The following is a 72,089-nucleotide window of genomic DNA, read 5'->3' on the forward strand; positions in this document are numbered from 1 at the left end:
GATGGTGAAGTGTAATATTAAAAGATTATAATGAATATAAAGTAAAGATTTTTTTTCACGCAGCATCACATGAGTGAATAAAAAAGGAAACCATTGAAAAGCATTGGTTTCACAACACAAGTTCTCACTTATTTTACCGCCAGTCTGAAGAAGCTCTAATACAGCAAGAAGGATAAATGAAGCTCATCACATTAAAACAGCGCACATTTAGTTTAATAAGTGCACATTAGCTGCATCACTGCTAGATGGCGCTGCTGTATAGGCACTGGCTCCACGCTAACCCCTGATGAGGTGAGCAGACCATTTCTCCTGAACATAGTACTGGAGAATCATGCTTAATCTTTTATGCAGTTCTTAGAAATGCAATAAATTTATTTTCAAGGTCAACCTTTTTATAAATAGACTGTATAAGAAATGTGATTTTTTTAAAATCACCCCGAACAGCACTTGTGATAAATGATGCAACAAAAGAAAAGCTTGTTTAGAGGAAAGAGAAGGCATTATGTGCGAATTCAGTTTGTACTGTTGATTTAGGAACCTTCTGTAGCCATTAGTAGGGCTAGGGCTGATAAAGTACTGATAACCTACAGTTGTAATGTCATGTGTAACACATTCATATTACAGATCCGTATTACAGATGTGTTCCACTCGTCTAAAACTGCAATTGTTACAATTAAGTTCACTTGAACTGGTCATGCAGCTATACTATGCTACGTTATTCGCGGTTTGCCATTGTGTTTTATAGCATCTTTACACTGCAGGTGTTGTGCCCCTTTGGGCCTAAAGTCCACGGGGAAATTATATTTAGCAAATCCGTGCGTGAAAAAAATCACAAATCCGCATCACATAGGAAAGCATTGACCATCGACGGTTAATTAAATAGCAGCGGATGGTATTTTAAGTGATTTGCGGATTTCACGCGCGTGAAAAAAACACGAAATGCTCCATTTTAGTGCGGATCACGCGTGCGGGAGCTTATATCTCAATTGATCTCCTGGATGAAAAAAAAGACAATTGTAGTGCATCCGCAGCAGAAATCCGTGCGGGCCTAATTTTCCCCGGGACATGAGGCCTTAGGCCTCATGTCCACGGGGAAAATCAGATCCGCTGCAGATTCTCCATGTAGAATCTGCAGCGGGTCCCTCCTGCCCCGCGGACATGAGGGCTGAAAATAAGAATTTAAAAGTATTTACCATCCGGCGCGGGCGGAGAAGATCAGCTGTTCCTCACGGCCGGATCTTCATTTTCGGCCGGCGGATGAATACCTGACGCCGGCGGCACGTCGCCGAAGTGCCGCGCGCATGCGCCGGGCACATCCGCCGAGCCGAAGCAAGGAAGATGCGGCCGTGAGGAACAGCTGACCTTCCCCGCCCGCGCCGGATGGTAAATACTTTAAATTCCTATTTTAGGTCTCCCGCGGATCCGGACGGCTTCCATAGGCTTCAATAGAAGCCCGCGGGAGCCGTCCCCGCGGGAGACCCGCACGAAAATGGAGCATGGTCCGGATTTTTCCATGCTCCATTTTTTTTAAAATGCCTTTTATTGACGATCCGCGGGTATTTATCTACCCGCGGGTGGTCAATGCATCCCTATGGGATGCGGATCCGCATGCGGGAGATCCGCTGCGGATCTTAAATCATAATTTGCCCGTGGACATGAGCCCTTAACCTCTTAATCTATAAACACACCTCTCTGAGACGTGTGCGTTTCAAGACCCTCTGCACTTGGGTCGCACTAGGGGGATCCACCACATGCACAGTGACTCAGTAGCTGCCATCCATGTCATAGATGACATCATGCGCATGACGTCATTTATGATGTGGACGGCCAACAGATTCGCTGCATGTGTGCCAGATCCCCTTGTGTAGCACAGGTGGTCTTCAAATACATGGTGTCTCGAAGGGACATGTTTATAGACTAAAGAAAAGGGAGAAAGCCTGGACCACTGCAGGAAATGATCCATCCATCGGATTGTTTCAGCATTGGAGCAGTTAATAAAAAATGAAAGGTACAGTTGTCACTATCCATCTGTGACACATCTTATAAATCAATTAGCTTGCACTGGTAATATCAAGTCATGGACTTCCCTTAGGGACCAGGATGTTTTGGTCTCAAAGGACACTCTGTGGTGTTTTTACTGCCCTATTTTGTTTCCCTCAGCTACCCAAATTATTTTTGTTGCCTTTTTTTCCATGACATATAGGGCTATTTTTTAAATATATTTTTTCAATGTCTTTTTTTTCCCGTTTTTTTTTTGGTTTAATTAGGGGTAAAAAGCTAAAAAAGTTTTTACATTTCTAGTTTGTCTTTTTTTTAGTTAGTATGGTTACGCTAAAATAAAGTAAAAGAATAGGTACCTTATTTTGTTTTGGACGTTTTGATATATAGTATGTATAGTTTTGGATTACAGGGCGCATACAGTGATGGTTTTGGTTGGCGTCAGGAATGGATCATTTTATTTTTTATGTATATATTTTTATTTTATTCGGTAATTTTTCTTTAGTTATTTTTGTAACATTTTTTTTGCCATCTACGTCCCCCATGACGTCATGTAAGACCTCTGGGGGTCATTCACATTGTATAATTCTTTTTGTATTTTCATAGTGTTCCATCCATAGGAGCCACAGTTACATTGAAAAATATCCCCCTGCAACGATTCAACAGATGACCCTCCACTTTATCTGGAATAACTCTATCCCTAAGGTATCACGTTGCACTTTGTATAGACATAGACAACAAGCAGGCTTGGGTACTCCACATATAACAAAATATTACCAGGTAGACCAGCTAGCCTCCCTACATTCCACTACTAATGCCCCTCTTTGGCTTGCTATAGAGGCCATGGAAATACATCCCCTCACAGTACATTCACTTCTGCGGATCTCCCCAACACATAGACTTGCCATATCTAACCCAATTATAAAACATTCTCTCAGAGTTTGGGACTCAATAAAATATTTGGGGGACCTGATCACCCCCCCTACCACTATTATGTAACTCATTATTTCCGCCAGGCTACGACTCCCCTCTGGTGTTCCAAAGATGGACAAATGGAGGCATTACCAAGGTACAACACTTACTCTCACGGGAAGGTGTGATTATGCTTCCCACCCTACAGAAAAATAAGGACATATCACCCTCAGAAATATTTTGCTACTTAGAATGAAAGAATTGGTTGTCCTCCCAATTAAGGAATACAAAACCTCAAGGGGCGGAGCCTGGCCGGAGATGTAGATAGTCGCATCTCAGAGTAGCTCCTGCAAGATCCGACATTCCCATCCTGTTAACGGGACCCAGAGACGCCGAAAGGCAATCAAAAAGCAGCGGAGGCACAGTAGCAAGCTCCGGAGACAGAACAGACAGCAGCAGAGTTAATGATGCGAGGCAAGGAGCGGGGGAAGGCAGATGAAGCCGGCGGCAGGCAGAAACAACATGGTGCCGGAGGGAGGGAGCCGAGAACGCTCATACCGCGGCCCAGCACAAACAGTGCAGACACAGCACGTAAACTGGCAAGGTATGCCAGGGAGGAGGGGGGCAGAAAACAGGACTCCATAAGCCCTAAACAACAGAGGGGAGAGCGGGAGAGCCCACAGAGAAGCACACAAACGGAGGGAGCAGGAGGGGAGGAAGAAACTGCAGACACAGTACATGCAGAAAGTGAAAGTCAAAAGGAAAGAGCAGACAAAGCAAACACAACAACGGACCCTGCTAAACACAGCAAGGACAAGGAAAAACAAAATAGTCTACATGCTGTACAAGATCATGCTGGAAATAAGCAGGAAGTCACAAGTCAGGCAGACAACCCCAACTACAAAAATAAAGGTGCAAACAGTGTCAATCCAGACGAACACTACACAGAAGACAGCATGAATAATGCAAGCAGCCCAGGCATATGCACGCACAGCGCAAATCACGCAGACACCTCAGAAAGCACTATACGAGACACCTCCCAAAGTGCAGAAGATGCCGCCAAAAAAGATCAAAGGCAGGAGGACGAAAGGTGCGCCAGGGAGCCTACGTTGAAAGAAATATTCAGCGAAATCACTAAAGGCAACGCATCACTGAACAACCTTAATATTCAGATGGGGGCGATGCAAAGTAATGTAAACCTGCTACGGCAAGATATGAGGAAAATATCAGAGCGGCTGACAGAAACTGAACAACGTATAAGCGACGTAGAAGACGCAATACAGCCGATGCAGCGAGACGTGGAAAAAAATCTGCATGACATACAATATCTACAGAACAAGGTAGACGACCTAGAAAATAGGTCAAGAAGGAACAACGTGCGGATTGTGGGCCTCCCAGAAAAGACGGAAGGAAGAAACCCTGCAGAATTTTTTGAAACATGGCTGCCCGAACTGTTCGGAAGAAACACTCTAACTGCAATGTTTGCAGTCGAAAGAGCCCACCGTGTACCGACACGACCCCTCCCCCCGGGGGCTCCAGCCAGACCGATACTCATCAAAGTACTGCATTACAGAGACCGTGATACCATACTCCAAAAGGCCCGCGAAAAGGGTGAAATCCAATATAATGGCGTGAAAGTCTCCTTCTATCCAGATTTCTCCACGGAAATACAAAAGAAGCGAGCAACATTTGTAGAAATAAAAAGACGACTGCGAAACCTACAAGTGCCCTACGGGATGCTGTACCCGGCTAAACTGAGAGTGGCGGCGCTGGGCACGACACAATTCTTTGAAAACCCAAAAGATGCAGGTGCCTGGATAGATCAAAATGAAGAACAGATTCGGAGGGGAAGATCGCCGCGCAAGACACCATGAAGAGGCTGCACCTAAAGAAACGTTCATGCAAAGGGAACCGAAAATTTCTGAAAGGAGCTCCTGGGACGACAGGATGCATCGCGTAGGAGAATGGAGGACTGGTACCCCGATCCGATGAGACAACGGATCAGTGAGTTACATGTTGGGGGTGTCTGTTGTTTGGTCTCTCTCTCGCATATTAGGGGAATATTAGATAAGATACAGTTAAAAGGGATAAGGTTAAACGATAGAAAAATGATTCAGGGTGGGATAAGGGGAAGAAATGTCAACGTAAATGTACAAATGATAAATGTGTTGCAAATAACGAAAATATGTATAGTAAATGTGGATAAATGTCTGTACTGGGGGATGTGGGGGACCAAACCAAAATGTTACTGGAGAAGCCCTATGCGGAGAACAAACAGTAATACACATACACATATACGGGGCGACGCGGGCGAGACACAAATACAGAGATGGGGACCCTCCCAGTGCGACTCACTCATAAAAACAAAAAGGGGTGGAGGCGCCCAGAAAATAATAACCCTGCGGAAAACAAAAAACAAGGAAAATGGGTAGTAGGATAAGGGTCGTATCGTGGAACGTGAGAGGTATGAGTGACCAGACAAAACGATCAGCAGTACTGCAAGTCATCAAGGAACAAGGCCCGGCTATTATATGCTTGCAGGAAACACATTTATCAAAAGAAAATACGGACACGTTCAAAATAGGGGGGATGGGTCAGAGCTTCCACTCCACACACACGAGGTACTCCAGGGGGGTCAGCATAGTGGTACACAGAAATATACCGTTTAAATGTCTCTCACGAAAAATTGACCCAGAAGGCCGCTTTATATGCCTACACTGCAGAATCTACAACTACACATGCATTATAGCTTCAGTATATATCCCGCCACCATATAATAACATGATAATGAGGCAAGTTATAGGTTTCATAACAGATAAACCGGACATTCCAGTCCTTATCATAGGCGACTTTAATTCGGTCATTAACCCTGCACAGGACAGACTAAGGGCAAGAAACGCAAACGAAGAAAGGAACCTGACACCACTAGGTAAACTAATAAACGAGATATCATTGATAGACATATGGAGAACACGGCACCCCACAAACAAACAATACTCCTGCTACTCATCCACATACCAATGCTTATCTAGAATAGACCTAGCGGTAGGGAATATTCAGATATATAGAGATATAACCTCGATAGAATATCTACCAAGAGTTGTTTCTGACCACTCCATCCTACGTCTGGACATACAGCACAGTAACACTGTGAGTCATTCCCAAAAAAGATGGAATCTGAACTCGCACTGGCTAAACATATTAAACAAGGAAATAGTGAAAAAAACACTAGAGGAATACTTCATATTAAATAAGGATACCACAAGTATGACGATTTGCTGGGAGGCCATGAAGGCATATATGAGGGGGGTATACATACAGCAAATCACACAGGCAAAAAAAGGACATAGAGAAAGAGGGCAAAAAATACGAGACAAGCTAAAAGAATCAGAAGAAAATTACATAAAAGAGAAAACTATAACAACACTCAACCTATGGAAACAGGCCCAAGAGGCCCTTAATAAATACGTCCTAGAAACGGCAGCCACTAAAAATGGGTTCAGGAAACAGACATATTATGAGGAGGGAGAAAAAACGGGACATATGCTGGCAGTTATAGCCCGAGCACAAACCAGCCCCACATACATCATTGAACTAAAAGACGCACAAGGCGAGATAGTCAGGGACGCAACATCCATAAGAGAGATTGCACGGGAATTTTACTCCTCTCTGTATTCCTCGAAACTGGAAAAAACGGTAGAACAAATCGAGGAATACTTGGCGGATATAAGAACACATAAATTGACGGAGGAACAGAGAGAGTTTCTAGATGCACCAATAGACTTGGAGGAGATGCAAGAGGCAGTAAAAGATATGCAAAATAACAAGGCCCCAGGGGAGGATGGTTTCCCAATAGAATTTTACAAACAACATGCAGACACTTTATTACCACAACTCCTGGAGACATGGGCGGGGGCGGAAAAGGAAGGGGAACTACCACAAACAATGCGAAAAGCAAAAATAATAATTCTGTTAAAACCAGAAAAGGACCCCCTGTTGATGGACTCGTATAGGCCGATATCGCTGTTAAACGCGGATGTCAAAATTATAGCAAAAGTTTTAGCCAAGCGGCTATCACAAGTGGCATCCACCTTGGTGCACTCAGACCAGAGTGGGTTTATACCAGCAAGATCAACGGCTACGAACATCCGTAGAGTATTTCTAAACCTACAAATACCCGTAGATAATACCGGAGACAGAATCATATGCTCACTGGACGCGGCCAAGGCGTTTGATAGCGTTGAGTGGCAATACCTGTGGAAGGTACTAGAAAAAATGGGCTGTGGCCCAATATTTGTGAGACGAGTAAAACTCCTATATGCTAGAGCGGAGGCGGATGTGTCCATCAACGGGGGGTCATCAGAAACATTCCCACTACATAGAGGGACAAGGCAGGGATGCCCACTATCGCCACTCCTGTTTGCACTTGCAATAGAGCCCCTAGCATGCAAAATTCGGTCACACCAGGAAATAGTGGGATTCATAAGAGGAAACATGGAGGAGAAAATCGCTTTGTATGCAGACGACATGTTATTATTTTTAGGGGACAGGGAAAAATCTTTAGAAACCACGATGCAAACAATAAAAGAATTTGGAGCCTTCTCAGGACTCGCTATCAATTGGACCAAATCCGAAATACTATCAATAGACACCCCAGACATGCAAGTTGCCAACAGAGAATTAACCCTGAAATGCACCCCAACAATTAAATATCTGGGAGTTAAAATTACGAAAGAGGTCAGTGAGTACGGGAAAATAAACCTGGAACCACTTATGGAAAAATGGAAACAAAAACTTCACATATGGAAAAAACTACCCATGACAATCATAGGAAGAGTGAATCTTATAAAAATGATATGGATGCCCCAATTACTGTATCTAATACACAACTCCCCACACTGGATAACACAAAAATTTTTCCACAAGGCCAAGGGACTGTTTAGAGAACTCATATGGGGAGGGAAGACACCTAGGATAAAATTAGAACTGCTATACAATTCAAAAGAAAAGGGAGGATTAGCCTTGCCCAATCCGTTCTCGTACTTCATGGCCTCCCAGCTGCAGCATCTCAGGGGATGGGAGACAGAAGAAACACACGACGCTAGTTTCAGAATCCTTAAAAATCTCTTTAACGGATCACATTTGTTTGAAACCCTGGAACGTGGAGCGTTTAAAAAAAACGGTCAAAGTGCCCCCACGCTATTATTGATACATAAAATATGGTGGAAGACCAGAAACATGCTTGATATAAAAAACTGCACACAACATACCCCCATATGGAATAACCCGCACCTGCCAGAAATCAACAAGCTAAAAGGATTCCAAGGGTGGAAAGACAGGGGAGTTAGGAGAATGGATCAGATACTGGAGGGGGGGGGGAACTAAAAACCTTCGAGCAGTTAAGGCAAAACCACGACATCCCCAATAGTGACTTTTACAAATATCTGCAACTTAGACACGCTATACAAGCGGAAAAAAACACGGCGGAAATAACAATGGCAATAAATATAGTAGCGGACATAATAGGAAAAGCCACCACCACAGCGGGGAAAATATCTGTACTATATTCCCATATACAGGACACGGTCAATGCACACAACCCGTTATCAACAAGAGCAAAATGGGAGGCAGACATAGGGCCCATTGAGGAGTCGCACTGGGAGGAAATCCTACAAATGACACCCAAGCTATCTCTGAGCGAATCACACAGAGTCTCACAAATATTTCTAATACACAGAGTGTACCGCACCCCGGCCTTCTTACACAATATAGGAATGAGAACCTCCCCGATATGTGTAAGGTGCAAAACCCACACGGCGGACCTAATCCACATGCTATGGCGATGTCCGAAATTGCACAGATATTGGATGGGAATAAGAAATGCAATTAACGCGGCATTTGGCATACGTATGGACTTTACACCATACGTGTGCATTCTGGGATACATACAGGATCTAACATTAGATGATCATGAAAAACTAGCGGTAGCCAGACTATTGTATATAGCCAGAAAAACAATAGCCCAGCGCTGGTTGGACGAAGAACCACCCACGCTGGGAGAATTCAAAAATAAGGTCAACCAAATTTTACCGTGGGAAAGGAGTATTTACACTAAGCGTAAGACCAGTCAAAAATATCAGGACATATGGCTGAGATGGATACACGCCCAGAGCAGTAATGTTGGACCAAATACATAGGGAGTGGTGAGCCGTGTGGGGAGGCACCAGTAAACCGGGGATTTACTAAGACATAACAACGTATGTAATGGATATATATAAAGTTTATTGGGAAATGTAGAACAAATTACAGACTCGATATACAATAAAATAAAGTGGTAAGGAGTAATAGGGAAAAGTTAAGAAAGGAGGGATTGGAGAGAGAGAGACCGGGCAACGGGCAAAAGAAATATGACCCCCCCTCGAATGCAACAAAAAATCTAACCCTGAATCAATAAAAGAAAACAGCAAGAAGATAAGCAACACGAAGACCAAAGAAGAAAACAAATATACGTTACAAGAACTGTTATTATTGTTTACGACACAACACTGTGTTCATTCAGAGACAGTTTACCCAAAGAACAGAACGTTGAGAGAGAGATCTTAGGGGGGATGGGGGAGGGAGGGGGGTGAGGGGAAGGGGGTGGGTGAGAGGGGGAGGGGGAGGGAGGGAAGGGAAACCAAAGATTTGTTAAAAAAAATGTTTTAAAATATGCAAAAGGTGAAAAAGTTTAATAAAAAATACTTTAATTAAAAAAAAAGGAATACAAAACCTCCATACACCCTTATCCCCTTTGAATCTTTCTGTCTTAAAAATCCGCAGGCGAATGGTCTAATTTCACAAATATACTCAAACCTTGTTCATACCATGTACCGCATACAATTGTTGTATGTAGCGAGGTGGGAGCGAGACTTGGGGGGGGGGTGCTGGAAGAGGAGGAGTGGTCTCAGATTTGCAGATCAACCAGTTGCGGTGCCTGTAATATAGTTATGTTGGAAACATCATATTAAATTCTACTACGTCGGCACTTGGTCCCCACTCGCATTGCACATCCGGTCCTGGGCTATTCTAAAGATTGTTTCCGAGGTTTTTCTTCCCCTGGAGACATGCTCCATATATGGTGGTCCTGCCCTAGAGTCAAAAGACTTTGGATTAGGACATACTCTTTAATATGTACAGTAACATATCACAATCTGCGCAAAAACCCATGGGAGGCTTAGTTGAACAAAAAGATTGAAAATATATCCCCAAATTCCAGAAAATTGATTGATTTCTTCTTCTTAGCGGCAAAGCAAGCTATTGCTCATTCCTGGCATAAAGCTTCTCTGGACTTTTCTGAAGTTAAACGCCGATTGAACTGGTATATGATAAATGAAAAACTAACTTCAATAACTGAAGATAAAAGTGAAAGATTTGCTAGTATATGGACACCATGGATAAATTGTGTCTTCCCTACAGCGGGGGTGAGCCTACTACCCTAAATTTATTTTAATATATGCTTTTTGTGGTAAGTTTGCCCTTCGGGGTGGCAGCCCCAGGAGAGTGGGATTTTCCCCCTCCACCTTTATATCCTACCCTGTTCCCACTCTTTCCTTTTTGAAATATGATGTGGTCCTGGCCGGGCCATTGTTACAATTCGTGAAATGTTGTTTTCTTTTATTCTTTCAAAAATGCCAGTGAAAGCTGAGAAACACGATAGTATTTGATTGCTAATATTTTGTTACATGTTTCTTATCCAGAAGATACATGGTCTACAACTACCTTATGGTGCTATGTCTGGAAAATTTTTCATACCACTATGCCTTTGTATGCATATTTAAAATATCAATAAAAATTATTGTTAAAAAAAATCCCCCTACAGTGACAATAGTCACTAACAGAGCTGATCAGGGTTTGCTAGAAACCTGCAGCTCTGCTGTGACTGGAGGGCACCAGATGGTTAGGTGATTGCTGGGTCACATAGTGGAAATAATATTTCCACTTTCACTTCTTAGTACATAGCGCTTGTTGAGCGCTGTGTATTCGAGAAAGGTGAAAAAACACTTTTCCCTTCTCCTCTGGGTCCTCTGCTGTGTCTCACAGCTGAGGACCCAACTTGCTACAACTTGATTGCAGAAGCAGAAGTTTTAATCCCGGGTCGTACATCTGCTATCAACGGGGATTAAAGACCAGGACCAAGTGTTGTATATTTACTGCACTTGGTCCTAAAGGGGTTAAGAGACTCTGTAACCACCAAGCTTTGTATATAATTGTGCAGGTAACCACCAAGCCTATGACTCCTGTTAGAGTGAATTTAAAGGGGTATTCTGGGTACTTAGCCACTTGCGGAATTGATGTCCTATCCTAAGTATAGGTCATCAGCAGTTAATTGGTAGGGGTTTACCACTCAGGACCCCCGGTGCTCAGATGATCTCAGCTCTTACACTCACTGCCTCGGGCCTTATGTTTACAGCGCCGTCCACAATGGAGTTGTATAGCTTTTTGTTGCTTTGGGTGGCTTGCTGGCGTTTCAATGTCACCAGTGAGTGTAGTGGGCAGAGCCAAAATATCCGGCTTCCCATGCAAATAACAGCTAATGGTCCAATGGACAGATCTGCGGAGAACAGTGCAACAAAGGCAAGTAAGCTATTCTTTATCACTGTGGACACTGAAAAATCTAATTTTTCAAAAATGATTTTTATGCCCAAAATATCCCTTTAATGCAGCATATACACATACATACACACACATGTTCTTTTGCAAGACTCGCAACCAGGAAGTACTATCAAGGATGATTGTTAGACTGCTAGAGAGCACCTGATCGTACCACCAAAGATGAACTAGTAGAATAAAAAAATAATTATGACTGCAAGGTCCATCCTTATTTGGGATCTGAATTAATTTTGAGGTCTAAGGCTAGGATCTAAATTCACCTTGAAGTCTCAGAGTATGAGATCTGAATGGTAGGGCAAGGGAATTGCTCTAAGGACTATAGGACTCTAGTTCTGCCCCTCTGATCATAAGTGCATATGTTTCCTTTAAAGGAGATGTCCCGCGCTGAAACGGGTTTTTTTTTTTTTAAACCCCCCCCCCCCCCGTTCGGCGCGAGACAACCCCGATGCAGGGGTTAAAAAAACCACCCGCACAGCGCTTACCTGAATCCCGGCGGTCCGGCGTCTTCATACTCACCTGCTGAAGATGGCCGCCGGGATCCTCTGTCTTCATGGACCGCAGGGCTTCTGTGCGGTCCATTGCCGATTCCAGCCTCCTGATTGGCTGGAATCGGCACGTGACGGGGCGGAGCTACACGGAGCTACACGGAGCCCCATAGAGAAGAGGAGAAGACCCGGACTGCGCAAGCGCGGCTAATTTGGCCATCGGAGGGCGAAAATTAGTCGGCACCATGGAGACGAGGACGCCAGCAACGGAGCAGGTAAGTATAAAACTTTTTATAACTTCTGTATGGCTCATAATTAATGCACAATGTACATTACAAAGTGCATTATTATGGCCATGCAGAAGTGTATAGACCCACTTGCTGCCTCGGGACAACCCCTTTAACTGGTGAATTTATTAGCAACACAACATCATCCCCGGGAGATGGTATTAAAACAGGATAAATTGTGAAGTAATTAATATTAGACATTGAATAAATAATAAACATCAATTAACAACATGAAAGCAACTAGAAGGTGATGTCCACCAAGTAGTCTTTATATCACATATAGAATCATAGAATGGTAGAGTTAGAAGGGATCTCTAGTGTCTTTGGTCCAAGCCCCTGCTCAGTGCAGGATTCACAAAATAATTACAGACATTCAGTTTCATCCCATTGCTAGTCTTTCCTTATGCAAATGAGAATAGGGCTGATCCCTCTGCACTGTGACAGTCCTTCAGATATTTGTAGACAGCTATTAAGTCTCCTCTCTGCCTTCTTTTTTGCAAGCTAAACATTCCCAGATCCTTTAACCGTTCCTCAAAGGACATTATTTGCAGACCGCTCACCATCCTGGTAATGTTTCTCTTAACTTGCTCGAGTTTGTCTATGTCTTTTTTAAAGTGGGGTGCCCAGAACTGGACATAGTATTCCAGATGAGGTCTGACTATAGTAGAGTAGAGGGGGATAATTACCTCACAGGATCTAGAGTCTATGCTTCTCTTAATACATCTCAGAATTGTGTTTGCCTTTTTGGCTGCTGCATCACATTGTTGACTCATGTTCAGTCTATAATCTATTAGTATACCCAAGTCTTTTTCATGTGCTGCGGCTTAGCCCAATTCCTCCCATTCTGTATGTGCTTTTTTCATTTTTCTTGCCCAGATGTAGGACTTTGCATTTCTCCTTGTTAAATGCCATTCTGTTAGTTGCCGCCCACTGTGCAAGCTTTTCTAGATCTTTTTGAATATTCTCTCTGTCTTCCCTAGCGTTGGCTATCCCTTCTAGCTTTGCGTCATCTGCAAATTTGATCAGTTTCCCATCAATTCCCTCCTGCAGATCATTTATAAAAATTTTGAATAACACTAGGCCCAGGACAGAGCCTTGTGGTACCCCACTTGATACATTCTTCCACTTGGATGTGTAGCCATTTATGACCCCTCTTTGAGTTCGATCACTCAGTCAGTTGTGAATCCATCTAACAGTTGCCTTGTCAATCCCATATTTGGTCATTTTTTCAGTAAGTATGGTATGGGATATTTTGTCAAATGCTTTACTAAACTCAAGATATACTATATCTGCTGCACTCCAGAGGGATACCCCAGACACTTGACTAACCTAAGAGCTGGGTGGGTAAAGTGTTGGTTTGTCACGGCGGCACTTACCAGGCTCTCGTCCGAGAGGGATGATACGTAGCCAAGGCCAGAGCAGGATTGCAGAACACCTTTGACACCATTAGGATAGGGAATGCCAATAAACGGGATGATGGGGGTAGTTGTTATCACTTGTGACTCCACCGTTCCCACACATTGGTATGCTAAGTGGCAGAGAATAAACAAGGAGACTTGTGTATCGTACCTCAGGCCCCCAGGAATGGTTACGGTCAGGTATAACTTTACTCGAAGTAATTTAGGCAAACAGTTATACAAAAACAATGCAGGTACAATTCTTCAAAGTGTAGCAGAAAAGAGCTCAGAGATCAGGGAGGATACACAGGATGAAACTGGTCCTACAGTCCACGTTATCTGTACGGTACGGCTCCTAGACTAGAAGCACTCCAGAGGAGGAAGAGGGGTAGAGATCACTCTGCGGACACTCTGGCGACAATTATTTACTTAAGGGTTAGTTATAACACCCCGCATGGCAGACGTGTGGGTGTAACGCAGCAGCGTACCTCTATACTATGATCTATATAGGAAAACTTGTGGTAGTAATTGGTACCTGCACGATGAGTTTCTATATGCAGAATTACTTGGGGATGCTCTCTCTTACTGTCTTAGGACTTACTCCACTCATTTTTCCTTCTCCTCCATCTTTACCTACATGGAAGCTGAAGGTGCTTCCATGTTGCTCTGTGGCACTCAGGTAGCAGACAAGATGGAACTTCTTTTCCGCTCTCAATCACTCGTATGTATACCTTCACTTATACTACATGACATGACAGACTGATACATTTGCATGCAGGCAATGATTTTATTGAAGTTAACCTCTCAAGCGCCGCAACTGTGCAACACACACACTGGATATGACAAGACAAGCTTTGCACAGTGCATCTACATAGGACAAACATGTATGACATTTATGGAGGAGACCAGGATGGTGTTCTGGGCCACTACAATTAGAAGGGAATTAGATATGTCTGGCATGACTTGTTTGTTACTGTTACAGATAAACTGCAGATGTAACCTCTACCTTCTTTACTACATCTTATTGTAATAGAGAGAACAGGACAAAGAAGTCCTAGACGCAAGGACAGTTCCTCCTCAATGAGGTTCCTCTATGCTGGTATTGTAAATCATGAAGAAAATACTTATCTGTTTAAATATATTTATTGAAAAGGACTCACCTTTCATAGGCTAAATACATTGTAAAGAGTCCGCCAGTGCACTGTATGGTACTGCCAGTCCTCAGCACTCGGGCTGCAGTAATATGCGCTACATTCTTAGCCATATAGATGACTTGGCTCCATAGTGACATATTATGTAAGGCTGAAAAATACATACATCCACCTAGTGCAGGATGCAGTATTGATCTAGACAAAGGCAAAAAAAACATTGGATATCAATGTTGGTCCTAATAACATTTATTAAGAAGTGGATGTTACTTGAGGTGGATCTGCAGGGCAACTCTGGTACCTTGAGTAGTGTTCTACAACTGATGTCTCTGGAGGGAATGGTGTCTTTGTTTCATTTCGGCAATGCTGATGGCAAGTCTGATTACACTAGATAATCACAGTGATCTATAAGTGTGTAAATAGCTGGTTTAGGTGGAATCACCTGCTCTTTGTACTTGGTCTTTTTGTACCTGCTGTTTTTCACGGTCTGGGTTCTTTTCCCTTGGGCTGATAGAATGGGATAATTGTATTCTAATTGTATTCTATGAACAAACCCTCAATTGTAAAATTTCTGGAGCACAAGATAACCTTCACTCAGCATCTACTCACCCAGAAATCTGTAAAGTTAGTCACCATGCCTGTTATGATGAAGCTCTGCAGAAGATAAAGGTAGAGAGTAGAAGACATTAGTCCCCGGCTGTGTTCACCAGTGGCTCTGGTATGGTATGAGATGGTAGGATGATGTGTCCACCAACGTTTTCTATTCGACTTTTATACGGGGCACTTGTGGATTATACAAGGTGGTGAAAAGTGAAATGAACTCCCCTCCAAAAGATCAACCAATACATAGGTGGAAAAAGAAGCCGCCCATACCTATAGCAACTGTAAGGAGGTCAAGGAGAAGTAATATAATATTACTACAGTTTTTCCTATACTGTTACCGTAGGTCTGATCTATGCTAAATAAAGCAGATAATCTCCAACACACACGTCAATTTACAAAAAAAGCTACCTCAAATTACATGCGAGTGTATACCATCACACACACAACTTACAAAAAGAACATATATACACTTACCGTATATACCGGCGTATAAGACGACTTTTGAACCCCGAAAAATCTGCTCTGCAGTCGGGGGTCGTCTTATGCGCCGGTAATACAAAAAAAAAAAAAGTGTAAAAAAAAAAATTTTATTACTCACCTCCCACGGCGTTCTGTCGCGCTCCGGCAGGATGTCGCTCGCTCCGGCAGGCTGTCGCTCGCTCCTCGTCCCCGCCGCAGCATAGCTTTCTGAATGCGGGGCTTGAAATCCCCGCTTCCAGAAAGCTAATACACACGCCGGCAGCCATGACAGCATTGAATGGCTGTGATTGGCTAAAGCACACGTGGCTTCAGCCAATCACACTATTCAATGACATCATTGAATGGCTGTGATTGGCTGAAGGCGCACGTGTTAGCAATCACACCCATTCAATGATGTCATTGAATAGTGTGATTGGCTGAAGCCACGTGTGCTTTAGCCAATCACAGCCATTCAATGATGTCATGGCTGCCGGCGTGTGTATTAGCTTTCTGGAAGCGGGGATTTCAAGCCCCACATTCAGAAAGCTATGCTGCGCCGGGGACGAGGAGCGAGCGACAGCCTGCTGGAGCGCGACAGAACGCCGTGGGAGGTGAGTAATAAATTTTTTTTTTTTCCTCCACTGAATACCGGCGTATAAGGTGACAGTTGGGGGGTCGTCTTATACGCCCCGTCGCCTTATACGCCGGTATATACGGTATCTATTTGAACCTGGTATAATTTTTGATTATTAAGAAAGACTTTACCAGTTTCACATTTTTGGTGTGGGTTATTTTTGCAGTTTTTGTGCATGTTACTTTACTGGTCTGTTATAAAGGATACAGATCAGCAGTACCACAATAGTCATTAAGGATGTTGCCAGTCTAATTTGGCACATTCACCGACTGCTGTAGGACCTCTAGTACAGGCATGTAGATTGACATTAGATGTATATAGTACTGTAAATAAAATCCATCCCTGTGGGCTGTCAGATAGATCTTCACTTAGAACAAAAACAATTAAATAAATGTCATCAATGGAGATCGGAGAATACATAAGATCAAGAGCCGCAGGTCGTGGTTAATTATACCAGGACAGTAATCGAGGACAGACAAATTGACCACAGCATAGCAGATGCTTATAAATAATATTAAGACTTCACCAGGATCGCAGCAATGACCACTTTATATTTTACTGGATCCAAGGTCTTGAGTCCTCTACATACTGCTGGCTTCTTTATATAAAACCTGAGAACTAACCAAAAATACAGCATTCAATTCTCTGCTCATGATATGCGGCTTCTCCGATGGTTTAGACTGAAAAATCATGAACTTGTTTTGGAGGAATACGATGCCACTTCCTGGAATAGACAGCATGCTATTAGTCAGAGATTTCCATGTGTCATTTCTGTAGACACTTATATTAAGCTCCAGGTCCCAGTGAGAAAGATCATCTCCAATGATGGCCGCCAGCCAAAGTTAACTATAAGGGAACAGGGATCACTCAGCACTGGAGCTGATGAGCTCATCATGCTATCTCCCTATATTGCTGCATCCATATACCTAGAATGGAAGACACCGTGAAGATGATCATGTAGACCACTGATTCTGGGAAATTTACTCACAGAAGTCACTGCTAGACATTCTCAGAGTAAAACATAACTTTTATTAGATAATTTCAAAAGATATCCAAGAGGAATGACCGGATATGACATAGAAAAAAAGTATATCTAGAAAGGAGGAAGGCCCTAAAAAAAATCATATAATGCTCTATGGTGTTCACTGACAATACGAAGCACCTGACCCAAAAAGGGGCGACCCTGGGCTGGAACCTCACCCTATATATTCCTAATAAACCCTAAATTAAGGGACAAAAAAGGACAAAAACAAAAAAGAAAAAAAAAACCAAGCAAAGGAGGATGTAGTGGCCCAGCACATTATCGTCGTCCCCTCCATAAATGTCATATATGTTTGTCCTATGTTGATGCACTGTGTAAAATCTGTCTTGTCATTTTCAGTATGTGTGTTGCACAGCTGCGGCGCTTGAGAGGTTAACTTTAATAAAATTATAGACTGCATGTAAATGTATCCAGTCTGTCATGTCATGTGGTATGAGAGAGGGTATAAATAGGAGTGACTGAGAACAGGAAATGAGTTCCATCTTCTGGAGTAGCAAGAGTTCCACCTTGTCTGACACCTAACACAGAGCCAAATGGAAGCACCTTCAGCTTCCTTGTGGTCAAGATGGAAGCAGAGGAGAGATTTCCTGTGATGTCTGGATTCTGGATGTGAGTGGAGTAAGTCGCCAATTTGTGAGAGAGCATTTGTAAGTAATTCTTCAGAAGAGGCCAGTGCAGAGGTACTAATCAAGTCTTTGATTGTCCAATTTTCCTATGCGGCCGTCCAGAGCCAGGATCACCAAGTAGAGGTACACCCTTTAATTGTCACACCCACACATCTCTGAGTCAGGGTGGAGGTACTGCAAGAAAATAGTCTTTATTATGTTTGAAAGTCATTTGCCTGCACTGTAAAGTCTCTGATTGAACTGCCTTAATCTGTTCAAGTTTGCAAATAAAAGTTTATACCGGGCCCTAACCATTCCTAGGGACCCGTGGTAGTCAAAGTCTGTCTCCACTTGCATTATTTCTCTGCCGAAGGTCATTCCAGTTTGTAGGAATGGTGGCATCACCCGTGACAACTACAATCCTCATCTTTTCTGTGTTATTGGCATTCCCTATCCTAGGGGTGTCTTTGGTGGCCTGCAGTGATACTTTGGCCTTTACTCCGTATATCCCTCCGGGAAAGGAGTTTGGTAAGTGCCACCGTGACAAGCCATCACTTTACCCTCCCAGCTCCCCACGTATGTCAGGTGTCCGGGGTTTTCCATATTGGACACTGAAGGACATGAAATAAAGAATTAATATTGATGGTCTTTTTAGATATGCCATAAGAGGATATTAGACACAGCTGAGGACCTGTAGGAGAAGAGAGAGGCGGTTTTTAACTGCTTCTGCCTACTTCTTTTGAGGCTACATAGCACTCAATGAGCACTATTTATTAAAAAGTAAAAGCCAAAGTGTTAGTTCTGCAATGCGACCTGGCGATCACTGACTGCCAGGTGACCTCTGTCACAGCAGAGCTACAGAGTCCTAGCAGACACAGATCAACTCTGTTAGTGACTACTGTCACTACAAGGGGATGTTTTCCCCTGTAACTGGGGCTCCTATGGATGCCCCAGCTACACTGGGAAATCATGTAATTAAAAAAAAGACAATATGAATTACCCCCAGAGGCCTATTATGACATCATGGGGGACATGGTTGGTAAAAAAAACTGTTACAAAAATAAGTTTAAAAAATTACATACACAGTAAACCTTTTGAGTAGCATTGCTCTTAAGTAACACTGTTTTCAACTAAAGTCGATGTGTCAGGGCAACGGCGGTCCCTCAAAAAAAGTTACATTCCTCAGATAAGGGTGCCCACTGCTCCATGACTCCAGGCGCCGCTCAGTGAGCCGGCGCACAGCTGATGCCGGTCACTTCCTGCTTCTCCTGCATCAGCGTGTGCCTACTCCTTCCCCTCCTCTCTCCACAGTGCACAGTGCCGGCTGAACGTTGCTGCGTCTGCCTCCCGAATCCCCACTGTACTACAAAATGTAAGTACTGTACAGATGGGTACAGTAAAGAAATATTTGCAAATAAATACTGCAGTCCTATGTCAAACCACAGATAACAGTGATACGTACTGCTATAATCGTGTCCCTGCAGTCCTATGTCAAAGCACTGTATGCTAAATGTTCAAAAACCTGTTAAATTTTATTTATTCTTTACAGCTGTGTTTTATATTCATTCAGTATTGTTATTGTTGTTGGTATTAAAGACCAGAGTTATTCTCTATTAAATGTTGTTTTGGTGTGTTTTTTGAAAGGTCTAGAACCAATTAATTGGATTTACATTAATTCCTAAGGAAATAATGTCCTAAACTAACATTGATTTCTACTAAAGTCCATCGCTTACGGACTGATTAATGACGTTAGTTGAGGTTCTACTGTATATATTTTGAAAAATGACCCCCCGCTGCCGCCAACCAAAACCATCGCAGTATTCGCCCTGTAATCCAAAACTATACAAACTTTCTAGATCAAAACATCTGAAACAAAATAAGGTACCCATTCCTATACTTTATTTCAGCGTAAATATACTAATTTTAAAAATAAATTTAATTTTGAAAAAATCTTAACCCCTAAGAAAACAAAAAAATGGAAATAAGTGAAAAAAAGATTTTAAAATAGTCCTATATGTCATGGAAAAAAAACACAGCAAAAATAATTTTGGTAGTTGAAGAAAAAAAAATGGGTGCACGCTCTTTCATAATTCGGCGCATACCCAATTAAATGAATCATGGACTTAGTCTTCAATTGAATCAAGTCTCTAACACACACCACTTCAATGCAAAGAAAGAAGATGGTGTCCGTCCAATGCATTCATTTGAATAAGTTTTCAATGTCCCCCACATGTTCAAGAATGTGATATCTAAATTATCGCCTTTCTTTTCCTACATACGACCATGGACATCTACAGAGATATACAAGCCCCCTTGTTAGATAGTTTGCGAAATCTCTGATGTCAAATGTCATCCCTGTGCTCGCACTACTATAATTGGTAGATTTAAGAATACATTTGCAGGCTTTGCAGCCTCCACAATGAGAGGTAGCACAGATTTTACAACCCAGCCATGTACCCAGAGTGGGCACTGATTTATAATGACGGTGGACTAGGAAGTCACCCAGGTTTCTACCCCCTCTGTAGGTGATTTCAGGTGATTTACCTACCAAACTCCTTATGGTGGGGTCAATCCCTAAAGGGGTTCTGACACGAATAAGGTTTTTATGCTTTAACAGCCATTGTTCCCTGGTCTGCCTAATGGACACAGGGAACCCACGATTTTTGTCGTGCTAAAGCATAAAAACCTAATACTTATCTTTTTGTTCTGTTGTTGTTGTGCAGCAAGGGTCATCTCCCAGTAGGCTTTCTGCTTCCTCCAACGAGCCAAGAGGGGTCGCCCCCCTCCGGGATTGCGTGCAGGCGCAGAAGACAGGTGCCCTCTGACAGGAGTCAGGACGGGCTGCCTCTCCACTGCGCACGTGCAGAACTTGAAGATTAGCCAGGACGGACAGCCGCCCACAGCAAGCACTGCTTGTGACGTGGCGCCCATCTGTTCACCTCGGAAGTGGCTCACGGATGGAGCAGAGCAGGAAGCGGTTATTTTGACTGCTCCAGCTCTGCTTCAAGAAGCTGCAGAAAAAGATGCCCGATGGAGGGTACATGCCTGGCGATCGGTCCTGGCCAGGAAAGGTAAGTAAAATTTTTTTTTTCATGTCAGAACCCCTTTAAAATAGGCCAGAAATTCTGCTGCAGTATCGCATGTCCCAATGATGCAAAATCTTTTCAACTTGTCTCATCCGTGTTGCAAAATGATGGACCTGAGACAATACCTTTCAGGCAGCCCTTTTCCTAAAAAAAACTCTCTTAAATCACCTGAGTCAAGTGTAAAGTAATTTAGTGACAAACAATTCCTCCTCATCCTTAGGCCACTCTCACACATGCATTTTTTTCTGCATTTAACACTGCGTTTTCAGTGCAGCGCTAAACACTGTCAATCCCTACCATTGATTTCAATGGGGCTTCTCAGACATGCTCTAAAACGCAGTGTTTTTAACGCTGTTTTTCAAGCGCTATCTCTTCTATTTTGATGCGTTTCTGAGTCTTAAAACGCAATGCTCTGCCCATTGAAATCAATGAGTTGCGTTTTCAGTGCCGCTGAAAATATGATACAATGTGATTGCGGTATTTTTGACGCCGTTTTTTCAGTTCTGGCATTATTATCTTGCTTGGCTGTGTTTATAACTATGCTAAAAACACAGTCAAACGCTGTCAAAAATGCGTGTCAACGCAGCTGAAAACGCAGTAAACACTGCATTAAAAAAACAGCGTTTTTACAAGCGCATGTGTGAAAGTGGCCTTAGGAATTGACCCTTAGGAATGTCTTGTTTCAAATCCCGGGCGAGCAAGCTGTTGCCAGCTGTTGGCTTCCGATATGTGTTAGTAAATTAATGGTCTGTCTCATCACGCATGATTCTAATATCCAAACAGAATAGCTGCTCAAACTAATCCTCATAAGTAAAATGAAGATTGATGTTATTATTATCATTTAGTTTAGCAACAGACATATAGAAAAAGTTTTCACACCCAGATCAAATCACCAATATAACATCCCTGGTTAATAATACCGGAGTGAAAATGCAAGATGGCATCCCCAAAAATGCAGGTCTCCTCCCAGCAGCCCAAGAGCAATTTGGAATACGTAGACACCACTGGACCACCTATGGCAGTGCCCCATAGCTGGTGGAAGACCAACTAATCAAACAAAAATAGTTACGAGTCAAAATGAATTGTAAAAAATTGTTGGCAAGCGTGTTATGTCGTTTATGATGGCTACTATGACTTTTTAGGAAAAAATCAGCTGCCTCTATGCCAAATTCATGTGGAATAGAGCTGTACAACGCCTCTAAAACGATCCTTCAAAGAAGCATCTTCGCTTACAGTACCAGATGCTCCAATTTTAGCAAATGTTGAGTGATGTCTTTAATATATGATTGTAATTTTAGAACAAATGGACGCCCAATATCATCAAATGTAAATGCCAAACTTCTGCGTGAGATTGTCAGTACCTGACACCATAGGCCACATGTTAGAGGGTTTAAGTCCTTGTGGATTTTTGGAATGCTGTAGAAAGTGGCTACTTTGGGATGTTGAGGAAAAAGAAATGTAAACTTCTTATTTTCTATTAATTGTTCTTCAAGGGCTTCAACCAAAATCTCCCTTAATTCTTCCCGGCATTGTGAGGTAGGATCTTTGGCAAGTCTTTCATAATTTTCAGCGTTATCCAATGTCCTTTTACACATCATTTGATATTGGTGAGTGTCCACGATAACGAGACTTCCACCCTTGTTGGTCAGTTTTATGATAATATGCTTATCTTTTTCCAAATCCGCAAGTGTTCTACGTTTCTAAATATTAGATTCATAGCAAGGCTCTGTTGAAGATGACCTTTCAATATTTATCAATTTTACAAACGGATCAATAATATTACCATCATTTACTAGGGGCATCTTAAGATGCTTTTATACGGAACGATTATCAGTAAAAAAATAATTCAATTGAATGAAAGCGAATGATAATTATTCAGTCTAAACATGAGCCAATGAGTAAACAAAGAACAAATTGTTCACTTTTCGTTCGTTGTTCATTTTCTGCAAGCATAAAAATCATTGTTGGCGTGTTAACTTATCGTCCAGTTTAAACAGCAATCGTTCAGTCCTTCTTATTAATTCGTGCAGTGAATGTGAAAGACTGAACGATTCTGAACGATTTCTTGTTTGAACAAGCCAACTATGTATCTGCCTGTCCAAACAGGCTACACAAAACTGAACGAACTAACAATGATCTTACTCGCTCATTCGTAATCGGCTCATCGAAAAGGATCATCATTATTACTTTTTGGACGACACGTACTATAAGGGTCTTTGGAGGGATTTTTTTCACTTTCACTTAATAGAGAGGTGAGGACTTCTATGTTTTTATAATCATCCCTGGTGACTCCTAACTCCATACATTGTCTCTTATCATTAAATGTTCTTTTCTACTTAAGCTGTTGGGCAAAATGTTCAATATCTCTGATCCAACCAAAAATCTTATAATGATTACTGGGAATAAAAGAAAGACCTTTATTTCGAAGTGATCTCTCAAGCTCAGACAGTTGATCTTTTGAAATGGTATTAATAGTGGTTGGTTTGAAGCTGTCTCTGAATCTTTCGAAAGTTCCCCTCTACAAAAGATGCTTAGTGCCTCCCCTTTCTACATATACTTTTTTCTATGTCTTCTCTGGTCTTCCCTTCTTCGATATCTTTTAATATAATTTAATAAAAGTTATGTTTTACCCTGAGAATGTATAGCAGTGACTTCTGTGATTCACGATAAAGTTTTGCTGTACAACAAATTATCTTCCTTCCAAGAGGTTGTAATTTCTTGGATTCTGTGATCTATGATCCCAGTCACTGTGACAGAGGGTAAATCATTTAGGTGTTAGTAGGACCGATGCGGTGGAATTGTCTCACCTCATCTAAGAGCAGAGGTGACTCTATTTTCATCATAATCATCCTGTGAGCTGACCTGTGGTTTAGTTTCTATGCAGTACTCCTGGTTTTGGCTTCCAGATACTGATGCAAAATACTGGCTTAATACTGCTGTCTAAATGGGGACTGAATTTGGTCCGCAGAGAACTCGCTCACTTCATTTTATGGGTGTTACATGTGCTGCTGAGACATGTTGTACTATTGTGATTCCAGCAGCACAGCACTCTCAGGGTTAATGATTGAGCTGGCTGGGTGTGGTCCTTTCTGCTAGCCAATCCCCTGGATCTGTGCTCCCATATAAACCCAGCCCCTGGTCAGTCACTCCATGGTCCCTCAGGTGAGTAGTCATGAATGCTTGTCTGGTGAGGTTTGCAGTGTGACTTGGTTCATGTCCATTTGTACGTTTAAATTCTGTCAGTTTTGTGTTAGTTTGCTGTGTGTCCTGCAATCTGTGTCATGTCCTGTTGCAGTGTGCTGTGTGAACTCTGTCCAGTTCTGCTGGACTCCTGGTTAGTGTAGGGACTAGCAGTATAACCAGGAGCCATGAAGTGGCCTGCTAGCTTTCAACATCTTGTACAAAAATGTCAACCAATACCTGGTATTTATATTCAGCTTCCAATCTGTTACTAGTGGTTGCATGTTGTATGCGGTGTATTCTGGGTCTGTCATGTGGCATGTGAATGCATCCTGTCCTGGTGAGTGGTTCCTAGGATCAGCTAGAGCCCAGATCTGAGGACCGCTGGGTTGCCCTTATTGGGGCAATGTCCCTGCTCAGGTAGAGCCACTCTCATTCCTCCTTTGTAGCACAGGGTCAGCTGCCTGAAACCGGTGTGAGTCCCGTGTGACCCTGGTGAAACCCGTGTGTGTCCCCTTTGGTCACGATCGTGTGGGTCCCGTGCTTTGCCTGCCCACATGATCGTAACAATGGGGTCACATGTCTTAATTTCCTTACAGAGCAGCTTCAATCATGGAATGGCCAATGTCTCTAATTAAGTAGCCATTCAGTGTATATATAATTGTATATAAACTTTATATGGATTTGTACTATAGACCGGCAACATATAAGGAATATTCTATAGCCCTGAATATATGTGAAATCGAGAGACCAGTCTCTATATTACCATATTGAAGGATGTGATTGATGCACTGTATTGTGTAATGCAGACATCCAGGAGGGGTAAGGGATGGTGAAATATTCTGTTTAGTGATGTTCAAGTAGCAAGACAGACAGTGTAAAGTACACTTGCTACCCAGGTGGTAAATGACTGACCTGACTGGTAATTATGTCCTGAGGCCAGTGCTGGTATTTGTTTTTTGCTAACAATATTAATTGGAAGCAAAAATAATTAAGCTGTGGTGAGACGGGCTAAATGGCCTCGCCCCACTGTCACCTTGCTACCAGCTCATCCGGGCGGGCACCAAAGAATGCGGCCAGACCTTGTGGTTGTGTGAAAATTCTGCTGGGATTAAATATAAATATTTTTGCTTTATTGTGTATGTTGCACTGCCAAAACTACTGCTGCGTAATATATAATAAAGAAACAGTTGATTACAACATCTGCCTCTGTGATTTTGTCATTTGTCCTCCTGTGTACATTACAGTTCTACTGTCTCAATGTACATTGGCCTAACAAAGTGAAGCAACTGTATTAAAGGGAACCTGTTACTTCAAGCATGCTGTCCAAACTGCAGGAGCAATTATACCTCTACATATTCTGAGATGAACAGTCCAATGGGCGGTGCTATTAGTGATCGACAGCTACCCCTGTATGTACAGCCATTATACTGTTGTGGACTAACTCTAAGTTCTCCGATTTTACCAAAGTCCTGCTATAAAAAAACATAAATTTAAAGTTACCGTATATACTCGAATATTAGCTGACCCGAGTATAAGCCGAGTCATTAGGTTTTACCACAAAAAACTGGTAAAATGTATTGACTCGAGTATAAGCCTAGCTATACTCGAGAATATACTAGGTAAAGAAAAAATGCAATACTCTCCCCCCCCCCCCCCCCTCCAGCCGGCGTCTTTGTCCCCAATGCAATGGTCTTCCTGGCGGTGCGGCAAGCTGCTTGAGAATTCTTCCCGCTGTCATCTTCCTGCTCGGCTTTGAATTCTCCCGCCATCAGCACTGTGTAAGTAAGCACTGAATGGTTGTGAATAATCGAGTGATGGCTGTCATTGGCTGGCGCTCAATCCAATCACAGCGCTTACCTACACAGCGCTGACGGTGGGGGAATTCAAAGCTGAGCAGGGAGAGGACAGCGGGGAGAATTCTCAAGCAGCTTGCACCACGGACACAGACGCCGACTGGGAGGTGAGTATTGCAGGTTTTTTGTTGTTGTTTTTTTTACCTCACTCGAGTATAAGCTGAGGGCGGCTTTTTCAGCATTAAAAAATGTGCTAAAAAACTAGGCTTATACCCGAGTATATTTGGTACTTAAATACATATAAATGCCATTACACCCAAATTTTTTGTAGTGCCCATTCCAGGTCACTACAGTAGGACCGCCCATTGGACTGTTCAGAATGAGCAGAAATATAAATGAATAGAATACACGTTATACTGAATCTTTCCCCATAAAACTATATATCAATCTGCTCAGCTCCTGCTATATAACATGATGCCAGCAGTTTGGACAGCATGTTTGAGCCGACAGCTTCCCTTTAATAACTTATCAAAGTACAGATCAACCCCAGCCCAGTGGTTCGTAGTGGCAATATATGTACTGCACTTTTTAGCTATATACTTTACTCCATCTATTTTTGCCTGTTTACATGAGGCATTAAATGTGCTGAGGATGGGTCATCAATAGTATTTCCCTGGACAACCCCTTTAACTTGATCTGAATTATTTCCTGCATACAATATGATTTGCATACAAAGCCAACAGGAGTTAAATGCAATTGAGGCAGGTAGCTTATAATGCTGTATGGATGCAGATACACAAGAGAGAACCAGTATAAATCAGTCATCTCTGCCTATTTTACTGCAAATATCACGATTATTTTAAATAAGTCCCTTAGAAGTAAGGAAAACAAGGAACATGAATATCATTTTCATGAGGTGGGTAATTTTCTCCTCTATCTACATCACTTATGTGCCCGGGTCTGATCTGCTGCCAACCTTTCCAGCTTTGGAACTATGCACTTGACATTTTACCTTCCTTGCTTTTTTCTCTTTTGCAGTGCTACAAAATTGAGATGCCAGATATGAATTAACTCTGCAATTAACGACATTAACCATTTTCGGCAACCCTTTCCCTGCCCCTGTGGACTGAGAGAGGTCAACACAATTAAAATGTTTGTTTGTACCACCACTCCCTGGCACCGAATGGGTTACTATGGCTTAATTATTTGGTTTCACTTAACGGTAAATGGACATTAATTGTTAAGTTGCAATGTAGCTTGCTGGAAATGATATATTTCCTCTATATCAACAGCTAATCAGTTCATCATGATAAAGGTCATTATATTAAGTGCTTCAGGCTTGAACAGCGATTTGACTGGTTCTTACCCCCCTGATGCACTTTTTTTCTGCTTAACAACTTGGTCTTCAGCCAGCCATGGCATCAGTGGAGTAGTAACTCAAAGCACCATGTATGCTGCTAACGTGGCAGTTTAAATTGTCACTTTCTATTAAAAGGTCTAAATCAGAAGGATTTTGAGGAGCAGCGTGCTGCACTGACAGTATAATTAAAAAGGGGAGAAAAAAAAACCTGTTTTTTTGGGGATGTCAGTGCAAACACTGATTTAAATAGCAGTTCAGCAGCTGCTTGCTAATTTAAACTACAGTATTGCTTTCTATTAAAGAATAGGCCCTGATTCTGATTTTTTTTCCCTGCCGTGTGACAGCCTGAATTGCGCTGTAGTGCCTGAAAAGGTACTTTCATCGTGCAGTGTACATGCTGGGGACGAGGAGTTCCCAGAGGAGATTCTGAAAGCCCCCTGCCCACATATTAAATAGGTATAATTACATAACCTTTAAGCCTGACTCTTTAAAACAGCATTTCATGTTTGAATGGAAAAATCTTTCCCCCTCTAAAAAGGAACATGCTGCACTGTATAATAATAATCAATGTCTCTGTGTAATTCCATTTCTTTCTTCTCACACAAAATATATAATTTCAAGGGGTCCATATGATGACTCCTGTAAGGTCTGCACGGCTGGTTTTCTATGATTCTCCTTTTAACCTACAACCGTAACTATCTGAAAGTCTATGAGCAGAATACATTTTAATCTATTTGCATCTGGATGATTTATTTTTGGGAGCTTTTATCCTGGTTATATTTATTATTATATAGCTTCGCTAACACTGGCTGCGCTGATTCGTTGGTCACAGCTATGACCAATACTATAGCCAATACTTATATATTTGCGCTTTAGGGTACTGTTCTAATGGACACTGAAGACTATTTTATGAGCACTTGCTGTGCTATTTATTCCTTGTAACAAACCGTTTTATAGAAGGGTGTTCTTTACAGGAGTTACTACAGAAAGTTGACAAAAATTACTGTCCTCCTTTCATGATCACTACTAAGTACTTACAATACGTATATGTGTAGGGGGCCCTGGGTCGATGGAGTGGATATAGAAGGGCCCTCAGAGATGTTCCTTGGAACAGGATAGGTAGGTAATAGAGATGAGCGAGTATACTCGCTAAGGCACATTACTCGATCGAGTAGTGCCTTAGCAGAGTATCTCCCCGCTCGTCTCTAAAGATTTGGGGGGCGGGGAGCGGCGGGGGAGAGCGGGGAGGAAGGGAGGGGAGATCTCCCTCTCCCGCCCGCTCCCCCCACTCCCCGCCGCAACTCACCTGTCACCCGCGCCGGCCCCGAATCTTTTGAGACGAGCGGGGAGATACTCGGCTATGGCACTACTCGCTCGAGTAATGTATCTTAGCGAGTATACTCGCTCATCTCTAGTAGGTAATAAGGGGCCTGTCAAGGGGTACCACCTATTAGGAAACCTCTCCTCTTCCAGTGTTCTCTGGAAGAGGGCTACCGGGAGCCTCATCACAAAGTACAGTCTTTCACATGGGTGTGTACTCTGCGGATTTCAGTGGGTTGGTGGACAAGAAGTCCTTATTTTAACTTTTGTAGAAAAACTTTAGTTTGAAGTGAACATATGTATAATGCTTTATTCATAGTAATGGGTTCCATATATGGAGAAAAAAGGCCTTATGGGTCCTGGGCTCTGATGCAACTGTATCCCTTGCATCTCCTATAGTTACGCCAGTGGTCGCACGGTAAAAAATAAATCAGTGCCTGCTATTATACGCTGGCTAGAGATGAGCGAGCATACTCGCTAAGGGCAATTACTCGAGTGAGTATTGTCCTTAGCGAGTACCTGCCCACTCGGAAGAAAAGATTCGGGTGTCGGCGCGGGTGAGCGGTGAGTTGCGGGAGTGAGTAGGGGGGACTGGGGGAGAGAGGGAAAGAGAGATCTCCCCTCCTTTCCCCCCCCCCGCTCTTCCCCGCCCCCCGCCGGCACCCGAATCTTTTCTTCCGAGCGGGCAGGTACTCGCTAAGGACAATGCTCGCTCATCTCTAACGCTGGGTAAAAAGATAGTTCACCGTCTATCTTTGACTGATATACGCTGGCGGCTTCCATAGACTCCTATGGGAGCTGGAAAAACGGGAGGGGAGGCAGTTTAGCAGCGTCCAATGCCGCGAAAAGCTTACAGGTGCCTCTATTTATGCATCGGAAGTAATTCCAAGGATTTATGCCAAGTGAGGGATTTCTGGACTGTAATGTATTTTTTCGCTAAAACATAGCACCCAACCTTGTGCATGGTCGAGAAAATGCTAGTTAAGCTCGGGACTTGATCACAGAAAATCGTCCATTGATGTGAATTTACAGCGCGTCCAAGTGAACGTAAAAACGCATGCGCTCGTGTGAAGGAGCCCTCATAGTGGTTTACGATCTTGTTTTGTAATCAATCACTGCTTGTCGACAGCGGCTTTATTGTTAGCACTGTGGCTTTAAAATGTTGGGGTCTTGTGTACAACTTTGACTAAGGGTCCTTTTAGATAAGCCAATTCTCGTTTGGATGAGTGAATGATGTCACCGCTAGCCCATTCGCTCTCATGCAACCTGTTTAGACAGGCAGATACATCGCTGCCTCTTTCAAATGACCATCGTTTAGAATCGTTCAGTCTTTCACATTTGCTTTATAAGTGAATGAAAATGACTGAACTATTGTTATTTAAACCGAACGAGCCAATAAAATGAACGACAAACGAAAAGTGAACGATTCTCGTTCGTCATTCAGACGTTGACTCTCGTTAAGACTGAACGATTATAGTTTTTGCTCGTTTGACCGATGTTTTTTATAATCGTTCCGTCAAAAAGCACCTTAAGGGCTTATTCACACAGGCGATGTTCCAGCACAAGTTCTGTCTGATTGCGATATGAACGGAACTCGCACAGGAAAAGAACCCATTCATTTGAATAGCTCCATGCACACCAGCGATCTATCAATTAAAAAAAAAATCACTGCATGTCCTATTCCTCGTGTAAGTCTTGCATGTAATGTGTGGTGTCCCCTATGTCAGACAGTACACGGATGGAATGTGCTGTGCAATGCGAATTGCGTTCGAGAATCTCAGGTGCGCCTCTAATTGCCCATGTAAATATGCCCTATATGCAACATCTGCATGGAGTTTATAGGTTCTCACTACACTCTAAAAACATACTAATAGGTAAATGTAGATCGTTGGGCCTTATGTAAGAAATAGCAATCTCTGTACAGTGATATGAAATAGTGTTACGCTATATAAATAAAGTAAATATGTTTTCTTCTTTACTATAGTACAGAAAAACATTAATTGCTGATAAATAATTTCCAAAGTAAGAGACTTTGATCTTAAAGATATAGCAGTACGCATATGAATAACATCAAATGAGTTACAAGAAGACAAACATCAATATTTTATGACCGTACTCCATTTGTCTTGTAGTTAAAGGAGCAATAAGATTCATTGCCAGCATCAGAGAACATGCAGCGTGTAAACAGGAAGCCATAGTCTAATTAGGAAATGCAGAGTGGTGCCAGCCATGGATCCAGAGAGTTTACTTGACTATTTCATTTGTTTGATGACTTCACATTTATTCATAGAAATTTAATATGGAGTAAAGAAAAATGTTCCTGTCATTCAGCAGCTGCATTTCTATTTCTCTTTTGCAATTAACCCAGCCATCTCCTTCCTCTCCTGAGATAACATGAATAGAATTTAGATTGGCAAAATATGGTGATAGGGCATCGCTTATTAAAAGGTGGCATTCCTGCAGGTCAATGCCTAGTCTATTAACAGGTCTTGTAACCTGACTGGGTATATAAACCAATGCCAGAGATCCCTCTAGAAAGAAAAGGTAACTATTAGAGATGAGCGAGCATACTTGCTAAGGCAAACCACTCGTGCGAGTAGTGCCTTATGTAAGTACCTGCCCACTCGTCTCTAAAGATTCGGGTGCCGGCGGGGAAGAGCGGGGAGTTGCGGGAGTGAGGAGGGGGGAGCGGGGGGAAGAGAGTGAGAGTGATCCCCTATGCTGTGGATAGTGGATAATTTTATCTTACTGGAATATCCCATTAAGTCTACGTGCTCTATAATATACTCCACACTACCTGGCACCTGAAGGTGCCTCAGGTCCCCTAAAGGGGCTGTCTCCAAATGGCAGGTCAAGCCAGAGGTAGGCACATACGGAACTGCCGCGGATTGGTCTATTGCCTGCGCAATTTGCATTCACAAGTCAGAAAGGCAAGCAGGGAGCCCAAAACATTGCTGATGGTCTAATCTGGGGCACATGCCTCCTGCAACCCAGCCAATCCCTAGAACGGATCAGAAATTTAGACCCTTGAAAAATTTGATGTTCAATGTCAAGTGTTTTCAGAAAAAATGTACTATTGGTCAGAGCTCTTCTTGGCTCAAAAAAGTTGGGTCATATAGATGTAATGCAGTTCGTTGCAGTACATGTAGGTATATGTGCAATACTATGGTAATAGTATCGGCTTATAATAACTAACAATTTTCTATCTGCTCTTTTACCAACTGCGCCACCAGACATGGTGCCAACTCTAATATTTTGGCTGTACTGAGAAATCACTCTGTAGGAAGCAATATGAACACATTTATGGGGCTATTAACCCTGGTACACCCAACATGTCCGTGATATCCTAACACTTTATCTCTGTCCATCAAGGCAATCTGGAATAGTTTAAAAGTCTCCAAAACCATTATGGGTGGGAGAGTGGGGCAATAAAGTGCATAATGGGGAAGCATTTTGGATATTGACATTGAATATTAGGTTTCCCAGGGTCTAAACTTTAGATAATATCTATCATATATTTATTAAATGGCAATTATTATTATAGTCTAAGGCCACTCTCACACATGCTGTTGCCAAAACGCCGCCGTTTTCGGACACAGGTTCCTGTCTCCAACAGCGGGATTTAACGCGCCCCATAATTGTGATGGGTGATGAGGTGCGCTAAACTCGGCAAAATTGAGCAGACAGCGCTTGAAAATCGCGGCGCATTCTAGCATATGTCTATGAGGTCCCATTGAAATCAATGGGAGCATTATACTGCGATTTCTGTAGCATTCAAAACGCTGCGGTAATTGCAGTAAAAACGGATGAGTGAGTGGCCTTAGACTAAGGATTATGTTAATCAATATATAATAGCAACCTCTTTGACAGTTGCATGTGGTTTTCAATAGTCATTGCAGGATTAAATCACTTTACTCAGGTTGGCAATACACCTGCTTAGCAGGTAATGGAAAGTTGGAGTGGTGTTAACCTTTATTTAGACTGAGACATGCCATGAACAAGGGCTTGGGTTCATTTGTTTGAAATGTGTAAGCATCTTGTGCAGTTTTGCCTTGTTTTATGTACTTTTTAGATGCATATCATACAGTTTTGATTGTATCCAAGAAGATATTGGTGCTGGATTCTTTCCTATCTTATTCTTCAATTACTGACGCCTGGAGCTGAGGCGAAACAATTCCCTTCATCCTATGTGAAGATAGCTCATCACCCCTATTGCTAAGGAAATGTCCCTGTATCCCTGTTACTACAGAAGCAATGTACCTAACAACAGAGAGCGGATTGCAGAGAAGCTGGAAGGGAGACCTCTAGTGGCAGTCGCTTCAAACATGATTTATGGTGGGCAAAGGAACAAAATTTTGAATGGAAGTGTATCACAGAAATGATGAGACTATCACAAGCTAGTAGATGAGCAGAAGTTGTCTAAAAAGTTAGTGCCCCTTTTAAAGAGGGCAGACGTTTCTATAATTTAAGTCAAAGAATTGTACATTCAGACAAGAATTCTATTACTTCTCTGATGAGATGATCATTTAATTCTTTTGAAAGCTTGGCTACATTTATGACTTAGATGCTTTCTGAAGCAAGCAGCTGTAATAGGTGACATTTTATGCTAATAGCTCGTCATTTGCAGCCTGCCTGAGAGACTCTTGTGTTATTCAATATATTTTTTCTTAAGAGAGTTTTTGAGTTGGTAGACACAAATGAGTCATAACATTTAAGCTCTCTATCACATTCACAGCTGTTACAGTTATTACCTTGAAGGGCATCGAGATAGTCATCTTGAGATAAGTATCTATATGATGGTTAAATGTACAATTCTTATGTGGTCCCAATTGCATTTGTAACTTGAAAGCACGCTACATTTTATCACTTTTTCCTGTGGCAAAATTGAAACTGTGAAAGATCGATTTGCTTCTGACTCTTGAAAAAAGAATATTATTCCAATGATTGAGATCAAAGATCATTTTCTTTACAGAATAATGGAAGTTTAGCTTGTATTTACTTTGCGAGAATCATGGGGATGTGGTTACACGGCTAGAGTGTTCATACTTCAATCAAAAAGAAAAATGAGTATTGTACAAGCAGTTGTTGCATCTAATTGCCCATATTATGGAGAATCCACTTGAATATGTATCATATAGGAGCAGCTAGTTTGTTAATGTAGAAAACATTTATTGAAGATAATAGTATCCAGGTACTCAGAGTGAGTTTTACTTTTTCGTAGGGGAACTGATCTGCTACCTTTTCAAGGAGCATGAAGCTTGATGACAGGTTTGGTTAAACAAGCAAAATTAAATATACAAATCTATACATTTCAGGGACAAATTCCAGGAACCTGTGTTCTTAATAAATGCTAGAAACATTAGTGCCACCTGCAATGTGCTAACTTTCAGTGTATTCCAGAAGGTGGCACTCTGCAGCTGAAAAATAAACTGTGCTTGCGAAATTCAAACACAGAGATTACTTTCAGGCAGAACATTACTAATTCCAATTACATAGTAGTGATATATTTCCTTCTTTATTCATCACATTTCATGACAATTATCTCATGACTACCAAGAACACAACTATTTGACAGTTGACATTGCAGTGGTGACATGGCACCACTGGTGGGGCAGGTGCCGACAAGGATTGGGCGTACACACGGGTCCAGTGTGATATCACAGCATTAGTGTTGGACCACGTGATGTGATTGGTAGTGCCAGCGTAGCGGCATTCAGTGCCGGACGCCGAGGGAGAAACATTTTCCTTCTGTTTTAGAACTGATCCTGTTTCGCCCTCTCCTAGTGTGTTGTCTCTTCTCATATTCCACCTAGGGATGTATAGGAAATCCATCTAGGTCCCTGATGCGGCATTGCCCTTTTAAGGGCAGGCACTCTGCTTAATAGTGTGGTGCGGTGGTGGCGATGGTGGTGGTTCTGCTATTTTTCAAAACGGCAGCGGAAGACAGAATATTTGGTGTATGACTTTAAATGACCACTACTCATGATCGAGTAGGGAATGATGGTAACTGTTGTCGTGACGCCAGTTCATAGCCAGGCCTGAGCTCGCTAGGAACAAAGTTTTTGTGAGGGGATTTGGTGATATTGGTTGTATTCCCTTTCACTGGAGGGAGGTGTAGTATTCAATGCTATGCAGATGGTGTTGCGTGAGAAGGAAACTCCAGGAATCAGGTTAATGGGTTTATTCTTAATTTTCATTGACTTTAGGCAGTTGACAGGTAACAGATGACCTTTCTGGAGTTTGAGGATTGGAGAAATATTTGCTTTCCTCAAATAAATAAATCTTCTCTATTCACTATATTCTCTCTCTCTATATATAATTAGTTTCTTATATCTTTTTTTATTACAATTCTTCTTCTTTCTACATCCTTCTTCTTTATACGGCCTTTCTATATCTTTCTATTATAATCTTCTCTTGTATTAAACTACACCTTTCCTTCTCACAGCACTATTTACTCCCCTATCTCCCTTTACTCCTCTATCTCCCTCCTTCTCTTACTTGATGTTCGCTCTTTCCTCTCTCACTCTTCACTAACTCATTTTTTACTGATGAACTTTCAACTGTCACCCATGTGGGGCTTTTCTTGCTTTCTACCAATCAAAGGGGAAGCTTTTCTTGCTTCCCCTTACAATCACCCCGCTGTCTGCCAGGCAATCCCTAAGCTGTGCCATACAGCAGAATGGCCAATAGGGAGCTGGGTGACAGACAACCAATGGGGGAACGGAGTGGTTGTAATGCAAATTGTGATTAACGCTTTCTTCTTCAACCAACAAAATCCTATATCATAAATGCATAAAAACAGACTTATATGAAATATTATGTAGCACCTACTTTCGGACACTACGGTGCTATTGTACCTTGTCACCATGGGAAGCTAGGGGTTTGACAGGGCTTGAATGGAGGAATGCCCCTGTCATGCCCATAGCTCCCGATTGGGTGAATTCCTGAAGGTCCTACCTGCGTCTGTACAGATTTTTGCCTGCAGTTAGGCTTTAATTATTAGCTGAAAATCCTTCTACATTACAGCTGTAACATGGAAGCATTTAGAAGTAATAATCTAAGCCTAACAGGAAAAGTAACCCTAACCCTCCAGCCCAGGCAAAAATCAATACAGACTTTGGCCGGGGAACATACAGCCTGCCGCTGCCAAGACTGTCCTCCCCCATGCTGCGCTGTCAGCCGTGCGCACAACCCACCAAACCGGCGGGTCTCTCTGCTGGCTTCTCCCCCCACTGCACGAGGAGCCGGACGGCCGATAGCAGAGCTGACATGTGGTGACCGGTGGGTCTGTCTGCTGGCTTCTCCCCCACTGCATCAGGAGCCAGACAGCCCATAGTAGCGCTGACATGTGGCAACTAGCGGGTCTCTCTGATGGCTTCTCCCCCACTGCATCAGGAGCCAGCCAATCACCTTCCTCCACACCTGGGAGATCGACAGCGGCCCAGCAAATGGGAACGAAGGAGAATACAGCTGCCGGGGAGAGTGACAGATGAGCCGGTAAAGGAGAGCAGAGCGGATCAGCTTCCTCCACGCCGGGGAGAGTGACAGTGAGGCAGGTAAGAGGAGCAGAGGTGGAAGACTACAGCCGCCGGGGACAGTCACAGCAGGGCTGGTAAAGAGGACCGCAGGTGGGAGACTACAGACACCAGGGAGAGTGACTGCGGGCGCGCTAAGGGGACATGATAAGGGGAGATGGGAGGCCACAGTGACAGCAGTACTGCTGGGAGGGCGCTGGCAGGAACAGTTAGAGCGGGAGGTGAGATGGCAGCGGGACACTCACATCAGGAGACCGCAGTGCTCAGTGCGAGGACCTGTGAGGCCGAGGAAGGGGAGACAGCTGTGCAGCCAATCACAAACGGGGCGTCACCAGCCTGTCAAGCACCATCAATCTTGTCTCCACCCGTAGTTCCGGTGGTGACAAGATACAATAATACCAGACACTACAATAGGCAGATCCAATCAGGGCAAGATCAGGTAAACATTCTAGGCTCCTCCTGCAACTGTTGCTTTGTCTCTGACCTCTAGCTTCTTCGTTCTTTCTTGTGTACTACACCTCATCCAGTCTATCTCTGTGCTCTGTCTCTGTTGGTTAGTTACCTTGACTGGACTAGACGGACATGACAAGGGATTAGGAGCAGGGCCTTGAGCCCAGGCAAAAATCAGACTATGTTTGAATTACAAGTTGACTTTAGATACACAATGCAAGGTTAGTTTTGAACTTGCATGGAACTTATATCCATAGGAATGTGCAACAGAGAAAAAAGGAAAATATCTCACTATCAAGATGGTGTCTGTTAAGGATCAGACAGGAGACTGCACTGCAGGGAAGTGACTGGAATACGCAGAGGAAACCTCCAAAGTTTGACATTACAATCAGATGAGCTGGGCAGACATGGAAAATGTGTAGCTCTTTACTCCTCTTTATTATCAATACACAGCATTTAACGCATTTTGAGTATAGTTGCTCATTGTGATTGGCCAGGCGATGTTTGTGTATATTTGTGCCTCTATTAATGTGGCTCAGTCATTAACACTGTTGCCTTGCAGTGGTGGGTTCAAATCTGTCCAAGGTCAACATCTGCATGGATTTTGAATGTTCTCTTTGTGTTTCTCTGTCTCTTGCAGCAAGCATGGTGGCTCAGTTGTTAGCACTGTTGCTTTGTGGTGCTGGGAAAATAAATGTGCCCAGCCACAGTCCTATTATTAACTAGCGTGTCCCCAGCAATAGTCCTCCTGCACACGGGCGGAAATTCCGCGGCCGGATTTTCCACCCAATTTCTGCCCGTGCCCGCTGCCATAGGATTGCTTTAGATTAAAAAAAAGGTATTATACAAGTATATAAACCAAAAACATAATATCTTTTATGCCCAGTTTTTAACTTTGGATATTTTATGCAGTGTTCACCTCCAGCTTTCTGTGAAGAAGAGGCAACAGGCTTCGAAATGTGTTAACTGCTGGATATTAATAATGAAGAGGATTAAACTTTTCAATCTGTGAAGTTTTGATTTCGACAGTAAAGTTACGCTAGATCTCATGCTCTTGTTCTTCACTACTTCACATGATTGGTGTGCTGACAGGACAATGGTAAGGATGAATTAACTTGTAACATTACATTCTAGTGTAGAATAGTTGTTTGTTGTTGCAACACCCCATAGGGATACCCCAGACACTTGACTAACGTGCAGAGCTGGGAGGGATAAGTGTTGGCTTGTCACAGCAGCACTTACCAGACTCTGGTCCCAGAGGGATGACACGTAGCCAAGGCCAGAGCAGGATTGCAGGCTACCTTCGATACCCCTAGGATAGGGAATGCCAATAAATGGGATTAGGGGAGTTGAAGTAGATATCACTCGTGACGCCACCATTCCCACACACCGGTATGCTACGTGGCGGAGAAATAACACAGAGACTTGTGTATAGTACCTTGGGTCCCCAGGAACTGTTAGGGCCCGGTATAACTTTACTTGAAGAAATAACTTTGTCAAACAAACATTCACAGTAAGGCAAGTACAATTCTCTTAAGTGCAAGTAGAATAAAGCTCAGAGGTCAGGGAGGATACATAGGATGAAACCAGTCCTACAGTCCACGTTATCTGTACGGTACCACTCCTGGACTGGGAGCACTCCAGAGCAGGAAGGGGGGTTGGGGTCACTCCACAGACACTCCGGCAGACAATGATTTACTTGAAAGCCTTAGCAATAACACCCTGCATGGCAGACACGTGGGTATGTCTCAGTAGCATACCTCTGTGCAGTGATCCTGACTCTGGACGGCCACACAGGAAAAACTTTGAGTGTGAATTGGTACCTGTACGGTGGGTTCCTCTATACAAAATTATTGGGAATTGCTCTCTCTCTCTCTAGGATCTTGGGACTCACTCCGCTCACATCCAGACTCCAATCACTACTGGATATCTCTCCTCTTCCTCCATCTTTACCTACATGGAAGCTGAAGGTGCTTCCATGTGGCTCTGTGTTAGCACTCTCTCAGCAGGCAAGATGGAAGACAAAGACCTCTTCCTGCTCTCAAGTACTCACATTTATACCTTCTGACACACCACATGACATGACAAACAGATACATGTACATGCAGGCAATGATTTTATTACTGTTAACCTCTCAAACACCGCAGCTGTGCAACACACACAGTGGATATGACAGGACAAGTTTTGCACAGTGCATCTACATAGGACAAATATGTATGACATTTTTGGAGGGTACCAGGATGGGGTTCTGGACCACTACGTTGTAGTAAAGCTTCTGGAAGCAGCAATCCTCATGGCTCTCGGTTATTACATGTAAGCTATGCTGTTAAGAACAATAAGGAGGGGAAGTTAGATAAAAAATGATGAAGAAGTACTGTGTATTTATTGTCCATTTATACACTGGCAGTCTTTTTCATAAGAAGTACTGAGAAGTTGAATCATTTTGTAAATACATTATATCTTGTCATTACCCAAAGTAACAACCTGTATAAGGGCTAATGTCCACGGGTGTTTTTTCACCCCGTATTATGCGTGTGTTGCACGCACGCATGATACGCGGTGAATGGAGGCAATGAAAGTCAATGCACACCAGCATGTGGACACAACATTTACATACACAAGTGAAATATATTGCAGCATGCACTATTTTTCTGCATATGATACAGAGCCCTTCTATAGACTCTATTGAAACGCTGTCCCTACACAGGCATTGCAAGAGGGCAGCATTTTGATACGCATTAAGAGCGGGGAATTTGAAAACAAATATCACACTGTGCATGTCCGTGATGCTCAACAAAACAGACCTCTGCAGTGACATGGAGGAAATATTTCAGGAGACTAAGACTGAAAGAGTTATTCCATGACAAAAAGGACTTTTAAGCACTCAAACACAGGAGAAACTACGGGCCAAGAAGTCTGATTGGACACCCTCTCCTGGCCGCAACCCCAGTTTGGACAAATATATAGATTCCTTTAGACATGAGGTGCAATCTACTATACTGGACAAGCAGAAAAATGAAGCATTAATTATCAATATGCAGGAAGGAAGGTTCATCTATGTACTCAAAAACAACAAGGAGATCACCATTAAGCCTGCGGATAAAGGTAGTGCTATAGTCCTCATGAATACATCACACTACATGAAAAAAGTAGACAGACAGCTGATGGACACCAGATACTACACCAGACTGGATCAAGACCTGACTCAAAAAAATGTGAGGGAGTTAAGAAGGGTCATCAGAAACCTGTCTGGGGGCTCCACAAAACCTTTGGACTTGATACAGGAGAACCCCAGGGTTGGTGTATTTTACATGCTTCTCAAACTACACAAAGCTGGCAACCCAAGGAAGGCCAATTATCTCAGGTGTGGGAACCCTCACTGAAAAAAATCTCAGGATGGGTAGAAGGTGTCCTTAAACCACCAGTGAGAAACACAACCAGCTACTTGCAGGTCACAACGGACGTACTGAACAAGCTGTCAATCGTTGGTCCCCTCTCCGATGGTGCCATCCTGGCTACCATGGATGTGGAATCCTTATACTCCAACATCCCACGTAAAGATGGATTGACCGCCTGCCAGGCACTCCTTGAGGCCAATGGGGTTGCCTCTGAATCGGTGTTACATCCTCACACACAATTATTTCTCCTTTGGCAAAGAGATATGCCTGCAACTCACTGGAACCACCATGGGTAGTAAAATGGCACTGCAATATGCCAACCTTTTCATGGCAAAACTGGAGAGTGACTTTCTGGCCTCCTGCTCCAGCAAACCATTGGCCTACTTCCGCTACATTGATGACATCATAATCATCTAGACCAACACCGAACAAGAAGTAGTAAAATTCTATGAGAGATTCAATGCATTTTGCCCCACTATAAACCTCACATTAAGCTACTCATACACAAAAATCAACTTTTTGGACACCACCTTAAAAATTTCAAACAACTCAATACAGACATCCCTATACCAAAAACCAATTGATTGGTCTACATACCTCAGATGGGACAGTTCTCATCCTAAACACATTAAATAGTCCATCATTTATAGCCAGGCCATTAGATACAGGCCATTGTCTGCTCCAACTTAACAGACAGAGAGGAACATTTATACCACCTTAAAAGAACACTTTTAAACCAGGGCTATCATCCCACCTCAATTGATGACCAAATAACCAGAGCCACCAGGATACCCAGAAGTCAACTTCTCCAATACATAGAGAAGAGATAAAACGGTCACGTACCTCTAGTAGTGACCTAGAACTCACAGCAAGCAGTACTAAGGAAAACTGCAAGAAACTCCATCATACCTTAAATAAGGATGACCATCTGAAAACCATATTCCCAGACCCTCTCCTTCTGTGATACAGGCAACCTCGAAATTTGAGGAACCTAATAATCAGGAGTGCATTGCCCTCTGATACACAAAAAGGAACTTATCCCTGCAATGTAAGGAGCTGTAAGACCTGCTCACATGTACGTACCGCGGACAGGATCCAAATTCCCAACACACAACGGGACTATAAGATCCCTGAGACATTCACATGTTCCACGTCCAATGTTGTATACCTGATCAGGTGAGGTAAATGTCCAGTTGGGAGCCTTTACATTGGAGAAACAGGACAAAAACTGAAAGCCAGGATGAGATTGCATCGCCACACGATGAGAGAGAAAAAGACAGAATTACCTGTGGCAAAGCATTTTTCTGATTACAGACAGAACATACAACATATGAAAGGTATTATAAATAAAGGCAATTTTAAGTCCTAACATCATAGAAGAATTTTGGAATATAAATTTATAACCACTTTTTATACTATCAGAAATGGTATGAATCTTGGAGGTTTTTTTTTTACATCAGTGGAGAATAAGATATGAGACACCCAGAGTAGAGGTTACACGCTGGCCTGTTGACCCCCTAACATCAATTTCGAGACTATAAACTTTCACATTCCTCGTCACTCGACTAATTATTTACTGTTATGCTCATCCCTCCTTGGTATTTATCTAAGTGCTATTAATCAAAACATGTCTTTGCCCTCTTATCCAGTCTCTGGTATTTATCTAAGTGCAAATTAAGTTCACCATGTGGTTGTCCTCCCATGGGATCATGTGTATAGGTTTTTATATAAATATGTCTTTATATTTTTTCCATAAGCCTGAGGAACAACCCTATGTAGGTTCGAAAGTTTGCTATAACATCATGCATTTTTGTTAGCCATTAAAAGGTATCATATCTACAAGATTTCTTGGTTTCTCTTGCTGAGAACAATCACATGTCACATTCCTAAACATGCGCAGTGCATACTCAGCCCATACACATGGTTTCTGCTGGCTCTCTGCTGGCAGAGCAAAAGGGCTGTGTGTGTGTAAAACACCGCAGGAGACCTGCACTGTTTTACACATACGCCCATGTAAATAAGCCCTAATAGTCAAGAGCTATATTCACAATTAGGAAGACTTTAGAGCTTGTCTGTTAAATAACTGCAAAGAGGATTATTTAAAACTACTTCCCTGCAGTATATAAAATCAGATAATCTATTACCATCAACGATGCAAGCCACCTAGTTAGATTACAGTTTCTAATGTTGACAATCAGAATTATGAATGTAGTTCTGGACTTTAATACTGACTACTATATCTCTAGATCAGTGCCAAATACTGCATTTTTTTGTACTATAAGACTCAGTTTTTAGCAAGGAAAAATCTTGCTAAAAAGTGCCTGCCTCTTATACTGAAGTTCCCCGTTCTGCAAGTCCCGAGTTCAGCAGAACACAGTAATACCAGAAGTGGTGGGAAGGATCTTTTTGGTGTCATGATCCTGTGACCAATCACATGCGTGGGAAGACACATACCCAGCTAGGGTACTGGTGTATCATGGCGCCACCAGGAAGCTAGGGGTTTGACAGGCCTTGGATGTAGGAGCGTTCCTTTCACACCCTTAGCTCCTGATTGGCTGTATTGCAGAAGGTCCTAGTATCAGCGTCTGTATAGATTTTTGCCTGCCCTCCACATTTAGGGTTCGGATGATTTTGTCCAGTTAGCCTTAAATTATTAGCTGTACAGGCTTCCATGGAAATCTGTACAGGTAATAATGTAAGCCTAACTGGAAAAGTAACCCTAACCCTAACCATGGAGGGCAGGCAAAAATCACTACAGACGCTGCTGTGAAAGGGGACCGCTGATGCCGCAGAGCTCAGCTACTCCCCATCACAGAAGCCTCCCTGCGGTGCGCTCCCTGCTCAGCCCCCACCTGTGTATGCCAGCGGCAGCACCCGGGGAAACTGATAGCAGGGCTGCTAAGGGCATCAGTGATGCAAGAGGAGAGCCGGCGTCAGCGGGCCACTACAGGGGAGACGGGGTGAGTGACAACAGGGACTGGAGGTGGGAGAGGACAGACGCCGGGAGCAGCCCCACTACAGGGGAGAGGGCCAGTGGGGACCGGACCTGGGACAGGACAGCCGCCGGGAGCGGGGCCACTACAGGGGAGACGACAACAGTGACAGAGGCGAGCGCAGGTGGGAGAGGACAGCCACCGGGAGCCAGCCCATTAAGGGGAAGACTGACAGTGGGGAGCGGAAGTGGCAGAGGACAGCCGCCAGGAGCAAGACTGCTGTCTGCTACTGCTCCCCTGCCTCCTCTACCTGCTGCAGCACTAACTGCCAGGACCTGCAAAAGGAGGCTGCCGCTGGTCAATTAGGAACAGGGGGCGTCAACCCCCTGTCAATCTTTCTGGTGGCATCAAGATACACCAGTATCCTCAGCTAGCAAGGGAGCACAGCTATTAGACCCTTCATTGAAATCTAAAAGATGCATGAAGCAGGACTGTGTGTGTGTAGCATAGCAGAGAGGTGTGTAACATTGCAGAGCTGTGTGTAGCACAGGGAGTGTGTGTAACATAGCAGAGCTGTGCACGTGTATTAAAGGTGAGGACGTACCAAGTATAAGGGTGAGTTCCCAGACAGCAGAATTATTGCAGAATTTCACCTGCAGAATGGGTACCAAAATTCTGCGAGAAAATAAAATGCAATGTAAGTGAATTGGGCTTTAACAGACACCATTCACTCAGAACAGAAAAAGCAGAAAATAGATTTTCAAATCCTCAGCATGCTTTGTTGCAGAAAAGTGATGCATCTTCACACAGATCTCATTCACTGCAATACTGCAAGTCAAAATCCACACTAAATGAAGCACTAAGCGGATTTTCGTATGGATTCACAGGTAGAAAAATTCCGCTTTGACTGCATATACCCTTACAGGAGTGAACTGTTGCCTGGAACCCCTCCCGCACCAACCTTAGAATATAAAGAAAGGAGGCGCTACATTGGACCCCTCCTCTTCCTCAGAGCATCAGGAAAGTTTTAATTAGTATAAAATATTCATTTCCTGTTTTCTGTTGATTAAACCCGTGTTGCATCCTATAGTCAGTAATACGGTAAAGAAAAATACAGTAAGTAATGTCATGAAACATAGAAGACTAATGGCAGAAGAAGACCACATGACTCCTCTAGTCTGTTCTTATATTATTCTTTCTTTATTGTTATCTTAGTGTAGATATATATTTATCTCAAGTGTTTAACCCCTTAAGGACCAGCCACTTTTTAGGGATTTTACCCATGCGGAAGTTTTACTACTGTATTTTTTTTCTTCAGCTACCAAAATTATTTTTGTTAAGTTTTTTTTCTGTGACATATAGGGCTATTTTTTATACCTTTTTTCAATGACTTTTTTTTTAACCGTTTTTTGTTTTATTAGGGGTAAAAAAAAAGCTATAAAAACAATTTTTTAAAATGATGGTTATTTTTAAAATTAATTGTTGTAACGCCCCAAATGAACCTACTGTAGGTACGGCCGGAGGCCTAAACTTTGTCACAGTGACGCCACACTCTAGTTGGGCACTCCGGATGATGATGATGCAGAAATAATGGAGACCAGTCCAGTTTAGTTTAGCAATCTGAGAGTGATCAGATTTACTAACTTTGGAATTTTGCAACAATGGGTTACATTCCTTAGAAAACATATTTATAACAGATATTCAAGAATGCAGTAATATTGATTTGATGATACTCTAACTTCAACTCTCTCTTATATTCCTGAAGATTGGATTTATCAGACAATTTCCCTCACTATTGAATTCAGATGAACAATTTGGTTAGATTTAACTGTAGGATTTGATGAAGCAGAGGGACAAGTGGCTGTAAGGCTAATACTGGTTTTGACTTCATCTAACATGGAGTTATAGCTACCTGGTGAAGATGGACCTCTGAAAGGACCTTCTGTGTTCTCTGCTGTAAGATGCCAATGGAGCGAGTTTGATCACCACACTGTATCTTGGGAAACGATAACTGCTAGAATACTCCGGCTCTCCGACTACAGAACTGCAACCCCTTCCTCACTCGCTCCTGGCTGAGTCTGCCTAATTGCTCTGCGTCATGTCCTTTTATAATCTCTCTCCTCCCACACTCTTGCATATGGACTTATATCTTGCTTCCCACCCCATGGCTCTGCATCAGTAAGATTAAACCTGTCAGCCAATGGGAGACCAGCTGACATCAGGATTGAGCTCTACTACTCAGAGCAGAAGGGGAGACACAGGGTCTCTTCCACAGACGGCACCTTTTGGATCTAGGAACGGCATCCAGACAGGAGAGACAGGACAAGTGTACCATGAGTGTTCTGTAGGACCCACTGGGCCACCACATTGTTTTAAGCTGTTTAGCATCCACAGCCTCTTCCCCCTGAGTGTGGCAGGAACTGATGGTTTTATTTTTCTTCCTGCCACACCCACAGGTATTCTCTCTCAATAGTTAGCACCTGAATGCCTACCTACAGCCACCTGTAGGCCATTCTGTGCACTGCACTTCTACAACATCTATATGTATATTATATGTATACGCTATGGAGATAATGTGGATGATGCCATTTTCTACTTTATCATAAGTGTGCTCGAAACAATATTTTCTTAAAAACTTACTGAACTTTGACTTTATGTATTATAAGAGAAAGTAAATTATATATAGCCATAAACACAGATGGTAATATTACATTACAGAAGGATTGGGACCAAAAGACAAAGTTAGCCAGCACCTCCTGATAAAAGTAAAATAAATGCAGGTACAATTTTACTGTTACTACAATGCAAAAACAAATACAAAGATGTAGCACCCCACAAGATATGTGTAAAGGTGCAGTATTTTTATTTTAAATTGCGTCACTTCTATACAGTATGTACTATTCTTATAAATTTCAGTTTTTTAGTGCACATTTTGATCAAATTGTGTTGGCCCACCTGCCACACCAAAATGTGCTCAATACCTAACAAGAGATTAATTTATGTTTTAGCTGCATTAGATCAAGCTGAATAGGACCTATAGTGATCACATCATTGAGAAAGCATTGTGATATGTAAGGCACGAGAAGTGTTTATGGTTTTTGGACATTTGGAATGTGATGTTTAAAGGGAAACTTTCAACTCGGAACAGCACCATAAACTAAGTTATCAGACTATTCCGGGAGGTGACAGGGAACTGCTGTCTGAAGGTTAAAATCGTGCGCAGTCTGAAAATCTGAATCTATGTATGCGCTCTCTCATAGATTTCTAAAGAAGTGCGTGCAGACAGCCTAGATCTATGGAAGTCTGCATACACGGTAGTCTTAAAAGAGTCAGATTTTCACCCATAGACAGGGCAGGAACTGGGGAGGAGGTAAATATATAAAAAAAACATCCCCTGCCCTCTGCATCACCTCCCAGAACAGCACCATGACGTACTTTATAATGCTATTCTGAGATGACATGTCCCCTTTAACACTATATTGTTTACTTGATGTTATTAGTATGTGCAGAGAAGACAAGCTCAGCAGCAGGAAGTAGATAAAAGGTATGGTGCAAATATGCACGCCATCTTGAAAAGAGTCGTGATCCCTGTGGTGAGGGCGTGTGAGGTAAGACTCAAATCTATCGCCCATTGTGAATTGAGCGAGGTGTGAAAAGACCCACTGTAACGTAGCAAGAGAATATGTTATGCCGAAAAAAGGCATATGTCCATCCAATTCAGCCTATTACCCTCCCAGTGTCGATCTAAAGAAAGGCAAAAAACCTTTTATCTGCGTTTTATTTAATTGATTTTTTTCCTTATAGGTTATATTAGTGTTTCTTTGCTATCTTCTTGCTTAAGTAGTTTAAAAACTTTTTTTTTTGCTGTTTATTGCCCCCTTTATTTCTTTATTGAGCCACATTGGTTTACTCCTATCCCTAATTCCTTTATTCCTGTAAGGCATGAGGCACTCACACTGAGTATTTAAGATGTTTTTAAATATTTCCTATTTATTCTTTCTGAGGACATTGTCCCAGTCAATACGATTAAGGGCATCTCTGAGCTGGTCAAACTTTGCATTTCTGAAGTCAAGTATTTTCGTAACTTTCCTTCTCAAAGACAAGTGGAAATTTATTATATTATGGTCACTATTTCCCATGAGCCCCCAACCTGCACCCCTATTATTCTGTCAGTTCTGTTGGTTAATATTAAGTTCAAAATGGCTGTCCCTCTAGTTGGGTCCTGTACAAGATAAGTAGGGTAATTATCCGCAGGTTTCATCTTCCCAGTTTATATCTGGCTAGTTAAAGTCTAAGTTGAATAGAAGAACAAGATAGGAGTACCGCTTGTAGATAAAATTGTCAGTGAAGCTGAGATTGTCCTGCTTCCTTTCCCCTCCATCACGCTGTCAACCCCCAGAGAGAAAAGATACTGCTGATCAGTGATATACTGGTGTTTGAATTTACTTCCGTTCCATTATTAAAGCATCCAAAAAGGGGATTCACAATTCTTCTGTGCCTCTTTCTTGATTCATCTCATGGCGCCTTTGTGACCAATGAGCATTCTACACTTACGAAGCGCTGCCAAAAACTGTCAGGTATGTTGATGAGCTTTGATTGCATAGAAAAAATGGTGACTGGCCCATTCAAAGAACCAAACCGGTCCGCTACATCCCAGTAGTGTTTAACAGATATGTAGCCACGTTATCAGCATACATCACTGCCCACCTTTTATATAGGAGGGGCTGTGACTGCACCCATTGCTTTATCCATGTCACTGCTTGAAGTTCTTAGAAAGTCTTCAATTAAAAGAAATGAGAGATGAGCGACTTCTCCATTGATTCACCAAAGTTGCTGCAAATTAAACCTGGCAAATTGATTCTATCATCTCCAATAGAAATATGACTAGACAAATAAACAATGGGAAAAAATATGTCATATGTCAGCCTTTAGAAGATTTCCAGTTAGACGGGTTTGTGATAATGTCTCTCTTAATTTAAGTGATTTAATTTTTACAATTCTAGCCAATTTTTTTTCTTGCCAGATTTCAGTTAAAATTACAATTTACAGGACTCGGCAATCATAGCACAATTTACAACACATAGAAGCGGACAGGACTACACTTACATTTTAAGAATCAATAGTTTACAAAATGACTGCCATTTTCCCTTTAAATTGCTTGCTTATGATACACTAGAACACTTCAATCACCATTCAAGAAGCTATTCCAGAACTGCTTACATGGGATCATTAATCTTTCCGAGCGTAAGCTGTGTAATTATATCACTAGTGCTGTTTAATAACAGAGATCACTCTTTTGAAGCCAGAAAATGCACTAAATAGACCTATTAAGGTATTATTACACTAGTGGCAGCAGCTATGTGTCTGGTTAAAGGAGATATTTACTGAACGTGTTTTTTTAATTCATATGGATCAATTGATAGAAAAGATGGTCTACACACAATTGCCATCATTGTTTCTGATGTTTTATAGTTGAAGACCAGCTGTGTGATCTTCCGCATCAAGTTCACTGCAGTGTTAAATGTTAACTGTTCTTATTTAACAGTATATTCAATTGGTTTCTACTGCACATCTATTGGAACTTATTGGGGTGAAGAAATTGGAGCTAGAGTAGAATAGAGATTTACATAATCTTCATTGGCCGTCAAAATATTACATTAAATGTGTGTGTTTAGAAAGGAAGCAACCAGTGTGGGCCTTAAAGAAAACTTCAACTCTTAAAGTCTTCTGACATATAAGTGAGACATGTCGAAAATGGTTTCAGTGGGGGATCTATGTCTTGTGAACCCCTCTGATCGATGAAACTAAGTAGTTCTGAAGCCCTTGTGTCACCTCACATTTATAGTGTCTGTTAGTGAGCTCTCACGGTAATAGTGCCCCTCACTGATGCGCTTAGAGTAATATTGCCTCTTATTGACCCACTCATATGGTAGCATACATCTAAATTATAGTTATATGCCAGTTCTATACAATGATAGGGATTACAATGCAGTTACTCCAGTGGTCACAGGTGACATCCTTTCTGATTGGTGTCATCTATTTTTCTTCTCAGCCCAGATCGCTATGAAGACTTCTTCCAGCCATGACATATCTCTGTACACTCTTCACTGCCACTACCCCAGTGAACCCCTAATGTCCCCTTGTGGTTCCACGAAGTAATAATATCTCCTTTGTGGCCAACTTATAAGGAGTACATTCTCTGTTGCCTGACTTAGTTTTAGTTTCCCCTGTGTGTTCCCACTTAATAGTGGTCTGCCTCTCCCTTCCAACCAGATTCACTTCAGAAACTCTGTTCAGGATTGGCCCCAGTAACCTCTAGTTTCAATACTCACTGGCTCTGGTGCTGGCCACTGACATTCTACCACTCTATACACAAACTGATATTCTTTCTAGCTCTGGACACACTGAACCCAGAGCAGGAGCTGAGGAGAGGAGTCAGTCTGTATATAGAGTGGGACGATGGCAGTGGCAGGCACTGGAGCCTGCAAGTATTGAAGATAGAGGTTACTGAGGCCATCATCAATAGAATTTCTGGTGTGGGCTCTGTGATAATGATGGGGGGTGATGGGGTGCAGGATATTTAGTAAGCTCCCTAGGCAGACAGCTACTGGGATTGGCCTGCCGAATACAGAACAATTTGGAGGCCTGACTAAACTGATGTTTTTGTGCTGAAAAATTACTCTAAAATGTTGGCCACTTGTGCTTTCCTTTCCTTCTAATTTGCTGTTCACTGACTGTTGTCATGTGAAGTTCTTCTCCAGTTAACATACATAACAAGATGGATTACAGGTAGTGGATGAAGATGATTACTCATGCTGCGCAAAGATGTCTATGGGGAGGAAAGCAGACGGGAGAGGAGAAGGAGAGAGAGATTCACACAGATGCTCCAGCAGCTGAGAATTAGAGATGGAGTATGCAGAGGGTAAAATGGGGAAAATACAAGTCATATAATGGCCAGAATTAGTATTATTCCTCATGTTCACACATGGCAGCTTATTCTGAAAACTCATCTGAAAGTTTGGGTATGCTCTAGGCAACTTTTATTGTAGTATAATCTGCATCAAGAAGGGTTCTGTATATGAATACTAATATTGCAGTGTCTCAGTGACATATGGACCATTTGAGCAAGGCCTCATCTAAAGCCTTTATATCCTAAGAAGAATTATGTTGATGCGTAAATTGTTGTGCGTGGATTTTGGCACCTTTTTAAAGGATGGCAATAGGCATTTTATTACATGATATTATAAAATACTGTCAATTATATTACATTGAGAGAGTGATAAATAGGGTTAAAGAGATTCCGTTGCCGGGTTCATGAAGTTTGATTTGGATCTGAGCCGTGTGTATAGGGAGAGCGCTGTCACTCTACATGCTGCAAGTGGAAAGAGATCGATGCAGCCCACCTCTGTGACTTGAAACTCATCTCCAAGTCAAACTTCATGAACCCGATTACAGGATCACTTTAATTGTAGAGATATTCTCCAAGCCAATCCCATTGGCGCCAGGTTCTTGATTCCATATAACATCTTCTGAACATTTCAGATGTCACATGTAGGACTATGTGCAGTCCTGCTTTTGAAATACTTCAGTATTTACAACTGTAATACTGTGTGGTATTTTAGGAATTAAGAGGTGCGGGGAGCTCGTAGGCTCTAACATTCACTTGTTTTACAAAGAATTACAAAATTGATCCGACTGATCAGATAAGATTATTTCTTCATTTTATGAGGTGCTCTACGGAATATGTCCAATTACAATGTAGTTGTTTTACAACTTAATTATGATTGCTCTACTGATGAAGATTTTGTAGCAAGATGTCATATCTTAAATGGGATCTTTCCTTAGATAAGCATCATCGAAGGCCAATAACCTGCAGTTCAAGAATAACATTTTTGTGCATAGACTTATGCATCCATAATAATTTGACCCGGCGTAATCAGGACATAAGAACAGTACATTGAAAACCACGATGGAATATGATAGTAACCATAAGCAATGCACGGTTATCTCTAAGACATACATTTAGGGGATCACCACTTCTTAAATAAGTTAAACCCACAATTACATGCAGCACATATGGTTCAAACGTACATCACTCATACTGCACAAATTATCACCACATTAATCCATGCCCTCCAGCATCGCACCCACCACAGCTTATCTAAGCAAAATCTAATACACCCCTTCCTATACTAGTAAGGGGGTTAGTTTTATATGTGGTCCTTGACCACGACTTCAGGACCCCACTTGAGGATGGCAAAGTAATGGAGGCGGATAAACAGCAATAAATTTGAATAACTTTTTCTCTGCAGGAGGCACAGAGCTTAATGGTTACAGTCACAATGGGTACAGACTTGGCTGCTGCAAATTCTTTAAAGGTGCAGAATTTGGCATTTACAGTCTTCATTGGGTAATTAAGCTGGGCAGTTACTACAAGGAACAAACATTATCTCAGCAGGACACACAGCTTCAAGATTGCAGTCTCTCTTTATAAGGGCACACAGTACTGTGGTTACAGTATCTGTTACTTCACAAGGGAATGCAGTTAAACAGAACACAATGCAATTGTCATTAGGACCAGTCTCTTGTCACAACAGTACCTAGCAATTACCTAGCTCACTGTACAGTCCTAACCAGATAATGGTCTAGCACACCCAAAAATTTCCGGGGACACTTAAGGTTGAGGTGCAGCCCCACGCAAGGCCACAATCAACATAGGTCAAGAGACCAGTGCAGCAGATGGCCACCCACAGGATCCCAGGGTCTACAGCTAAAGTGAAGCTGGACCCAACTCTGTTTTTCACAGATCAAGTCAGATAGCTCTTGTGTTTTACAGTCAGTCTCATACAGCTATTACAAACACCACTGACACTTGCTATATTTCATACTGCAAATATATCTGTAACTGTAGGACCAGACACTTTTTAGAGATTTTAGAGATTTTACCCATGTGGTGGTTATACTGCCCTATTTTGTTTTCTTTAGATACCAAAATAATTTTTTCAGTGACATAGAGGGCTATTTTATATGTATCTTTCCATGTAAAAAGGGCCCTAACTCAGTACAAGATATGCAATATACAGTGAAACCTCTTTGAGACAGCTACTCAAAAGTACATTGAAGAGTGGTCTTCTATTGAGGTGGTCTTCCTAAATTGTATTAAACGGTGGAACTGAAAATCTATCACAGAAAATCTGCTCTGGATTAGAGAGTGTTTTTTCCCCCCCAAAAAGTGGGTTATTAGAGAGGCTTAACTGTATTTACAAAAGGAAAGACTTGGGTATTCTGGTTACAAGTAAGCTAAGCAACATTACTTAATGTCAAGAGGCAGCAGCAAAAGCAGGTAAGATTTAAGAGTGTATAAAAAAAACGATAAAAACCTGTAATCCCAATGTAATGTTACCCCTCTATAAATCCATTGTACGACCATATCTTGAATATGGGATTGAGTTTTGGGCTTCATATTGTAGAAAGGAAATAGGAGAACTGAAGAAGGTTCGGAGGGGGCTCGATTATTAAATGGGATGGAAGGACTGGAGGTACTCACCCTTTTTCTCCAACCCGTACTCCTTCTTACTCCACACAAATTGGCTTTTTAAGTGGGGTAGGCCACAGCTTTTTAAAATTCCCAACAACCTTAAAATTCTATAAAAACGTAAACACTTTCCATGCTTGAAAACCCCGATATTCCTTGAGTCCGAGAGGCGACAGAGAGCCCCACTATAACTCTGGCTTGGTGACCACCCTTCGCCTACTACAACAAGATTGGCTTGACAAAAGCTCCTGCATGGGAACTGAAACATTGCGCCTTTCCATGCGGGTGTTGAGAGGAATAAAGTTGGAATTTTAACCTTATTTCTGCTGCCGGACATCTATCTATACTTTGGCTACAGTTGAGTGGACCTGGTGTGCAGGTGATAGCTCCAGCCACCTTTGGACTTTATATCTGTGTGCTGCTGACACCATTTACATATAGACTTTTAAAATTCTATAAAAACGTAAATACTTTCCCTGCTTGAAAACCCCAATTTTCCTTGAGCCCGAGAGCTGTCAGAGAGCCCTGCTATAACTCGGGCTTGGTAACCACCCTTCTACTACTACCTTTCCACCACTAAGGATGCTGCATAACACCTATGCTGCACTCCACCCCACCTGCCAGCACTAATGCGGCCTCCAACCCATCCTGAAAAGCTGACAAAAAATATCCAACCCTATATCATTCAAATGTACTCTGTCCTCTCTAAGAACATTCCAATCCTCACCCTCTAACTCCCAATGCCTCTCTGCTATTCCCCCCACTGACTGAACAAGCTTAGATATTTTGGCATTCACTACCTTTCTTACCTAATCTATAACCTCTGGGTTTCTTGCCCTACTCCATATTCTCCTCCCTACTATGTCTGACCATACTAAAACCATCTCCTCGAAACATTCCCAGAAGCACAACATATCCTGTTTCATAAACCCCAGTAATTCTCCCAATTTCACTCTTCCCAAATTTTTGCCTCCAGCGTGTATCAGTAGAATCACTCTACAGGGGGTCCATCTGTTGATCCGCAACACCTCTTGTAGCAGCCTGGACCATTGAAGACCCCTTATACCGTGCCAAGGCGCTATTGCATTATCCAAGCCCAGATTGCTTCCGACTGGCCACACCACTGCTTTCCTTCCAACCATATGAACAAACAAATGACTGACTATCCACACCTGCCAAACGTCTTCGGCTGCAACAACCAACCAACAGGAAAACAATCTCTATGAACCAACATTTACCCAACTGGGCTCCGCTTTCCATCTGCCGAACCTTTTCACCACTTCCATGCTCACGCCATGCGCGTCCGTCATCGTGGCATCTCCAATCCTGAAAAAAATGTGTACCAAACTTCTTCGGATCCAGCCCTAGCTTCCTCAAACATGACATTAATGGAAAAACCAAAGTGTGCACCAAGAGCTGATTGCCTTCTGTGCCTTCCGTGCCTACCAAATAACTCTCCACTAACCCAATCGGGCACCACTCTGATTCCAACACCTTTATAGCAAGCCATTCATCTCAGCCATATACATCCGTTTTTGACTTCCTCACACCTACATAAACTCATTCTTCACTAACATGTCCTTGCGCTCATGACTTAGGCTTGCTAGCTGGGACCAATTCGCTAATTGTAAGCATCACAAAAAATACCAGCGCAAACCCTACCCTGAACAACAAAGTGTCTGGTTCATTCATGCTCACCTCAATCAAAACTTCCCAAATCCGACACAACAAGAAAAGGTGATCGAGCGTCGAGTGTTGCCCGCGTTTCTTCTTCCATCCCTTCACAATTTGTCCAAAAATGAAATCCTTAGTCACATTTGTCTTTCCATGCAAGTACAATAAAAAAGCAACGCCTGCCAGATGCTTCTTTGCTACACCCACCAGAAATCAGCTTGCTCCACAAACCCGCCAACATGTCCAATCTCACCAACCGTGCCCGTTCCTTTTCTGGAAACCTCCCGAAAAGGATAATCTCCACGACCATATAGTATTGTAACTCTGCCATAAATTTTTTGACACCGATGACGAATCAACTTCAGCAGCTCTCCTCTGCTATCCCCCATAAGGAAGAAGGGCAACATACCCCCTTGGCATCCGCCATCCGGTGAAGTTCCCTGAATGTCATTATCTGAAAATAAAAAAGAGCCTCAGCTGATCCATTCTGCCACACTGGGCATGCTTTGCTCGAAACCTCACATTGACTTGTAACACCAAATGTCTCAACAATGGCCAAAACCCCTTTCACCTTTCAATATGTGAAGATCACCCGCGTTATTTGCATAAAATGATGTGACTCTTTTGCTCTTTTGCATGCCAAATTAAGCAATCCTAAGAGCAATTGTATTTGATGCAATGTCGCTTTTTTACTGTCTCAACTATTTGTCTCAAGTGCACCATTTTTCCAACCAGCAACCGAAAACCATCCAGTCCGTATCTATCTTGATACCCAAAAACAACAGGTACTTGTCTAACCATGGTCGCAGGTAACTGTTTTTCACCGGTGTTCGCTGGGATACCAAGGAGTGACCACTGCAGCCACGGCCTGCTGCCTACGGAAAACATCAGATTGCTGAGTATGAACCACCACACACGGAACATTTGTGGCAGAATTTGCATGTAGCATAAATCCTACAATGGCCCTTGTTGAAAAGCCATTGGGTCTTGGGGCCGCAGCTGATAATTGCTGACCAAGAGCTGTAGCTCCCATGGAAAAGGCACTTTTTGTGGTCACTGTGCCAACATCAGCTGTATACACACATCAGTTGCCTTTGTGGCCCAATTGATGAACCTAGAGCCCAACACTTGACATAGAAAATCCTTGTCATAGCGCGACCAAGCCGCACCTCCGTGCAGCTTGTACGCACTATATATTGTATGCATGTAAACCATCAGCTCTGGGCCTTTTGTGGGTTGATGCTGACATGTTATGTGTGCTAACACCAAAAAAGCCTGTAACCAATTACCGAATGTCTTAGCCACCTGCATTTTTTTATCCGTACCCCGTTCGGAAAAAACGCTCCTTATCCACCGCTATATGATCCACTACCAACAGCGACCTAATCTTTTCCACCATTTACCACGGTACGCCCCTACCCAAGTAGGCCACCCCACAAAATATAGAATCTGTGAATCTTAAACCATCCATAGCGGATTCACCATCAGGCGGGCTGACCAAGCCCCCTGATGAACCACAGGACACTGGAAACTGTTTTTGCTTTTCACATTTTTTTAGCAGTGATTTTAAGGCAAAAACAAAATCATCATTCCCAGAATCAGCAGTGGAAACAACATTTCTCCAAGCATCGTGACATGTCAACTCACACCTCGCCAAGAGTGAAATCAGTGCCATTCCCGCCTGCCGACTCCTGTCCTCCTGCGTTGCCATGTGCTGTTCCCTGCTGATGTTAGTCCGTCCGGATGAAGCACCACGGAAACTGTCTTTCTGACAACCTTCAGTTTTTTTCTCCATTGACTTCAATGTTTTTTTAAAAAAAAAAAAGAAATCAAATGAAAAGGCTTCCATTTGCTTCTATTCAGACAGGTTTATGTTTTTCTTGGATGGAAAAATAGCGCAGTCTGCAGCATTCTTCAAAAACGGAAACCTGATGAAATGGAAGCCAACTGAAGCCTTTCCATTTGATTTTTGTTTTTTTTAAAACCGTATCAAAATCAATGGGGAAAAAAACTGACCCGTTTTTTCCATTTAATATCAGTTTCTCTCCTCTCAAAATGGAGCAGAGAGATAGAAACCCTGAACTGAGACCTAACGCCGGTGTGAAAGCAGTCTTAGGCCACTCTTAGGCATACCGCTTTTTGCCGCTATTAGTGTGGCGTCCCGAGCGCTGTGCTAAACTGCAGTACAACGCTGCCATTGATTTCAATGTGGCCTCACAGACATGCGCTCAAATACAGCATTATAAACACCGCCATTTTCGAGTGGTTTGTTCTATTTTTGCGCATTTTAGTGCTTTTTAACGCATCTCATCATCCGTCACAATGATGGGATGCATTAAAAACCTCTGTCAAATGCTGTGACGCTGCTCAAAATCGCAGTAAAAATGTTGCAATTTTTAGCGCCATTTTCTGAACACTTGTGTGAGAGTGGCCTTAGTCTTCTAAGATACTAAAAGTTGCATATTAGTGAATTGTCTAGATTTATTCAACAGTCTGCATAAAGGAGAAACTAACTCAGATTTACAACAGATACAATGCTTCAAAGAAACAGGTTTTCCTGAAACAGGTCTGTAAACATGTAGAGACATCCTGTTAATCGCAGATACTTCCCAGGACTCAGGCCACCTGTAAGCTGCAGTGCTACAATGACTTTACAGGGAATATCCTAGTATTGTGAGATGTCTATTTAACTAGAGCACTCTAAGTATTCCCTCGGTGCAGCCTCCTGTTTGGACAAGTGTTACGCACATTTTCCATGTACTGCCTTTTTCTCCTTAACCTGTTTTGAAAGTTTCCAAATATAACACACTGCCCCTTAAAGGATTGCAATCTAGCCCATTTGAGAATTCCTAAAACCCACATGTCTTGAGCTCAGTGACTATTCATTGCTTCATTTCCCAGAAGTTCTTAAAAAAAGATCACCGTAACTTGTTCCTAATATATAGTGTAGAAGTATTTGGCTATGGGCAGCATTGGGTGCAAATTGTTTTTCACTTATGTGAATCTGGGGCTGAAAAAACATTTTTGCAATAGGCTTTAATTACAAATGTGGCATCTTTTGACTTCTGTACCTTTTACTTATCACTGTATATAGTGTTAATAATAATATATGTTTTCTATTGTATATATATATATATACACACACACACACACACACACACACACACACACATATATATATATATATATATATATATATATATATATATATATATATATATATGTATTGTAATTAGTTTCTCACATCAGCCTAGGCAAGCGCGCACACACACACACACACACATATATATATATATATCTTCTTAGTAAATAGCTGGCAGCTTAGTGGTTAACATGCTCAATATTATATACTGGTATGTGCAAGCAAGATGTTGTTATAAACTCTGGTATCAGGGTAAAAGATATGATTAAGGAAGACGGCCTTAAAACACTAGGAGAAATCATAAGGGGAGAAGGACCCGCGACTGGAGCATGTTACCAATACCTCCAGCTATGTCACTACATAAGAACACTGGGAGGAACCCAATTGTTGAGGGCAGACCTCACCCCCTCTGAGAACCAATTTGCCCGAAACTCAGCAACAAAGTGAAGCACGTCCAATCTATACCAATTTTTGGTTGAGATGGACACACAGAGGTGTGGGATAGCCCTGGAAAGGGAATGGGCAGCGGACCTAGGCCACTTACCCCCGGAGGAGGATTGGAGGAAGGCATTTATCCTCACGCACAAACTAAGTATCCCCAGCAGGCTGCAAGAATTAAATTATAAGATAATAACCAGATGGTACAAAACACCGGTGAGACTCACCAAGATCTATCCCCAGTACTCGGACTCATGCTGGAGATGCCAATCAGAGAGGGATAGATATATTCACACGTGGTGGTCGTGTCCACGGATCTGCCCCCTATGGCAGGAAATAGGAGCCCTATATACTTGGGACAGTGGGATAACGCCAGAGGTGGCTCTACTATCGATGTTTCCCGCGTCGCTGTCGAGGACAAAAAAATCACTACTAAAATTTTTTATCCTAGCAACACGTCAAGTAATACCTAGGAAATGGAAAACCCAGTCAACCGCCTCGAGACTAATGTGGTTAGAAACGCTGGACCGGATAGGTTATTTGGAGGAATTATGTGCTAGAGACAAAATGCGATATAGCAAACACATAGCGGTGTGGAGCGCATGGACATCACAGAGAGAGACAGCGGAACTATCCAACTGGGTGCTGACTGGCTCAATCCCCCCCCCCCTGGCATTACACCACTCTAACACAGGGAAAATTTGGATAAAGCGTGTGAGATCTACAGGGCCGGGCAGGACGGTTCCCCCACCCCCCTCCCCACCTCTAATTCCCAATCCAAGCTTACTAACTTTATATCTTTAATTTCTCTTCTTCTTCATCTCTACACTTTGTGTCCCTGCTAGAGGGAAACAGCATTCTGCACTTAACCCTTCATTTAAAGCTAACTGCTAGAAAAGGTTCACAGGAAACGAGTAAGCGGCAAATATTGAAGAAGTCAAGAACCAAACACAAAGAAGAGTTAATCAGTTTAATGTCTACAACTTAAGGGCTCATGTCCACGGGCAAAATAAGAATTAAAATCCGCAGCGGATTTTAACTCTTCTCCTGCCCGCGGATCCGCACCCCATAGGGATGCATTGACCACCCGCGGGGTAGATAAATACCCGCGGATGGTCAATAAAAGTGATTTTAAAAAAAATGGAGCATGGAAAAATCTGGACCATGCTCCATTTTCGTGCGGGTCTCCCGCGGGCTTCTATTGAAGCCTATGGAAGCCGTCCGGATCCGCGGGACACAAAAATCATATTTTACTTACACGCTCCGGTTCTTCTCTTCGGCGCCGCGCCATCTTCTCTCAGTCGCGGCCGGATCATTTTGCTTCGGCCTGGCGCATGCGCGGGGCACGTCACCGACGTCATCATGCACGAGAGAAGATGATGCCGCCGCGAAGAGAAGAAACGGAGCGGATGGGAGGTGAGTTAATTCTTATTTATTCTCCTTTTCAGCGCTCATGTCCGCGGGGCAGGAGGGACCCGCTGCAGATTCTCCATGGAGAATCTGCAGCGGATCTGATTTTCCCCGTGGACATGAGGCCTAAGAGTTTGCTGTTGCCACATGACAGCCTGGAATGCAGGCTTTAGTTGATATAAGCCTAATATAAATGTATAAAACGAATAAAGACATTTTGAACCATAAACTCTGGTATCAAAAAGATCACAGCTGGGCAGCATCAATATATAAAAGAAGTTCCTTTAATCGTCCATGATAGGAGGGGATGTACAAGCATGGACGATTAAAGGAACTTCTTTTATATATTTTATTGATGCTTCCCAGCTGTGATCTATTTGATACCTGTGGTTTGGAACCTTGGGAGTCCGGTTCCTTTTCTGGGCTTTGCATCCGAACGAATACCTCGCACCAGCGGTGTTACACAGGGAAGTGCTGCTGCTTTTTCTACTTTTGTCTGCGTTGTTATAAACTCTGTCAGAAAAGCTGTCTGAGAGCCCTGGGACCCTCTCCTTTGGATTCCTTGGTCCAGGTGTTAAGGTTGTGCATCTGGGACCTGTAGTTCTACAGGTTTCCATGAGCACAGCTTCACAGGTGAGGATAATTGAGCTGGCTGAGTGTGGTATTCTCCGCCAGCCAATCCCCTCTTGTCTGCTGCATAAAAATACCAGCAAGCTCTTGTGAGAGATTGCTGGTCATTTTAGTGCTTCATGGTTTTACTCTGTGTTTATTCCACTCAGATCTGGGTTATGCATACTAGTCTGTTGTGTGTCTCTCACTGTCCCTGAAGATGGTCTGGACACCTGTAGTCCTTGTCTGTATCATATGCAGAACCCCTCTTCCCTTTGACAGGTGTGGCCAGACGTTTTATGTCTTGTGTGTGCGTCAGATGTGTGATGCCTGACACTATTCCCTATGTCAGCACAGTGGCTGACTGTCTATTCCCCTGGTGCAAGGACACTTGGACTAGCTATGGTTTAACATCTGTATGCATGTGGGGTTTCTGTATGTTGTATGCACAACCTGGTATGTTGGTGTGAACAGCGACATGCGTGTGGTATGTCTATGCAAGTGGCTAGACATGTGCTCTATGTGCAGTCCTGTTCTGTCTCCAGCGTGTGTGAACAGTGTTGTATCCTATGTGTGTCTAGTGCATCTCTCCATGTTCCTAATCAGAGATAGCCAGGTCCCAGATGAAGACAGTGGGGCTGACCTTATCAGGACGATTACCCTGCTTTTAGGCAGGGGTGCTACACTTTCCCTGATTAGTAAGGGACAGAGATCCTTCCATCATTGCCTGGAGAGGTGCAAATTGTGAGTGCAAATGCTGTCTGGGTGTTTGCGGTTTTAAAAAGGACACAATCCTGCATCCACATGGAGGCATGGCGCTTTAGTGCGCCGAGCGGACGTAACACCAGGCAGGAATATTAATAAGTCTATTCTAGTTGCGTTTCTTATGAAATATGTGTTTAGTAGCAACATACAACTTAAGGGGTTAACATATGTTAATCATTCGAGTCATTACATACTAAGCCAATCATGAGTTCTTATGATTCCAGGCGGCATGTACTTCTGCTGATGTGTAATTTGAATTTTATCTGTACCATGATGATGATAATAAACCAGAAGCGTACTTATGGTTGACCAACATGGTATCATACTGAGTGACCCTGCATGCATGCATTTCACAATGATTAATTTGGAGCAGTACAGTGAAGTCCAGAGGAAAACCATTGATTTTTCCTATAACAATAGTAAACTGCATGCTGTGTCTTAATAAGAGATCTGTCAGTGTACTGCCTAATGGCTTAGGGTTAAGCAAGATGGGTAATATGATTGGTGGAAGAGTGGGGATGTTGTGTGGATGTGGAGAGGGCCCAGCTAGTACCCCTGATCAAGTTGTCCTATGCTACCAAAAAAAATAAAAATATGCTGGTAACATGGTGTCACAGGCTTCATCATGTCACCCCACTCACGCTATCAAGAGTGTTCCAGTGGGGAAGTTAATTAGTGTAAAATGTAACTGCTCTATCACTAATCCATTAGATATTCAAATATCCATCATGGATGTTAAACAGAGTCAAATCCATTGTAAACAATCAGAATTGATTGGATATCTTACATAGGCTTCCTTCTGTCAGACATCCCAGTCATCCTGCGGTAGTATTTTCCACTGCATGTAGTTGTGAATTTCAGGAAATCTGGTAGATAGTTAACGTATACCTATTTTGCATATTCATCTAATTTTTGCGTATATTCTCTGCAACAGTCAGGAAAGTAGCAAAGAAATCCCCAACTTTGGGTCAATTATTTTTGCCCTGTCTGTTCTCTGACCATATTTGTCCATCTGCCACCTGGCTCACGCATACTGGGTCATTTAATTGTGGACACGCCAAATGTGGTTGTTGTTCCGCTATGCAGATCTCATAAACATTTATTTCATGTGTCACTGGCAATTCATTCAATATTAAACAAGATATTAATTGTAACACTCTTTGTGTAGTGTATTTGATCACTTGTTTCTCATGTCAACCTCAGCATATTGGCTGCATGACTTGCAGTTTAAAAACACGTATCAGACGCCGTATCTCTGATATACCAAATGGGGCACCCAAGAATATTTCTGCACACTTTTTCAACATACACGCTGGTAATTTTTCACTCATACGTGCTGCAGGAATTGAATAGGTCAGTCATCCCATTAGGAGAGGTGACCACCATCAGAAAATACTTAATAGAGAAACATACTGGATTTTTCAGTACCAGTATGAAAAAGTTACAAAAAAAACTGTATCAATTTGGTATATGTGTAATCGTACTGGCCTGCAGAATTAATGTAACATATTATTTATACTGCATGGTGAATGCCGTTAAAAATAAAAAGCATGCCAGAATTGCAGAGTTTGTTAATCTTGCCTCTAGAAAAGTAGAGATGAGCGAGCATACTCACTAAGGGCTATTACTTGAACGAGTATTGCCCTTAGCGAGTACCTGCCCGCTCGGAAGAAAAGATTCGGGTGCCGGCGAGGGGCGGGGAGCGTCAGGGGAGAGCGGGGGAGAATGGAGGGGAGATCTCTCTCTCCCACTCCCCCCCCCCATGCTCACCCCTGCTCACTCCCGCAACTTACCGCTCACCGGCGCCGGCACCCAAATCTTTTCTTCCGAGCGGGCAGGTGCTCGCTAAGGGCAATAGTTGCTCGAGTAGTTGACCTTAGCGAGTATGCTCGCTTATCTCTAATAACAAGCAATCAATGGATACACTAAGAAGTTATCCTAGGATTGTCACAATGAAAAAAACTGAAAAATGAGTTGGTTATCAAGTAGAAACAGTGTTCCTCATGTTCTTCTGCTATGACTAAGAGCTGCTGTGACAGCATTAACCCCTTCCTGCCCCAGTACGTACATTTACGTCCTGGAGCGTCAGGGTATGTATGCAGAGAGGTCGCGGGGTGACCTCTCTGCGTACAGCGCGGGCGTCAGCTGTTTAGTCACTTCTGACAGCGGCATTTAAAGTCCCCGAACGATGTTCGGGGGTCCCGTACGGCCCCCCCACGGTGAAATCGGAGGAGCCGTGCGGGTGTCATGGCTGCCAGGGGCCTTCTGAAAGGCCCCAGGGCTGCCTTGAGAGACTGCCTATCAAGCCATCCCCGTGGGGTGGCTTGATAGGCTGCCTGTCAGAATGCAGTATGACGTAATGCTATAGCATTACGTCATACTGCAGGAGCGATCAAGGTATCGCATATTGTAGTCCCCCAGGGGGACTTAAAAGTAAAGTTAAGAAAAGAGCAATAAAGTTTTTTTCATTGTAAAAAAAAAAAAAGTAATACAAGTTTAAATCACTCCCCTTTTGCTATATCTATAATTAAAAAGTCTAAATAATAAAATAAAAGTACATATTTGGTATCACCGCGTCTGTAAAAGTCCGATCTATCAAAGTAGTGCATTATTTACCCCACACGGTGAACGGCGTCCCAAAAAAAAATAGAGAACACCAGAAATGCACTTTTTCAGTCATCCTGTATCCCAGAAAAAACGCAATAAAAAGCGATCAAAAAGTCGTACGTATTTCGAATTAGTACTAACGGAAACTGCAGGACATTCTGCAAAAAATGAACTGAACTACGTCGACGGAAAAATAAAAAAGTTATTGCGCGCACAAGATGACGGCAAAAATTTATTTTAAAAAATTAAATGCCTTTGAAAATGTCACGAAAAGAGTAGTGTAGTAAAAAAAAAAAACGATACAAGTTTGGCATCGTAGCAATTGTACTGATCCACAGAATAAAGTTATCATGTCGTTTTTGTTGCAGTTTGTGCGCCATAGAAACAAGATGCACTGAAAAATGACGGAATGTTGTTTTTTTTTTCATTCATATCACGCCACTGCATGTCCTGTTGGGATTTTAATATGTCTCAATAAAGCCGTGATATTATGGATGCTGGGTCCTTTCTTGCTGCCACATGATAGATAGGTATAAAAGATTGGGAGCCTAAAGGCTCTTTTATTCACTGGAGGGTTCGAGAAAAAAACTAAAATATAACTTTTAATAAATATATTAAAAAGGAACTTGAATCTCAAGTTTCCGAGGGACACACGAAAAACATAAACTAATTGCTTCTTCAGTAGGTAATCCCCACAGAGCTTAGTGTAATGAGGGATACCGTATCACCTGAAGAGCAAAGAAAGAGGGCTCATAATGCGTAAAAGCGGCTAAGGACGATAGTCAAAGGGCTACCCTATAATGAAAAGGTGTAACCACAGCCGTTTACTGAAAGGGTCAACCCCACTAATATACTTAAAGTTTAGTATGAGGTTTCCTTGGTCTACTAGTGAAAATTATGATCACAATTGTCCTTGGGAAGTGACCAAATTCACCTCGCTAGTTCAGTTTTCAGAGACCAAATGGAAATTTCTCATGAAAGGAGTCACACCCTAGCCGAGGAAAGTGCCTGGGATATAAATAAATCCCCGTACTGTGCACAATCTAGCCAATAGTAACAAAAAAATAGGGTGGATTCCTTTCAAAAAAGGTTGGTATCCGCGGACCAATACTAGCAAAAAAACGGCCAGAGGCTATACATAGAGGATGAAGACGTAGCTTTTTCCAATAAATTACGCGGTTCAACGCGTTTCTGCCGCCATTAAAGCGGCGTCATCAGGAACCTATTTCTTAGCATAGCGTCTAATAGACTAATAGAGATATCCTCACTTGCTAGACAGTAGCGCTAGCTAAACTTTAGCAAAGGATAGAGGTAGGAGAGATAGAAAATGCTATCACTGAGAAGGATTCAGTATTCCCCCAGAGATTCCCCTTTTAAAATAAAAAAGATCAGAGTGGTAGCAGCACCAGCCCTTGTGGTACGCTGGCGGCTAATGACCCATTGTGTGTCTCAGAGGGGTTTAAGTAGTGGACAGGTTCCTCCCCTATTCATGCATTTGACCACTAGGGTTTTAACATGTTGTAGCTCCGCCCAGAAATGGGCGTTCTGTATCCATAGGTACTTTGTCTAAATGTATACACAGGACAAAGATAGTAAAGATCTTTTGTACTGTGCTTGTGAAATGCATCCACTCTCAAACTTGTTTAATCCTTGCATAAATGACTAGGACCTGTGCCGATCTTCATTTTAAAAGTATACGGCTGTCTCGTACACAAGCCGTTGCTATGGAGCTTAATGAAACAATGAGCGTCATAGCGTGGTCACGTGGCCCAGACCGATCACGTGACCTAGCGTATGACGTCAGCACGCTGCATAGGGGAAGTGGCAGGGTCTATTAACGTGATGCGCGCTCATGTGTGCGCTGTATCGTTCACATGAACGGACACATCGCGCGGTCATGTGTGCAAGAGTCAGAGCAAGGCATCGGACCCTTTCAGGGGGCGTGGAGTAGGCGGGGCACTACATTTCTCATAAGGAAGAGCGTGGACAGTTTATTCATACGTTGCAGCAGAGCTCACGGTGGGCAATATTGGGCTAGGATTAACCAGGACATAGCCTATTGGATCCTAAGGATACCACAAGCAGTTCTGATGCCCATAACGCTGAATGCAAACAGCCAGATGATCAAAAGATGCTCTGTTTGGAGGAAGATAATCCCCCTGTAGGAATAAATGTTTTAACCCTGTAGATGCCAACTTCTGTGAGAATGTTCATATAGACTGAGGTGAATGAAGCCCAGTCAATCTTCAAGAAATATGCAAGGATCAAAAATAGGTGATGCACACAATTTATATACCTCTTAATCAATGGAGTTATCCGAAATCTGTTGGTACTCAGGCTCATCAGATTTAACTCCAGTATAACTCTAAATACAGAAATAAGAGGAAGTTGTCACACTAATAGTGCCACAAAACCACCTGTTAGAGTATCCGTATAAGGATACTTATGTACAGAGGTTAGAAGTATAAAGCTAATCGCTCAACACAGTCAGATAGACAGGCAGATAGTATCATAAACCCACTATTATAGAAAACAAGCAAATGACAAATTCTCGTTGAGGCCCATTGGTTGTAGACAGTCGATGCGATACGTCCATTGCGATTCCTTTTGAAGGAGTTTTCTATCGAAGTTACCCCTCCTTCCATAACTCCTGATGGACTCCACACCCTGAAACTTTAGGAGGTCTGGGTTGCCCCCGTGGTAATCCCTCATGTGATTTGCCACAGGCGTTTTGTCACCCCTTCGAATATTGGGCCAATATTCGACGCCTGAATTCCTGCTTAGTCTTCCCTACATAATTCTTCTTGCAGGGGCACGTCGCCATATAGACCAAATAGGAGGAACGGCAGTTAAAAAATTCTCTCAAGATGTATGTTTTGCCAGTGCTGGCACTGACAATCGTATCCCCCTTCAGTATATTACGACATGCTAGACAGTCCGAGCAGGGGAAGGTGCCCGTGGGTCTAGAGATCGTAAGCCAATTTTCAGATGGTTGTGTCCTAAGATGGCTCTTTACAACCCTGTCCCTGATGTTACGACCCTTTCTAAAGGTAAGTAGTGGATTTGAGGGTAATACAGTTTTCAGGTCTGGGTCCTCTTGGAGGATCCCCCAATACTTGGACAAAATGTTGCGCATATAAGGGACTCCATTGTCAAAGGTGGATATAATCCTCAGTTGACTATCGGAGTTCTTTATCTTAGGGACTAGCAGCGTTGGCCTGCTCTGTTGTTTGGAGAATTGATATGCAGTTTCAATGGAATTAGTGGGATAGCCTCTATCAGCAAATCTCTTTTTTAAGTCCATGCTTTTGATTTCAAATTCCTTTGGGTTTGAACAATTGCGTTTCAGGCGCAGGAACTGCCCCTTAGGTATCCCTTTTTTTAGGGAATAGGGATGGGCACTGTCCCAGGCCAGGAGGCTATTTGAAGCAGTCGGTTTTCTAAAGAGGGAGGATTCAAGAGATCCATCAGTTGTTTTGCTAAGACGAATATCCAAGAATGAGATGGAATTTTCTTGGATCTCCATGGTTAGTTTGAGGTTTATTGAATTGGTGTTAAGGATATTAACAAATTCAGCAAAGGAGTCTTTTGTCCCCTTATACAGAATTAGAATGTCGTCAATAAACCTCAGCCAGAGCAGAATATTTTCCGTGTACTTGGCGTGCTCATCTGTGAAGACCATCCGTGCCTCCCACCAGCCCAGGAACAAATTTGCATACGATGGGGCACACGGACTCCCCATCATGGTGCCCCTGAGCTGGTGGAATAGATGGCCTTCGAACAGGAAATAATTTTTTGTTAGTACAAAAGATAGGAGCTTTTGGATGAACTGATTATGATGTTGAAAAGCGTTCCCTCTCTGTTTCAGAAAATAACCGACTGCTTCAATTCCGATGTTATGAGGAATCGAACTATATAGCCCCTCTACGTCCAAACTAGCCAATAGGGTGCCTGGTTCGATGTAGATGCCATCAATCAATCTCAGTACATCAGTGGTGTCACGGACGTACGATGGTAATGCCGTCACAAAGGGGCGCAAAATGCGGTCAATGTATATACCTGCATTTTGTGTAGGGTTTTCTACCCCCGAAACTATAGGCCTGCCTTTTAGAGGGTCCAGGCCTTTATGGACCTTGGGCAGGCTATAAAAAGTGGAGATTCTAGGATATGATGGCAACATAAACTCATATTCCGAGGAATTAATGCAACCCAAAGATTTGGCTTGTAGGAGGATTTTTCTAAGATCAATGAGGAAAGTATCAGTTGGGTCTGATGACAGTTTCTGATATATTTCACCGTCATCTAGAATCCGTTTACACATCGAGACGTATTGGGACCTATCCAATGCGACAACATTCCCCCCCTTGTCTGACGGCTTAATCACCAGGGACTCATTTTTTTCCAGTGATTCCAAAGCCTTTAGTTCATCGGGGGTAAGGTTGTTTCTAATTCTCTGAGGAACCTCAACGTCCCTGATTTCATTGAAAATGATTTTTTCAAAGATATCGATGTGTGTAAAGGGCCCAGATCCACAGAGGAGAGGCAGCAGCTGACACCTCCCGACTGGCAGCAGGTAGGACACCGCAGGGAGGGGGGAGAACAGGTCCCAGACAGCAGCGGCAGGACAAAACAGCGGTGGAGCCCAGAGAATACAGGGAAGAGCCCTGAATAAGACCTGCGCACTCCAGCATCTCCCCCAAGTGCATCAGGGCTCCTTTAAGCGACCACACAGACCAGAGAGCCCAAGAGACACTGAAACCCTGGGTACTCTCTGACATAAAGAGAGGAACCCTCAGCCCACAGGGTCCTGTTTAAGAGGGGCACTGAAGAACTCCCCCTCCCCCCCTTCTGTAAAGAGCCACAGCAGCATAGGAGCCAGAGGAAGCCCCCCTGAAGGCTCAAGGGAGGATAAGACTGTGTCATACACGGGGAAAGTGTCCCCCTACACTACCTGCATATATATATACCCTGCACCAACCTCAACATAGCCACTCTGGCCCACAGGGTCCACGAACAGCCCTGCAAATTTTGACCCTGTGACAGAGCTGCCACTGGCACAAACCCTCCTCTGCACAAACTGAGAGGCTCTGAGCCACCAAGTAGGGTCTCCTCTTATCCTCCACAGCGACCCATCAACATCTGAGTAGAACCCCACCTCGCCTCCTGTAGAAAGTGCCACTAGCACAGGCTCACACAACAAAAAGAGACAGTGTGGTCGGGAAAATGCGTACTCAACTAACCTAAAAGAACAGCGCAGGGGAAAAAGGAAAAGATCCCTCCACACCCAAGATGGAATAATATGACTGAGTGATGTAGCCCTACCCGCCATACGTGGCTCCAAAACAGCCCAAAGCAAGGCTATCTAGCACCAATGAACACTTAAAAGAACTCTAACAAGTCTGCCTACATCTCCCAGGGCTCTATATAAACTCCACCCCTTCTGGTAAAATCGTTTGAACATAAAAAGAGACTAATTCATCCTATCGCATATCTTCAGAACCTATCCATTCATGATGGTTAAACGCCGCATCAAGGCGACCGTTCCAAGAAGACTTTCGGAGTTCTTCCCGCCAGGTCCACGGAGTAACAGAAACAAGCCAGCTACTCCCCACCCAAAGAACCTCGAAAAAGAGGATACATCTATTCCACAAAGTCCCGCTGCCCCATCACAAAACTCCTCCTCGGGCTCTCTATCCCCTCCCCCGGGCAGCCCAAACTCTCCCCCCAGAAGCGGAGACAAGAGGAATGTCCAAGAATCCCTCCCAACCTCCCCTTCACCCAAAGGCCCCGCAGCAAAGAAGAGCCAAAACAAAAAAACGCAAGAAGCTCCACAGCAAACCGTCATCATAAACAACCTCCAAGCCTACCCAGACTCCGAGAGTCCCTTAACTATAAGCACCCTGAAGAATATGCTGATATCGTTACAAAAAGACATATCCAACGACATACAGAACCTATCTGGACAACTACAATCCAACATAGACCACCTAGCTACTCAAGCAGACCACATTGAACAAAAACTAGGAGAATTTACCAAAGCCCACAACGAATTGGTGGACGCTCACGGTAACCTAGAAGACGAAGTAGCTCGATTACGAGAAAAGGTCGTTGCTCTAGAAGACCGTTCCAGAAGGAACAATCTCAAATTCAGGGGAATCCCGGAGGCCGTGCCTCCCTCTGACGTACCACAATATCTACTTAAGATGCTACAAACGCTCCTCCCGGACCTCCCTGAAATAGAATATGCGATTGATAGAGCCCACAGGATCCCGAAAGCACGCTCCGTCCCTGAGTCTGCGCCGAGAGATGTCCTGGCAAGGATTCACTTCTATAAGATAAAAGAAGAAATCCTATCAGTGGGAAGACGTAGGGGCAAACTGCCGGCCCTATACGAGAATATCCAAATATTTCCAGATCTTTCGGCAGCCACCCTGCAGTCACGCAGACTATTTACAGCAATCACATCAGCTCTTCGAGAGGCCCACATCAAATATAGATGGGGATTCCCAACCAAGCTTCTGATTTCCAGAAATGGAACTCTCCATGTTGTGTCTACAGTAGAGGAAGGCGTTTCTCTCCTACAACAATGGGAAATCTCAACACTCCAGAAATCCCCAAGGACGGCGGGGAGCCCAATCTCCAAAGTTGAAAAAGACTGGTTGATAGCAGATAAGCGTGCCAAACACTCTTAACCTGGTGCTTTGAAGGGGCCAAGACCCATCTTTGCCCTTCTCCAAGATGGAGCCCGAAGTGGATGGTTTGAACACGCTATCCCCCCCCCCCCCCCGAAGTTCATTCACCCAGTGCATATCGGCGCTGGATGAACAAGATTTTGACTTTGTTCAACGTTGATGTTTATTTCCATGTTATATTTAGCTATAAAAATGCTTTGAGGAGGTCTTTCCCCCCCTTTACCGCCATACCTGATATGATAAGACGACACGACAGCTCAGTCCACAAAATACCTAATAGCCATGTCAGTTAACATTTCTTCTCTAAATGTAAAATGTTTGAATAGCCCTTACAAACGAAGCATGCTATGGAGGCAGGCCATCAAATCCCACTCTGATGTTTTCTTTGCTCAAGAGACCCATTTTCTAAGAGACAAACATCCCCCCTGTAGGCACCCCAAATTCCCACACACCTTTTTAGCATCTAGCGCGGAGAAAAAGAAAAGAGGAGTAATGATAGCAATAAGTCAAAACGTATCATTCTCCCAAAAAATATATTCGCAGACCCAGCAGGCCCTTTTTTAATACTGGTATGCGAAATAAACACTGCCATATACACATTGGTAAATGTTTACTTCCCTCCCAACAGACAAGCTAAATTCTTTAGACACGTTCTGTCAGAAACGGCTAAAATCCGTGAAGGAAACCTAGTCATCGGAGGAGATCTGAACTCAGTGCTAGACCCGGAGCTGGACTTCACAGCGAGCAGCAGAGGCATATCACCTATCGCCCCGATTATTCACTCAGAAGGGCTATATGACGTGTGGAGATGCCTACACGGGTCGGAGAAAGATTATACTTTCCTCTCCGCGCCACATGCATCTTACTCCAGGATCGATATGTTCCTGCTGCCGTGGAGGGGCCTGGAGAACACCCTTCAAGCTGAAATCAGAACGATCTCATGGTCCGATCACGCCCCTATATCCTTGTTCCTCAGAGGGTCATTCAGTCACTCTCCATCAGTTCCATGGAGATTGAAGGAACACACTCTAAATTTCCCTGAACATGAACTACTTCTCAAAGAGGAGCTAGAAGGTTTTTTCACAAACAAGTTAGGTTCGGTCCCGAACATGACCACCATATGGAATGCTCATTAAGCTTTCATGCAGGGCATGTTTATAAAAATTGGTGCCAGAGCAAAAAGGAAAAGAGACGAAGACCTTAACCGTCTGATGGGCCAAATCAAATCTCTAGACTCTTTGAATAAAAAGGAACCATCTACACAAAAAACAGCAGACTTGTTCAACCTCCGAGCCAAGCTTCAAAACTTATTAGTCACAAAGCATGACATCTCATTCCTAAAACTTAAGATGCAATTTTACAAACATGATAACAGGACAGAAGCTTTGTTATCTAAACAACTTAAAGACCTGAGAGCAAAGGAAAGAATCAGACACCTGTTTGATCCCCAAGGCAGAAAAATCTTTCATCCTCAAAAGATCGCCAACACGTTTGCTGCATATTATTCCTCCCTATATAATCTAAAAGACAACCCAGATATTCACCACCCCCATAGAGAGGAAATACAGAATTTCCTACAAAACATAAATCTTCCCTGCCTCTGTCAGGACAGTGTCCGGGATATGGGGGTCCCTGAGAAATCCCGCAACCCCTGTCCCTGCCTACTTGCCCCCCTGGGCTAACCCCCAGGGCGACAACTGGGCGGCGGTCCCTACCCTCACTAGGGAAGCGGGACATGGGAAGACAAACAGACAATGAAGACAAACAAACGGTAGAATGGTCAGACAATCCGGGTCGGCAACAGGAGGGTACGCAGTACAGAGGGGAAGGCAAAAACGTAGTCAAAGTCCAAAAGCAGAAGTCAGAAAAGCCGGGGTCACAAGAGCAGTCAAAATAAACGCGGGTGCAGCTGGAGAACCAAACTAACACTGGCAAGGGCT

This window comes from Eleutherodactylus coqui, chromosome 4, assembly GCF_035609145.1.
Source record: "Eleutherodactylus coqui strain aEleCoq1 chromosome 4, aEleCoq1.hap1, whole genome shotgun sequence".
Lineage (NCBI taxonomy): Eukaryota > Metazoa > Chordata > Amphibia > Anura > Eleutherodactylidae > Eleutherodactylus > Eleutherodactylus coqui.